This window comes from Saccoglossus kowalevskii, unplaced genomic scaffold (assembly GCF_978046115.1).
Source record: "Saccoglossus kowalevskii unplaced genomic scaffold, keSacKowa6.1 SCAFFOLD_254, whole genome shotgun sequence".
Classification (NCBI taxonomy): domain Eukaryota; kingdom Metazoa; phylum Hemichordata; class Enteropneusta; family Harrimaniidae; genus Saccoglossus; species Saccoglossus kowalevskii.
The window spans coordinates 1-66,683 of NW_028188714.1; the positions used below are offsets into that span (position 1 = coordinate 1).

At 35.1% G+C, this 66,683-nt stretch overlaps 2 protein-coding genes and 1 long non-coding RNA gene across 3 annotated transcripts; 1 reads left to right on the top strand and 2 right to left on the bottom strand.

Moving 5' to 3' along the window:
• Positions 1 to 280: 280 nt before the first annotated feature.
• On the top strand, positions 281 to 1,161 carry LOC146725370 (uncharacterized). The gene is made up of 2 exons (XR_014928813.1): positions 281 to 391; positions 546 to 1,161. It is a non-coding gene; the product is annotated as an uncharacterized LOC146725370 (long non-coding RNA).
• Positions 1,162 to 7,337: 6,176 nt separating this feature from the next.
• Positions 7,338 to 21,715, bottom strand: LOC146725371 (uncharacterized). The gene is made up of 22 exons (XM_085496379.1): positions 21,207 to 21,715; positions 20,419 to 20,615; positions 20,026 to 20,167; positions 19,118 to 19,813; positions 18,638 to 18,696; positions 17,945 to 18,142; positions 16,705 to 16,749; positions 16,447 to 16,530; positions 15,754 to 15,819; positions 14,853 to 14,950; positions 14,520 to 14,643; positions 14,231 to 14,350; positions 13,896 to 13,963; positions 13,258 to 13,297; positions 12,611 to 12,701; positions 12,115 to 12,175; positions 11,766 to 11,817; positions 11,033 to 11,130; positions 9,319 to 9,454; positions 9,118 to 9,194; positions 8,213 to 8,269; positions 7,338 to 7,790 (listed from the first exon to the last, which is right to left on the bottom strand). Exons 4-22 carry the CDS (start codon positions 19,749 to 19,751, stop codon positions 7,646 to 7,648), a joined length of 2,253 nt encoding a protein of 750 aa, XP_085352505.1. The 5' UTR covers positions 19,752 to 19,813; positions 20,026 to 20,167; positions 20,419 to 20,615; positions 21,207 to 21,715; the 3' UTR covers positions 7,338 to 7,645.
• On the bottom strand, positions 19,778 to 31,445 carry LOC146725372 (uncharacterized). Its single transcript, XM_085496378.1, has 9 exons — positions 31,373 to 31,445; positions 25,959 to 26,132; positions 25,074 to 25,220; positions 23,477 to 24,859; positions 22,736 to 22,875; positions 21,832 to 22,033; positions 21,207 to 21,314; positions 20,419 to 20,615; positions 19,778 to 19,813 (listed from the first exon to the last, which is right to left on the bottom strand). The coding sequence occupies exons 1-9, from the start codon at positions 31,380 to 31,382 to the stop codon at positions 19,778 to 19,780; spliced, it is 2,397 nt and encodes a 798-aa protein (XP_085352504.1). The 5' UTR covers positions 31,383 to 31,445.
• Between the last annotated feature and the right edge of the window lie 35,238 nt (positions 31,446 to 66,683).

Sequence of the window (66,683 nt, forward strand, 5' to 3'; positions counted from 1 at the left end):
TATAGAAATAAACTCACACTCACACCTGTCAAAGTTGTGTTTCAGTCTTCCCCAAATCTCAGAGGAACAACATTTAATCAACAGACCGCTAACGGCAAACAGTACAACGCTACCCACAATGCACTATCACAATGGGTATTGGAAAAGCTCAACAACTGTAGGAAATACAAATGTATGACCTTGAAAAAGCACTTCCCTGTAATTATCAAAAAAACGAAAGACCAGTCAAATGAGAACTGACCAATGAGGGCGCTCTCCATCAATACCAAGAACTGGAGACGGGTTATGCGCACGCCACTTTGGGTCGTATCTGTGAGCTCTCAAATAGGACCTCACGAATACGACCTACTTTACATATTACCCATATTGCATTATACAACATGGCCGACAGGTTAGTTGTGCTTGTTATTTTCTTCCCGTTACATACACGATGTGTTGTTTACTAGTAATCGCACGTTTTCCTAAACAGTATGTGAACCTTTGTCGCGTCGTCAGACAGAAATTCACTTTTTAACACATGAATTTTGCGTTTTTTTTCAATTTAGCCGAGTCGATTTATCACGGTGGAGCAACAAATTGAGGCACAGATCTAGAAGCAGTACCTACACACGAATTGGTGACGTCATAAAATACATGACCTTCAATCGGGGTCGTTTCCTCGGTATATACGAATTGGTATATACAAATTACAATAAAGATACTTAAGACATTACACATAAGGTAAAACAAATCACGTGACAATATAATGATAATAACGGTAATAAATCCTAGCTTAACAGTTGAAGAGAACGCTCATATAGTCAGTCGGGTGACGCCGAGGGTCACGAACTGTGTTGCAAAATGGCCGTGTGGTTGAAACTGGGTCATGGCGTGACGGGTGAGGAAGACATCATTAAACACTCAAAATCACAATAAAACGGGGAAGTGGTTGCATATTACGGCGTAGCTACCATGGGAAATAAAAAAACGCCCAATACAAACGACATGGGTTCGAATCACACTAGATGCACACTCACCAGAACCGAAGCAATCAGAAACCAGCAATCGTTTTGGCTTTTCCGTTCAACTCATCGGAACACTAGAGTAGTTAGAAAAATGAACACCACTTAACGACCAACGTCGTGGCGTGGTACACAAGCGTGCCATCAAAATAAAACAAAATTAGCTTGAAAAGACAGTGGGTTCGAGTCCCGCTCAGAGCTACCGTAAAAACGTAAATCAAATAAACTGAAATCTCTCAAACCGTAAACAAGTAAACAAAGAACGTCGCAAAAAATAATAAACCTCACAAAACTGCACCATACAAAACTGAATGAATAAATAATAAAATAACTAACGTCTTAAACTGGACGACGCGCAATTTGTTCAACAGTTTCCAGATTGTGACAAGAGATAAACAAGACCCAAGTCAAGGTAAGTTTTGTTAAAGTGTCGATGGCGTTCCCTATATTACGAAAACAATTCAGGCAACAGACGAATATCTTCTGTGGTGTTGTTGAATTTATACCGTGTCTGCGGAATTGTTGATTGAGGGTTCGAAGCCAGCAGTTAACGTTTTGTTAGAAAGTTTCACAATTAAATCAAATATCCAATGATACCAGTATTATTTATTTTAACAACTTGCAATGGTGGAAGTTGGTCAAACACGAGTTCTTACACCTAAATAAGTATCAAATATTTGTCGACACATTTATTCTCTCAACCTTGTAGAGGTGGAAATTAATTAAACAACAGGTATTTACTCACAAATATAATGGTCAATATTTGTCCATACATTCATTCTGTCAATTTAAGAACTTGTAATTGTTGGAATTAATCAAATGAGAGTTGTCTACACCAAAATAAGTTTCAAATACTTGTCCATACATTTATTCTCTCAATTTAACAACTTGTAATGGTGTAAAATAATTAAACGAGAGTTGTCTACACCAAAATAAGTCTAAAATATTTGTCCGCACATTTATTCTCTCAATTTAACAACTTGTAATGGTGTAAAATAATTAAACGAAAGCTGTCTACACCAAAATAAGTCTAAAATATTTGTCCGCACATTTATTCTCTCAATTTAACAACTTGTAATTGTGGGAATTAATCAAACAAGAGCTGTCTACACCAAAATAAGTCTAAAATATTTGTCCGCACACTTATTCTCTCAACCTTGTAGAGGTGGAAATTAATTAAACAACAGGTATTTACTCACAAATATAATGGTCAATATTTGTCCATACATTCATTCTGTCAATTTAAGAACTTGTAATTGTTGGAATTAATCAAATGAGAGTTGTCTACACCAAAATAAGTTTCAAATACTTGTCCATACATTTATTCTCTCAATGTAACAACTTGTAATGGTGTAAAATTATTAAATGAGAGTTGTCTACACCAAAATCAGTCTAAAATATTTGTCCATACATTTATTCTCTCAATTTAACAACTTGTAATGGTGTAAAATAATTAAACGAGAGCTGTCTACACCAAAATAAGTCTAAAATATTTGTCCGCACATTTAGTCTCTCAATTTAACAACATGTAATTGTGGGAATTAATCAAACGAGAGATGTCTACACAAAAATAAGTCTAAAATATTTGTCCGCACATTTATTCTCTCAATTTAACAACTTTTAATTGTGGGAATTAATCAAACGAGAGCTGTCTACACCAAAATAAGTCTAAAATATTTGTCTGCACACTTATTCTCTCAATTTAACAACTTGTAATGGTGTAAAACAATTAAACGAGAGCTGTCTACACCAAAATAAGTCTAAAATATTTGTCCACACATTTATTCTCTCAATTTAACAACTTGTAATGGTGTAAAATAATTAAACGAGAGCTGTCTACACCAAAATAAGTCTAAAATATTTGTCCACACATTTATTCTTTCAATTTAACAACCTGTAATTGTGGGAATTAATCAAACGTGAGTTGTTTACATCAAACTAAGTATTAAATATTTGTTGAGACATTTATTCTCTCAATTTAACAACTTGTAATGGTGTAAAATAATTAAACGAGAGTTGTCTACACCAAAATTAATCTCAAATATTTGTCCACACATTTATTGTCACAATTTAACCACTTGTTAATAGTGGAAATTACTTAAACGCGACTTGTTTAATCAGTTGACATCAATGCAACTTACCCGCAGACAGTGCACAACAGAGTATCATTGTTGAGCAATTATAAACAGGAACGTGTCTTGGCATTAGGTTTAGGGTCGGGTCAGGTATGGGCAACGGAATTATTAACAGGAACGTGTCTTGGCATTAGGGTTAGGGTCGGGTCAGGTATGGGCAACGCAAATGGCAAACACCCAATTGGCAAGATGTACACTAACGGGTTATGGCATGCATATAGTTTACACAAGTAAAAACACAAAATTGGCAATTTTTTGGACAATTGTAACTCAATAATAGAAATATGTTGTATTTCTATATATATACACACTATATAGTCTTATCAAATGCAAATACATCCAGTCAATCCATTGTGGTCTTGTGGGTCAGTTCTCTACATAGTGACCAGGAGGACCTGGGTTCAATTCCCTTGCCTGCCCACCTTTTTTTCGCAAACACCATTTGGCAATAAAGCTAAATATGACAACAAATTATTTAATTTGCATGACTACCCACATAGTTCAGTTGATTTGTACTATGTCAGCAATGTGAGCGATCGCTGGTTCGAATCCAGTATGTTTAGTTAGATTTTTGAATGCTAGTGAAGACAGTGTCCTATGAATAGGACTTAAATCCTAACTCCTGTGTGAAGACACTCGTGGTACAGTGGACAAGACAGTGCGCTGGGAACTCAAAGATCGCAAGTTCGAATCACGGATTGGACACTCCTACAAAAGACATGAAAGACGTTAAAATCATAAACAGCGGATTCAAAAACTCAAGTCAGGAAAACAGAACACAAGAATACTACCCCACGTGGAAGCCAGCCGAAGCCAGCCGAAGTCGTCGAAGAACGAACACAGTCGAAGAACGAACACAGTTGACAGCTGTAGGTCACGTGTAACAACAGACACGAGGAGCATGGCTGCTCTCCAAATGGGTCCCTTCTTTTGTATTGACCCCCTAAGGATTGCTAATCCCCCTTTCTAACTCTTCCCCCAAAAATAATATATCGCCCCTTTTAAAATGTAATGACCCACAAATTAATGAATATTCATGAGCACAGAAACTGCTACGTCATGAATAAATTAGCATAATTTTAAAAAATTTGCATAAAGTGTAGGTACTCCTTCTGGAGCTCTGCCCAAATTGATTTCTGTCCCTTCCAGGGGTAAAACAAAGATGTAACCTAGGCCCAACATTTTTCAATTTTTTTTATTTTAAAATGATCCTTCAGACATTTCTTTCTAAACACTGATGTGACCCTCACTGGGGGCACACCAATTAAGAGTCCTCTGTAGATCTTTGGCGGTAATAATATTTATCGGTCAGGGATTGAAATGGAAATTTTCTCCTGCATGCATAGTGTGCATGTTGAATTTGAAATTTACCTGCACTAACTTGTTGTGAAATGCACCACTTTTAAATAAAATTGACGGGTTCTCGATTGATGCGATTGTGAAAGAATTTGATTTTTTCTAGTTGTCTCACAATCTTTGTTGAACTTAATTTAGACTTCGTGAATATAATGAGAAAATGTTGTGTTAATTTCTACATGCACAGCGTGCACATTATATTTTGAGTTTCCTTGCACTAGCTAATAATCGATGTGCACCAGGGTATTTCGATCCCTGTCGGTACCGGTCATTGCATTGATTGGTACCCTATTTGACCGCATTCAATCACAGAGCCTGGCGATTTTTTAGTGTCGATACGTGGGCAGTACTTACTGTAAAACATGTCTTTTTCGCTAGCATGTTATTTCAGCTAATTTTGCTAATCTGTAATTTCGCTAATTCAAGATGTCAAGAATTTAAAATAGAGTATATTCTCACAATGAAATTGTTTACACTTTAGCTAAATTAAGATTCAGTTAATTCATGCATTGAGTCAAAATCGCTAATATGATGTGCAGCTATTTAAACTTGTTTTACAATATTTACCGGGATTATAGTCGAACTCAGCCAACACATCTGCTTCACTGATATATTTTTGATTAACTCCCATGACTGTTTTGTTCTTGAATTCAGTAAAATAGTTTTGTACAGTAGTTTATTTCATCGTAATAAAACACTTAGTATAGATAAATTATTCGTTACCCTTGCCGCCATGTATCGTTCATTATTTAATTTTACCGTGATATAGGGCTGTCTGTACTATGAAATCAACAACTCTCCCAGACTATTAACTCCGAAGTTCTACTGCTGGCTGAATTCAAATCTGGCAGTTTGGCAGTCATCTGTCCCAGTATATATATAATGTAGGCTAATTGTCCAGAAATAAGACGGATTTTTGGGGTTTCAGACCGTGGATAATTGAATTTTATGACATATGCTTGCTTTACATTACCAAACTGTTTTAATTTTATAATTTTGATTATTTGAGCAAGGGTAAAATCCTATACCAGGACATAGTCGGTCTGTCCCATAGACGTCCATGTATTGAGACGAATAGATGGTCAAGCCCCTATACATTCAATTCAATGACCTGATACGTGAATATGTCATGTATTGCATATCATTGCAAGCCTCTTTTGTAAAATTAGATTTTTATTTTTATCCAACGAAACACAACTACCCTTTTGCTGAGGGCAAACCTTGTTCATAATTTGGATTTTCCTGCGACATTTGTTTGGGCAGCTTGATATTGTGTAATAATGAAAGACACATTCATGGTAGAAACATTCATTTGAGATGTTACTTGACTTTTTTTTACAATCAGTTTTCAACTTCACCTGCCAACAATTGTATGTTAGTGGTCACTCACTTTTTGGGATACTTATTGTGCACAGGTGTGCAGTATAATGTCGCCAGAAGACTTAGTTGTTCGGTAAAATTTTGCAACAGAAATGATGATACAGAAATGATATTGGATTGATCTTTAAATATTCTATGAATTCCTGGACAATAAAATCACGATTCCCATAATAATTTTACACACATGTATAACTATATGTTTTTATAGTATTCAGTGAATGGCACTTGCATGGCTTCCCCTTTTGTCTGATGTTTGGTAGTGCACTTTCACTTCAGCGAAAGACGAAAACAGTTGACTGCTACAACTCAGAAACTTTGTTCAAATTTACTTAAAGATGATTCTTTTTTTTTTTTAAATGTCTATTTTAGGGCAACCAAAACCAGAGAACATAATTGTGTCGGCATTTCACAGGCACTTTTAAAACAAAACTTCCTACTTCTATAATTTTTTTTAAACAGTATCATCTTGTTATAGAAGTGGCTCTTTGTATAAGGAGCTGCATACATTTAATATTTGTGAACTTAACATGTTCCTGTTTTTGCATGTATGCTTCTTATTGCCTCAATGATACTATAGCCAAAGTATCGGTCCTATTTGGCATATTTTACCACAGCTTGCTTTTGTTAACCCTCACGTTCCAAATGATGATCAATTTACAGTATTTGTAATGTGATAAATTATGTATGTAGGTGTTGTTTATTATAATAAATAAAATTGTGGCTAATATTCAACTTTCATCAAATGAACATGTACATGAATTGGATTTAATTTTTAGCTGTTTTGGGTGGCTTATAGACTGGATGAACTTTTATGAAGTCTATGATTCCCTTTCTCAAACCAGTGAATTTATAACCTGATGAAAATCTGCTGAAATTAGACCAAGTAAATATTCTACTTTTTTTTTTTAATTATAGAGCGCCCTCTGGCGGTTGCTCTGAGAAAGTAATAAAATAATTTGAACTGATTAAAGTTGAAGATTGTATAGCAATTGGTTATGTTTTCTAGAAGCTAAAGAAAGAATGATGCTAGATATTTTGACCTAACTTCACTACCTGCAAGTTAGGTACATGATTACAGTTGTGTGGATGGTACTGTTTTCAAAACTTAATGGTCAAGCACCACAATTCATAGCTGCAATGTTGCAGGCTCACATCAGATTCAAATTTTATTGTTTTTGGTCTTGTTAGATAATGTGTGGTGATAGGGTGTAAGAGTGGTTTCAATGGTGACGTGATATACATGTTGATCACTGCAGTTCAACACTATTATGTTGACTGGAAACAAATCCTTGTTAACACATGCAGAAGCCAACTTGTTTCTTTTGAACATAAAATAGGACTTTATACCCTGGTACTCTAAGTCGATAAAACTGTGTCTGTTTTTAACTAACAGTTGTTTCTTAAAAGTGAGGTATTAAATTAGAACATGACAACATTTGGTAAAAAACATTTAAAACAAAAGTCCTTTTTTTTTAAAAACAAAAGTCATGTTTATTAATCCTATAGAGTTATGTGTTAAGGATTTGCTATCAAAAGAGACAAACAAAAATCACATGTGCAATTCATAAAAATAGACTTAAAAAGGCAATCAAGTTGTGAATATGCATGTGAATCTGGGAAACTAAGTTTAATTGCACAGGATCTGAAATTGGAATAGTATCCTACTATTCTATCATCTTAGCCTGAATCATAAACGGAGAGAGCAGTTGTGACAATTCAGGTAATGAACAAATCTTGATGTTTATGTAGAATAGTAATTGAACAAATAAGGCATTAGTTTTCAACATCAATAAACTCTTCCTGTTCAGTACCATCCACTGTTGTCATCTTCATCTTGCTTCTCAATTTCATGCCCAATAATACAAAACAAGTTTTCTGAATAACTTGGAAATAATATTCTTTTCTAACATGTTGCTTCCTATGTGAAGAATTGTAAAATAAATGAATTACATTTAACGTAAATTTTACCGTAGTTTATAATAAAATGTTGAGATGGTGATGATCTAATTATTCACCATATTCCTCTATATTACTCACAGGATACACTGTGCAACTTTGTCTGCTATACAACTATTGTAATTTTGAGGTTATTAGTGGCAATAAATTTTCTTGGAAGTCACTGCAAATTTAAATGGCAAATGACAGTTTTTGGAAAATTATCATTACTTAAAATGCTCAATGAAATTAATGCTCACTGGCTCCGGAAATTTGGGAAATTTAATTGATCATAATGCATATAAGACCAAAGAAGGACTCCTGCAGGTTATGGATGTGTACTTTATTGTAGTTGTTTTATAATTCACATACCATGTCATATATATAAAATTTTTGCTTACTTACTCCATTAATGACTTGCTAATAATCTCAATTGTATTTGGTATCTGGTATTCAGTTTCCCTGAAGTCAAAGTAAGAGTAAATATCAACACTTAATTACTGATTGTTCTTGCTTACCACATGAGTTATTTTGAACACATGAATTGTTTATTAGTCCTCATTTGGGATTTATTGATTGACCTCTATGTGTACATGTGTACATATATCTGTCCATTTAACTGAAGCTGTATTTGGACATGTCTTGGCTGAACACACCTTCACATAAACATCATACACTTTGATTCTAGATGGCTGAATGAAAGTCATTTAAATGTTAACAATTCTTAAAAATCTTGCTGTTCTGCAATTTCAAAACTACTATAAAATTTGTATTTGTATTTCTATTAAAATGGTACAATGCAACAGAGGGGATGCGGTTTCTATTAGAACATCTACACAAATTAGAAATTGTGATTTTTTCGTTCTCAATTGTTCAAAAAAAATGCGGCTTCTAATACAGGGTAGATCTTCGTCGTACATGAATGGATTTTGAGTATACTTTTTACATACATTGGAAATTATAGAACTTTGTACATGGTTTTGTGTTTTTAGACCGGTTTTAAAATGGCTGACTGGTGACAATTTTGTTTTAATTTACTTCTGACATGCCTTGATCATTCATTTTTAAACTTTATAGATATCATACAACATGTCATACATATGCTGTTGTACAGCCATGTCTCAAAGCATCAAATCAAATACATTATACACCATGTCATTTGTTCAAAAGGACTGGCTCATTTCAAATTTATTCACTATTGAACCAACAGGGACTTTTTTATTCATTATTATTATACATCTACATGTAGCACCAGATCTTTACATATGAAAATTTACAGTGTGCATTTTTCATTTGCTGCTTAAACCTACCATGCTTGGCAAACTTGTTGTGGTTTTTTGCGTGATGTAAATGAATCCATGACCTTTTTCAGAACGAAGTTCTGTATCTGTAATTTAACAGAATCGTTAGTATATGCATGTAAATTGTAGTAGATAGTGATTGACAAACAATACACTACAGTGTGTGATAAAACATTAACTCACAAATTACAACTAGCTTTAACTACTTACCTCATCTGGTATTCTTCGAAGTACAGTTTCATACTGGCTCTCTACATTCTTGTCCTTTTTGCAATCTTTTATGTTTGGTTGAGTAAAATATTTACATGGGAATTGGTGGTGCCATAGAGCCTGGAGTGGTGTAGTCCTGTAAGTGTAATTGTTATTTTAATTAATGCAATGATCTGCATCTCTTTGAATGATGTTTATCCATGATGAGGCTCATACTGTGTCAAATTAAGGTCACATTGTCAGTGCATGACAGGTGTTTTTACATGAGAATCAGCAGAAATACTAATACTAGTATTTGTAGCAATATATTTTTGAGTTTTTATAGTCAATGCTCAAGGTGATTAATTGTTATCTAGTCTTAAATTCTCATATCTTCATATCTATCAACCTTTTTTAGCTCCGCTGTTGACTTTGTCGAGCAGAGTTTATCATATAAGTGATTGTCCGTCGTCGTCTGGCGTCCGTCGTCCATGTCAATGTTTTACTTTTTCAACTTCTTCTTGAAAAGCCTGAATGCTTTGATACTTTGTGTATATGTACTTTGGGTAGACCTCTCTCAGATTTGTTCATTTTGTAATGATATCATTAATTCTCTAATTTTGGTGAATATTTTTGTCATTTTTGGTAAAAAGTGTTATTTTCAACTTCTTGTTAAAAACCGCAAGTCCAATTGCTTTGATATTACATATATAGATACTACATGTGGACCACTCTCAGATTTGTTCATTTTGTAATGATATCTTTAATTCTCTAATTTTGGTGATTATTTTTGTCATTTTTGGTAAAAAGTGATATTTTCTACTCCTTGTTAAAAACGACAAGTTCAATTTCTTTGATATTACATATATAGATACTACACGTGGACCACTCTCAAATTTGTTCATTTCATGATGATATCTTTAATTTTCTAATTTTGGTGAATATTTTTGTCATTTTTGGTAAAAAGTGATATTTTCAACTTCTTGTTAAAAACCGCAAGTCCAATTGCTTTGATATTACATATATAGGTATACTACATGTGGACCTCTCTCAGATTTGTTCATTTTGTAATTATATCTTTAATTCTCTAATTTTGGTGAATATTTTTGTCATTTTTGGTAAAAAGTGATATTTTCTTCTTGTTAAAAACCACAATCATTTATGGTGAAAAATGATATTTTTGAATTCTTGTTGAAAACAGCAAGTCCCATTGCATTAATACTATGTACAATGTTCATTTTCTAATGATATCTACTGTTCTTTAATTGAAATGTGCATTGCTAACAGCGGAGCTATCTCGGCCGAAAGGCTACTTGTTTACATATACACTAGAATAGAAACTAGATTTTCCTGTCACAGATTACCTTTGTTGCAATTAGAATTTAAAAGCCTGGCGATCATCTTGTGATTCACATGACATAATAAATGAATGATATCTACATAAAAATATTGCATACCCTTCTCTCATAAATCCTTAGTATAATTTAATGATGCTTCTACTATCAAATTCTCTAACCAGATCCTTGCATTGTATTCAACATAGGGAAGGGCATCAATTATCCAATCCTTATACACAATGTTAGCTAATATCAAAGTCATGTACAAATTAATATGTTAATATGTCAAATTTTATTGAGTCCAAAAACATACTGAAGCGCCATCTGACCACTGAGTGTACATTGTAATGTATTCATATTAAATTGTTATGTGATATAACAACACAGAACATTCTTACCTTGATGATGGGTTATCATGTATATTTGGATTGTCTAGGACTACTTCCTTCATAACATTAATGCACTCATTGATTGTGTCAATCTTGTGAAATCCAATCTGGAAAAGAATGTGGTAAACATTAATTAGGGAGAAGGCAAAATTAATTAATTTCATGCCAACTTGTTAAACTGTACTATCTTTAGGGCTAGGATGTCTTAGACAAAATAAGAGTTACAAAAAGGAGGTTAATCAATGCACCAAAATGTTCACTACATTCACCTGGTTTGAATGAAATTTGACAATGCATTATGGAAATCCAGTTCTTCATTGGCAAAAACATTGAATTTTTTGCATTTTAACTTTAAAATAGCCATTATTTGGCCATTTTTTCTCAACTAGTTGATCTCTGTATGAGTTTGCAATCATTGATCACACAATTGGTATGCTGGAAGCAGGAAGGTCTCAGAATGTCATCACATAGTGTTTTGAAGCATGGTACAGTCTTTGTGAACTAGACTTTTTTGTCAAAGCAAGTAATCATTCTGGGACCAACCACAATATACGGTTGCATGTGACGTCAAGACAACATAATTAGTCTCTATGAACCCTATGACTTGAGCCGGCTCGAGCCAGCAAAAATAAACCCTTGCGGTTGAACCCCGATTCTTCAGATGTGTTCTACATAATACTAGTATAATATAATTCTAATGGTGCAAACACAGTTGTATGTTATGATGGATTTGTGTACTTACCTGATTCATGTCCCATTCTTCAATCAGATTTTCTTTTAAGCACATTGGGTAACTAAAAACAGAAGTGTATTTTATATATCATTATAAGAAAAATAAAAATTTTGACTTCGTCTCCCTTATGTAGAGTAAATAATGGTACAATGCAACTTAATACATAAATGCTCTGGTACAATTCACAGATCTGATTAGTTGTTGGTTAAAATCCATGCATATTAATTGCATAATTTATGTGCTTACAAATTTCATACTGTACTAATAATAATAAGCATACTAATTAACTGTCTTTTATACTGTTCATATTGATTTGTACAACTTGTTGTATATTTCATTGAGTTTACATAAAATTTACCTTTCTTCTGTTTCTTCCATTTTCACATTCAATGTCTTGTTCACCTTTTCATAGTGTTTTTCTATATTACAATGGGTAGAAAATATGATTAGTTATACAAAACAGATTCTGTTGAACAAATGTACCAACAGGTACATGTAAATTGTTAAACGTTGTTAAATCTGCAGACACTGGCAATTATACCTGAACCATATCTTTAAAGTCATGTTGTCTGCAACATTTTTGAAAGCCTTTCAAATTTCTAGTATTGGAACACCAAAAACAAAAATAAAAAAGCATGGTTTTAATCCTTGCCAATGTTATTTTGAAGCCATGTAAAAATACAAAATTAGTTGATCTCTGTAGTGATACTAAGTGAATTTTGTTTTATGCTGAAACCACTGAATAGACATAATGTGGTGTGGGGCAAAATACTTTGCTTGAGTGAGTACACCTTGTAATCTGCAAACATTTTGCCATGTTTGTGCAATCTGTATTTGTATTGTTTTTAACTTACCAGTGGTTTCCTTTTTCTTCCTACAATGTGTGATACATTTTGTAGTTGACGCAGACCTCTTACACATTCGGTGTTCTTCAAGTATTGAGTCCTGTAATTTAAAATAAAATAAATATGTTAGTTTCAAAACTATGTGATACCGGTATACTATTTTGAACATGAAAGGGTGCAGCCTCCTTTCAAAATGCTGGATTCAGGGCTACTTGAACATTTGACTTGTAAAATAGTCTTCCTGCAATCCCTCTCCTTTGGAAAACTTGAGAACAAAATAGATGCAGCCCTCTTATTTTCTGGTTGCTGGGGGAAGTCTATCACTTTAGTGATTGTGATAAATTTTTGACCATATTCTAGCTAATACTAGTAGTGACTATTGACATAAAATAAACAAATCTCATAGCAGTCCACCCAAATATCAAAGCAATCAGTGGTTTCCAAAAACTTTAAAATAATATTTGTGACCAAAAATTACAAAATTATTTAAGATATCATCAACAAATACAGTCTCAAGAATTTATACACGTATACTTTCAAGGATTATAGTATTCTGACCGAACTTGTACTGGTTATCAGGCAGATATTTTGTTATCCCTGTTTAGTAAGAATTAGTAATAACAGCACAATGATCCACAAATGTTAACTCCACTTACCAATGTGTGATTTATTTTTCTTTTCTTTGTAACTTCTTGTCTACGTAAAATTAAAGATACACTGTAAAACCATGCTCTCATCCCAAATTGTGTTGGCAAATGCATAACAACAAATGAATTTTTTTTAAAACATCATTAAAGTTAGTTTTTTTCGAAAGGAAAATATGCTGCTGACAATATTACATTATTTTAAGCAGTCATTGGAAGTCTTTGCAGTCAGTGTATTTGTGTACTAATGTAAATATGTATGTGCGCCTTTTGCATGAATATCTGAAGAACCATGCCACATTTCAGTGAAATTTGGCATACAGTCGCTCTGTGATAATGCACAGACCTATTTAGTTTTAGGTTTAATTCAATGCAAATTCTCTAATTTCAATAGAACAATGTACTGTTACTTGGAAGCCCTGGGATAATGCACAGACCTATTTAGTTTTAGGTTTAATTCAATGCAAATTCTCTAATTTCAATGGAACAATGTACTGTTACTTGGAAGCCCTGGAATAATGCACAGTTTTTCGTTAAAATCTGTGCGTATTTCATAAAATTTGCCAATTTTCAGCTGGTTCCACAAAAATCCCTCAATAACAAAACTTGATATTTAAATAGCATGTTTTTAATATGTATAAAATTTATACCTGTTTGATTCTGGAAATACTTGTGGAAGATCCTCATCACTGCTTGTATCATTGTCAATCAGTATCTCCTGAAAAAAAGTTCAATCAATATGTATTTCAGATTATATTTTGTTTAGTAGATCTCTCTGTCGTTAGTTATTACCGAATTGCATACGTTTACGAACAATGTTTATAATAACAATTTTGAAAAATTAAAATAATTCCAATTTAGTTACACTGTGTATTTGATAAACAACTTATAGCGAAAATATACCTGCCACATTATTTCACAAACTTGTGACAATATTCAACAGTGTTCAGTAAATGGGCAACTACTTTTGTGTCTGTCTACTAACCTTTTGTTTCATATTTTCATAAAACTCTAAAAGTTGAAGTGCAATCTTCATTCTCATGATGTTGCTGCTGTCAAATGTCATTGAATCCATGGCTTGTCCAGTAGTAATACACTTTGCAAACTGAAAATTAGAATTGCATGCACAATTTTGAGTACAAGGCTAAAGTAATATATATGGTCAAGGAATTGTGAAACACTTTCAAAAATGAAATCAGACATCATGTCCAATATATTGTTATTAATATTTTTTCTCTGTAGTATATATAAATGTATTGATGTCTGTTACTTACCAAACAAATGTATGCACCACAGCTGGATCCATCATTTTGTACTGGATGCCATTCTTCATAGGCATTCCAATTAAAATCAGGTACAGCTTCATTCAGCTTCTTTGAACGAATCTCAAAATATTTACTAAAGCGACACAATAAAATCACATGAAAGTTATTAATATATATTAACATTATGCAGGGTTTCAGTTGTCTCAAAATCAGTTTAGGACATTTTGTCAGACTTGAAAATGAGTGTCTTGATTATTTGGCATGTTTTGAGTTTAAAAACAGTAAATAATTAAATAAAATTAAGGACATTTTGAAAAACTGAACACCATATAAATTACTTACTGCATTAATTTTCCATGTTCTACTTGTTGTTTATTCCCTTTATCTACATGGTGTAATGGATCAAAGTATTTGATTTCTCGTGTTATGAAGTCCATAATCTGTAAATTCAAACGTGTTAAATTACTCATTCAAGCGAAATTCATGTTATATAAAATGTTATTCTAGATATTAATATGTAATAGTATGTGAATGATTTTGTTTCGAACCAAGGAGCTGGATCCAAAATCAGCATTCCATTAAAAATAACTAGTATCAATTCCAAATTTAAATCAATAGATATCTTAAATCACATCATAGTTTAACTGATAACTTCACGTATGATTTCCTTCTTCAATTCACCGTGGAGACACATCAGTATATGGCACCTCTGTGTTTGATTTTGTCAACCTAAATACATGTTTATAGTGAGAGTTCTGCCAATTTATAATGACGACGTGACACCCTAAAAAATTAACCTTAGCTGGCCAAGATTTGATGTACATAATTTAATTTTTCTGATCTTGTTCGTGTTTTTCAGATGGACTTTTTTGATTTTATGAATGTTGTGCCATTGCTGATCGCAATCAAACTTTATAAGCAGGTTATATAACATTAATGTCATTTGTTTAATGGTCTGATTCAATATGGGTGACTCAATTTAGATTTGTTTGCTATTTTACAACAGCTGTGTCATGTCAATTTTGGGCATTGTTAATACATGTGCTTCATCAAGTTTGTTTCCTTGTGAAAGCATGCAATAGAGGCCTTCAAGTGGCGTTATACAACCATTCCACATTTACCTTGATAACCATCACGATTTTAATGTAACCATTAGGGTTTGTATACTGAGTATTGCTGAAATTTAGAAGTGAGAACACTTGCTATTTAAACATTTCAATTTTTACAGTGTTTATTTACTTACAAGTAGAGTCCAGTGATTGTTGTCATTAATAGGTAGAAAAAGAAATTTCACCTTATTGAAATCAACCTGCCAAGAAAAAGTTTAAACACTTGTATTAGTATTCTCAGAACAGTGCTCACAGAGAGGAAATTAAAATTGTAATTATCACATTTATGCACTCACATGAAAATAAATAACAAGCATGTACAAAATATTAATACAACTGAATAAATAAATTTAAAACTGCCGATGCCAGTTTACTGTAAATCACCTCTCAACACTTCTCAACTTGTCATTCTTCAAACTTTCCCATACATCAGCCAATGTTTTGATTCAAAATGCAAAATGTTAAAATTCGGTTGTTTAACTTGTGATACAGGTACTGTTGTACTGGTATACATTGTGTTAGTAAAATTTGATTTATTTCATTTTACTAAATAGTTTTCTGTATGATGTCTGAAGTGCTCAAAATAAAATGAAAGACTTTTCATGTATGTACACATACCTTTGGCAACATTAAATACATGCTATCAATTGCTAGGTTATAAGTGGGTTGCTTAATACCGATGACAAATTACAGTTGCCTTAATTCAGAAATTACCCTTTGTCATGGTTACTTGTTATATAGGTCAATTACATGACCTATATAATCCTACTTAATCATGTGTAATTTTCTACATTAAATGCTTTTTTGTATAAACTAAATTAACAAACCTTTTTATTCAGGTTTCGTTCTATACAACCTATGTCATCATTTGATAACAGTTGATACAATGATGGATCAAAACATACCATGTGCTGAAAATATGAATAAGTGGGAATCATTATTTCTACAATAGGTTATATTTACAATAGTATGCCAGTGACAACATGTTAAATATGTGAGAAAAGGAATTATTTAATGTTGTCCTTTTTAGATTCAAAACAGGTGCATGTATATCAATATCACATGTGTAAATTATCATGACTTGCCTGATGTGCTTCTGTTATCAAAATGTCTATATAAGCCATTATTATCTATTATAAAAAGAAATATATCAAGTTCAACATATCTTAAACCACAATTATGACATCATAGTATTTTATTGAGCAGTGTTTATTTCCCAGAATAGATGAAACTCTTGATTATCTAATAATCTTCTCAAAATCCCGAGTTCGGGGATTCAGACAATATGCTTTACCTTGTTGAAAAGTTGTTGAGGCAGACCAGGATTATTTTACCATGATCAAAGTGAAGAAGTGAATCTTCCTGTTCTCTTTTAAGTTTACTCATGGCCTGACTGGTTTTCAAACCTTGTGACTTCATTCATATCAATCCAATTGTCAAGTGGTCACTCTGCTCACTAAGCTATGCAGTAGTTTGTTGACAGTTCCTTTATCCTAATGGTTTTTGCTCAACTAAAATGATTTTAATCACATAGTGCCATGCGTTTGTGCAATGCTGAATGCATTTTCAAACGATGGCCTGAGGGACTGTTATAGACCTCTACACAGTCATTCAACACTGTAGGGAAGTTCTCCTGTAGTACATTGAGGTGATTGACAGATAGAATATAATCATTAAATTACTAACTAAATCGCAAGTTACAGAAGAAAACGCAGTATTTTATCACAACTTTCTTTTGACCACATCTTTGTTGTACATCCCAACTGGAATGACTTGGACTGCCCCTTGAAGTAAAAAAATGGAACCTGACCAATTTCTGGAGATGGATTGTCAGACAGTGAACACATGCATGACAATTCAAATCCCATAAATTCACCTTTCCATGCAGATGAGCTCTGCCCATATGCAAATATTACTATGTCATCCAGATGCATGCATAATAAATAGAATTTTGCAAACACTTTACTTGAAATCATTTTAGTTGACACAAATTTAGGCCTGACAGACTGTCAACAGTCTGGCAACTCATGATGATATATGTTCATACAAGTCTATTTGTCGTTTATGATTATTATTGTTCATCTACACTAAAATAGTTTCAATACAAACGCATGCAGCAACCACCTGGACACAAACTTTGCTGTAATAATCATTATCTGTTTGATTTAGCATTGATTGGATTGTGGTCAAGATGCTCAAGTCAGATAACCACTGCCCTGGTGTTTCTGGCTTGATATTTGTAGTTTGTGTTTATCCATTATATATTTACATATTATCAGAAACAGGCAAGGAATTTGAATACATGTACTCCCCATTTGTACTTACCTGTGTGCAAAAATGACCTGTTGCCCACTGATCCTCTTTGAGTACATCTTTAGCAGTTATATCAGCAAGTTTCTTCTCTTCTGATGAAAATGGCCCACCATCAATAGTTTTAAACATCCATCGACTTATTTTATATGTTTGTGTCCCAGCCACTATATCATTGTTTAGCCATAACTCAATTTCCCACAGTTTGTGTACCTGCAATTTAAAATTTATTCTTGAATGATTGTAACTATTTTGCTCAATTGCTAAGCAAGAAATTACCCGTTTGATTAACTATTAGGTGGTTGTAACTCATAATTGTTGAGAGAATAATATTATATAAGCTTGGTTTGTTAAACTACTAAGAAAGTTGTACCACTTTTGGTCTTGTGAATCATTATTGCGCCATTCCTATATTTCAGTAGACCCAATTTTGTCTTCATGTAGATTGTATACCATCACATTCTATTCATATGCAGAGCATAAATAGTTTTTGTATATGTATAACTATAAACCATCATTGTATGTACACAACCATGTCATTCCTTTAACAGTAAATGACAAAGTGTAAATAATAAACCTACCTACTGTTTTTTCTTCTGTGTGGTTTTTTTAATACAAACAAGACGTTTCTGAATCGTCCAATGTTTCTTGGTATAATTTTAACACTTTAACTAAATTTTTAATTAAATCATCAAAAATTCTACATACCTGATCTTCACGGGCATCTGTTCTACATGTTTGTTCATTTTGAGAGTTACCTGAAAACGCTGTTAGTCATAAAAAAAATTGGTAAATAGTTTGATCAACTCTGAATTCAAAATTGTATGTATAGTTGCTCAATTTTGTGACTAAGAATCAACCCATTTAGTTTGGATTGGATTGGCAGATGAATTTAATATTGTATCTTTCTGTGATGGTGGATGGGATAAATTATTTTATTATTTATGGCATGCTTTAACCAATTTCATTCACATCCATATGATTTGCTACTGAATTAATTTATTTTGCAATTTGTAGACTCTTGCTGGTTTTAATTTCATGTGTCATTTATAAACAATTATGGTACACTTCCTTGTACACTATTTGAGTGCAAATAATGACTGTTATTGATAATGATAGTTGATACATTCCCACTGTGCAACAGTTAAGTGGTTCTAGCTGGCACTCGTGACATTGATGTTCACTTACCACTGAACTCTGATTGAGATTGTGTAAAAGGTAATCCCAACTTGACCCTTCCAAGATCGTCTGTGGTGATCTCTGTCTCTCTGCATTGTTTTTTCATGCCCGCTATCACTGATGAATTCCTTGTTGAATTCCTAATTTCATTAATTAGGCGCTGTAAAAATACATGAGTGGTACTGCTCATGCTGTTCATAAAGTAGCTATTGCGACCAATGTCTCTGAAAAGTTGTTCAGCAGTCTGCGAATTAACTACCCCCTTCAATTCAGGCACATTACCAATTCTTCGCAGCACTTCTTTTTCATTTTTTGTATTGGCCTCGTGGAATCTGTCAAACATTGCATACCGTGTACCTACTCCAGTTATTGGATGAAGTGTATTATCCATCAATGTTTGACAGTCAAAACCACTACAAAAAACATCCTTCACCCATGGAAAATGAACTACCATTTTTTTATCGAGTCCCAATTTAATGTTTTCCTCTGTTGCTTCAGCGACTCTACCTTGATGTGGATGAAACATCTGTGGTTCCCGGTTATTGCCATGTGCAGCAATGAGATGAGCCATATCAACAATGCAAACAGTTGGCTGATGCTTGAAAGACAGTAGAATGTCCACATAGTCTCTTGGGCCTTCCATTCTTAGTGGGCATTTTATTGCATATACTATCCCGTGTGGACAGGTTGCTGCAAGAACACCTCCTAAGCAAGGAGAAAAACAAATTCTTGATTGTTTGTGTACAGATGAGTTCAGTATTCAACTTAAGCAAGTTTATAGGTCAAGAAATACATTTACATTGGAGCATATTCTGAGGTGAAGAATACCTGGGTTACCAAACACCACATTATTTGTATGTTATTGGTTACATATTATTCTTAGGTAATTCTGTTAAGTAGTGTTTTGTTTTGCTTACCTGATGCACCCCATATTTGAGCGAAGATCTTGTCATATTTGTGTCGTGTTTTTAATAAATGCTGTATTCTGAGAACACAGTCAGATTTACTGCCTTTGTCTGACACCTTGAGTGTTTTGCAGAGTGAACGAAGAGTTTCTTTCTTTAATGAAGCAGATAATGGCACTGATTTATTGAAGACAACAAATACATGCATAATTTCTCAAATAATGTGAATGCAAGTTATGGGGTACTACACGAAATTAATATTATTTGCATATTATGATTTCTTAAATTGCTAATGTTCTTCATTGTGTGGCCAAATAAATGGGTTTACCGAATAATATAACAAAATTGTCTGGGCTTGACTAAGTTGTTTAATTGGTTTTTAATACTTTGATTTGTTTTCTCTACCTCAGAATGGTGTAATAGTTCAGTTAATCTCTCTTCCTCAATTACTTCACCGTCTAGTACTTCTTGCCCATTATCTGTTTCACGGTGACACTTTCTGTGTTCTGTGTTAAAAACTATGTTGTTTTTTCTTGTATTCTTACCAATCCATGGTGCCCAGTAAGTATACGATGGTTTAACACTGTACTGGTTCTGCCTGCCTGTTGTAAAATGAAATAATTAAGATATTTAATTATACCTGATGTGTGGTCAAGTTAGGAATGAATACATCTATGCCAAACTGTGTTAGTGATCAGGAGGACATAACACACATATCATCGACCTAACTGACAGATTGAAGATTGAGGGCAAAATACTGTAAACCATTAAAACTGTCTATTAGAATTGTTAACATTTTCAGATTTTGTGAATCTCAACTGACAAATATTTTCAATTCTCTATTTTTGGCGAATATATTTGTCATTTTTGTTATTTCCAACAAGTTCTTGAAAACTACCAGCTTAATTGCTTTGATACTTGGTTATCAAATTGAGCTGGTAGTGTTGAAGAAAAAGTCTTATGGATGTGCGTTGTTCGACTTGACTACCACAATGTTCTTTTAGGACAGCAGAGCTATTTCACTGCCAGGTTGCTTGTCTACAGCAGAGTGTTAAAAGGGTTGATGAAGTGGACAGCATGAAACATTGTGATGTGAATGAGATGAATCAAGGTTTGATTATATAATAATTGGTTGCAAAATCTTTAGTATTATATTGATTAGAAACTTGTCTTGTAGTTTATTCTTTACACACCTGTGCTGTATGCTCTTGCAATTATCTCTTTTGTCACTTGCTTCCAGAATTCTTCTGCATCTACAGTATCATGCTGATCAGAATTAGCTGGAACCTCTAGTTCACTTACTAATAAGTATTAAAAAAATTTCAATAAATTTGGCATAATGTTGACACTGATTTATATTGGCCCACTGGATTATCATATTCTCTTGTTAACTCGGTTGTAGACAAAAATGACAGAGAAGAGCTGTTCATATGGGTTTTGATTGTCTGTCGTTCGTCAACAGTTGCATTTTCAACTTGAAAACTACTAGCGTGGATACTTGGTACGTAGGTGGACCTTTGTCAGATCTGTTTTAGTGAATATTTTTGTCATTGTTGGTTCAACTTCCAGGCCCATTATATTTGTAACAAGATGATAACAATTGTTATTGCCATAGCAACAACCAAATAAACTGCCATGGTCGTGATATGGCAAGAACACTAACAACTATAGTCATAGTCATACAGAACATTATCCCCTTTGTTTTGAGGAAGACACTTAGCAGAGTTAGCTGAGCTAACCTCAAACATTAGGTCACTTGTTCCTGTAAAGCACCATCTCTCCATGTGACAAGACATGAATAGTCAATTATAAACTTGCCATTCAATTGGAAAGCCACTTTTCTATTTAAATCCAGTGTCAGGATTGGTGGATGATATCCACATTGAACGCAGTTGTAGTTATAGGAGTGGTCATTCAGTGCCTCAAAATGACAATATCCATTTAATATATCACTTTCTGGTAACTTCTCCTTCCAAGTGCCTTCAAATGCTTTTGTTACACGACCAATAGCTGAGTGAGACTGAAAGATGCATTGAAACAATATTCTGTGAAAAATTAGCAACTTTGTTTAGTGTTGGATAATGCAACTACAGATGATATATGTAGCACAACTGCCCTCTTGGTGGTATAAAAACACATTTTTTTATATTGTATGGTATATATAATACGGTATATAATATACAGCTACAATGTTTTAATAAATTGTGATGCAAATTGTAATAATTTGTTGAACATAATTTTTAATTGAAATACTGATCTCAGTAATTTGCTTAAAATAATTTGACTAATTTATTACAAATTGATCAGGTCTATTTTTCTGAAAATCTTGTAATACAATTTGTGTCGTTATTACAAAATGCTCCTTTACAAATGGGACTGTCCTTTATTATATCAATACTTTGACAGTGTTGTTTTATTGCTATTCCTAAATATTATATATTGTAAGTCAAACTTGTTCACTTTCCAACAGTTTCATGCATTCTTTTTGAACTATACATTAATTCCAAACTCAGACAAGCAACATCTTATAATTTTATTGTGCAAATGTGAATTACATGAGCTTGTGCAGTGATAATGGATTTGACTAATATTTTTGTTTAGAATGAGACTAATATCAAATGTACCGGTAGTATATACATAGTACAAACATGCCTTTTGTTTTAATTGTGTAACATGCATAATATCTCATTATGCTTCCATAGTGAGCAATTTTTGTACTTACCATTAAATTGTTTCTTAGAAAAATACACATTTGCAGTGATAATAGTATATTATCATTAAAGTTGTGGATTCCATCTGCATATTCTTGATATCTATAAAACACACCACATTTTGGGCACTTCTTACAACATGTTTGGACACCTACATGTGATATGGTAAAAGTAAAGCCAACATTCTTAAAATTTCGTGTGAAATACTTGATCATCTGAATATTCACATAGTTAAATATTTTACATACTGTTAAATCTGCATTAGAAGCTGCATCCCTAATAAAAGTCACATCCATTCTTGAGAACCCAAAATTCCCCAATTATCATATGTGCAGATGCTTTAATAATAGAAGCTATTCTGTTGTATTGTACCATTTTAATAGAAGCACTGCTTCTAATACAGATTTTACAGGCCTTATGAATCTCAATCTCAAATTGAAACTTTGATATTCCTCTTTCAGATGACATGATATCTGGACATAACTTTTTTCTGCAATCAGATCTCCAGCTGCAATTAATTTTTAAACAGGTAAAATTACGTGTTGACTATATTTACAACAAGTGTGGTTTCTGAACAAGACATAAGAGACTTGTGCAACAAAAGATTTTATCATTTGTTCATCTGACTGAATGAATATTCCACAGCCAAGTGATGAAAGGCAAGTTGGTTCACACCAATTAGACATCTGTATGAATATTGTGGTGAATCAAATTCATCAAATTCTGTCCTTTTTGGATAACTCTATACATACCTGAAACTATACCATTCATTGTTATAATCTTGGCTTTGTTGGATATAACCATAGGTGATGTAAGTGGTTCATCACATATGTGGCACATGGTTTCAGTTGGAATTAAACATTTCTTTTGTGAAACATCTTGATTTATCATATCTTGTGGTAATTGTGCAGGTATCAGTTTGGCTGTTAGTTGATAATCAATCATAATATCCAACAGTTCATCTGATGGTGGATACATGCATCTATTTTCTGCTTGTTCATTGTTTTGTGTTGTTGTGACATGCATGTCATCATCTGATTCTGTCATAGTTTGCAGTCTATTTGGGTATTCTTGAAACACAAACAGTCTTGCAAGCATTTTATGACAGCATCCTTTCCCAGCTGAACAAGGGCATCGAAACTTGTTGGCCATCTGGTCAAAGGTTACAACTACCCTTTGAAAATAGCTGTACCAATTTTTTTCTCCAGTAAACACGGAGAAATACAAATTTCTCTTCTTCACATCACAATCTGAAAACATTGGGTGAACTAGGTCAACTTCTTGTTCAGTAGCAAGTTGTTGCATTTTTTGACATGCTTCTTTTCTTTCTGTGGATATAATTTTTACATTTGTTGCCTCATTATATGTAGTTTCCTGTATCTGTGGTGGGGCCTGATATGAGGCTGAATACAGGACACTTTGGACATGAACACATTCATATGAGGGAAAATCACCACGTGAGGCTGCCTGCAATGTCGCTCTGCAGGATGGATTTTCACATTCAACATTTTGTGGAAATCCAGCAACTTTCTTCTGAATGTGAAGTGGATAGCCAGTTCCTTGCATTACCTTTGATACCATGTAAATACCATTTTTTTTATCAACACAAACTGATTTGTGATGTCTCTCTTGACGCACAGTTAGTCTCTTGCTATGCATCTCCCTTGAATGCCGAGAAAGGTGTTTTTTCTGCATTATGCGAGAACACACTTTACATTTGACAGTCTGTTGGAATTTTGTTTTGTTTTTCTTGACTCTAATTCTCTGGTTATCATGACCATCATCCTCTTTTCCTGTGTCCTGGTCACTTCCATTTTTTATTCTTGGACCAGTGAACTCTGCCTTGGCACTTGGACCAGAGGGCTCTGCTTTGGCACTTGGACCAGTGGACTCTGCTTTGGCACTTGTTCCAGTGGACTCTGCTTTGGCACTTGGACCAGTGGACTCTGCCTTGGCACTTGGACCAGTGGACTCTGCCTTGGCACTTGGACCAGTGGACTCTGCTTTGGCACTTGTTCCAGAGGGCTCTGCTTTGGCACTTGGACCAGTGGACTCTGCCTTGGCACTTGGACCAGTGGACTCTGCCTTGGCACTTGGACCAGTGGACTCTGCCTTGGCACTTGGACCAGTGGACTCTGCCTTGGCACTTGGACCAGTGTACTCTGTTATGACAAGATGAAATTCAGTTTAGCGGTATCTGTCAATTGTTGCTATGTATTTTTTGTCAGGTAATTAGTAACAGTCACTGGAATCTAAAATTATGGTCAAATTCATGAAAATACTGTCTTAAAACATTTATTGGTACATCATATATAAATAGGGAATACTGCAGAATATCATGCTTCTTACCATCCCCAACATTTCTTGCATGTTTTTTCTTCAGGTGGTTAATTAAATCATCTCGCCTTCTGATTGATTTTTTGCAGAAGGCACAATGAAAATGAACTTTGCAAATTCCATTATGACAGTTTTTGTTGCACTTCAACATATGAAACCCTGTGGGAAAAAAATACGTGTCATCTGTATTTGCTTTCAAGATTGCATTGAAACATTCGAGTAATAGGTGGTTAACACTTATGACTTGTGAAGATTGATATGTATTACAATACAAGACCAATCATGATGTGTATGACTAGTCACCAAGATGTGCTTACTCATTCCAGACACCTGGTACCATTGCTGAGATGTTAGTGGTTCATGGTGGTCAGTTCTCTATTTTGTTAACAGTGATCTATGTATCATGGACCTAGTAACATTTTGTGACACTATTTATTCTTTTATATTTTTTAGAACAAGCTGTATGGAAACCAACATATCTGCATTGTATACTGGATATAATGGAAATTAATGAAGGCTAAACTAGAATGATCAACATTGAATTGATAGAATATTTTAATTTATAATGAATGTATTCCTTTGATAATCATATTCAGATGTGTTCATTTGTTACCAATTTTTTAATTGTTTCTTTATACAATTCTTTATTCTCCTTAGTGTTTAATTTTGCTTGTTTTTCACTGTAATTTATTAGAAATCCTAAAATTATATTTGCTCATTCAATAATACTTTATTTTAATAACAAAGACCAATCAATATATCAAGTCAAAGGCTTATCCTGCACTTGCCTAGAATAAACAAGTTTAAACTTCACATGTACTTCATGTTCCAACTCTTCTGGGAGATTATAAATGCTCGTTTGAGTAAAATTTGTTTGAATAAAGAAAAAGAAAATACCTTTGAATTCTATATGATGTTTCCAGTGTCTCGTCTTCATGTGAGTGATAAACTTCGTCTTATATTTAGGCTCAAATTCAAGGCATAGTTGACAGTCCACTTTACCATTTATATTCAGTGATTGGAATCTTGAATTCCATGTATTTTCATCACAATCAAATATACCAATACTCTCTGAGATTAAAACAATAAGTGACAGTTACCATTATGACAAACTCAAATTACACGAGATAAGACAGTGGACTTTTGAAAAGATAAGGTTCAAAATTGTTTTTAATAAACATAAAAATATTTGTATTCCATTTTTCTAACAAATTTAACATATTGCCCACTGAAAGCATTCTTAAATATACTGAATGAATGAAGGAAAACTGCATCAGATAATGTGTTAAACTTCCAAGAGCATTCTCTAAATTTATAATGTGTAACAATACCAAGATCTGTTTGATTGTAAAGTATGACTCGCTGTCAGTAAGTTGGAAGATGCTGCCCTAATCCCTGTTTGAATTCACTAATTTTCAGATTATATATGACATGAAACATTATAAGTCTATTAGAAGTCGTATTTTTATATGATGGGCAGATGAATAATTATTAGACCATAGATACTGAAATGACGGAATAAAAACATGTTTTGGCACATTTTTTACCAAATAATACTGTAGAATACTTTATTTTCACTTGGAATTTATTTTCGCTGAAGGGCTGCTTCAGTGAAAATAAAATCCAGCGAATATACATTTTTTTCTGTGTCTCACATTCAACTCATCAAAAATCAGTGAAAATAAATTCCATGCAAAAATGCTTTTTCAGCGAAAATTAATTCCAACTAAAATAAAGTATTTCACAGTAATATATGCAATGTATGAATGAAACCAGGTAAAGGCAGGACTCTGAGAGAACATAATTGTTTTACTCTTCTGTGCAAAGTGTCAAAACTATGACAGTACTACACTCTCAAAGATATGTAATGGTACTTAGATAGCATATTAGCATTGTTTTCTTTATGGGGTTGTCAATCATTTTTGGCATCAGAATTAGACAATTATATTTTCCCAACCAAAATCATGGCATGTATATTTTTCTTGCTTAATTTTTGCTTTCTATTGCTACACTATTTCGAAACTTTTATGCATGTAGTTCATGTCATATTCTATAAGGGACCATGAGATTAATGCTATTATTCTAAAAGGGACCTTGGAGTTAATATAGAACATGTACTACCAGGGGGGGGGGGGGGTACTCAAGATATAAAAGGTTTTTAGCTCCACTGTCGACTTTGTCGAGCGGAGCTTATCATATGAGTGATTGTCTGTCGTCTTCCATCGTTGGCTATGTCAATTTTTTACTTTTTAGACTTCTTGAAAACTACAAGCCTGAATGCTTTGATACATGGTGTATATGTACTTTGGGTGGACCTCTTTTAGATTTGTTCATTTCAATTCTCTAATTTTGATGAATATTTTTTGCTTTGATATTACATATATAGGTACTACATGTGGACCTCTTTTAGATTTGTTCATTTCATGATGATATCTTCAATTCTCTAATTTTGGTGAATATTTTTGTAATTTTGGTAAAAAGTGATATTTTCGACTTCTTGTTGAAAAGTCTGATTGATTACTATACATATTGTTCATTTTCTAATGATATTTTCATTTCTTTAATTGAAATGTGCATTGCTAACAGCGGGGCTATCTCAGCCGACAGGCTGCTTGTTATACAGGTACGGTATACATTTCCCAGCATTTATTCAATTGATATCCTGATTCTGAGAGTCTGATATTCACCAGTGTGATAAACACATAACAATCGAGTCTAGTTTTCATTATGTAGTATAAATGTATTTTTTCCAGCAAACTTTGACAAATAGTTTTTACCAAAACTGAGTATTATTAATATAATTTCCCTCTATGATTGAGGGACTGTGGTCGAATGTTAGATTTTGTGCATGTCTCTCTCAAACGGAAGGTCAAGTGTATTCCCCACAAACACTGCTATGTCCGTTCTAGAGAATTAAACCAAATGTTTTTGAAAAATCAATGTAAATGCATTAATTATTCACTGGGTTTTAATTTATCTATTTTTGCTGATAAGTAAAATCCACTAAATTAAATCTACATAAACATGTAATATAAAACTTATTGTTTCCTTGACAAATTCGTGAAATTAAAACACAGTGAATACAGTAACAGTTATTACTTTGTAGCCATTATGACATTAATTCCACCCCACAGTATAGTTCACAAATCATGGGAACCACAGTTTCACTATGCTTTGTCTTTTTTTAACTTCCTTTGTAGATTGTACAGACACTAACATCTTCATTATTTAGTTTTGTTTTATATTGCCTTTGATATATGGCCTAATAAAGTTTGCAACTTGGGGTTTATTTTCATAATGTCAGCTGTGACTAGTCATTAATGTTGTAAAACAGCTGGCCTGAGTCATATGTTGGTTCATACATGATAAGTGTAGGTTATAAAGTAGTTACGCAATAGCCGTGTTCATGTTTATACCGGGGGGGGGGGGTAGCAGTAGCTTTGACTAAAGAACGCCCATCTTGTTAAGAATATGCAAATCAATATAAATAAATAGAAATGGTAAATCCGTAGACATGGGCAAGGTGTAAAATGTAATAGATAGATAGATAGATAGATAGATATTTTATTTGTCACAAAATTTAGCATGAATGAAAAAAAAACATACAATAAATCAATGGTCAAGCAATAGGCTATTTTATTCGCCCGTAATTTGTACAAAGATGTTATTTTTTGGAAGCGTATAAAGCACTATTCAAATTAAATGTCCCATGCAATTTCCAATTTTGATTCTTAAACTCAAATTATCAAAAATATTATGAGTATGTAAAACGTAACTAGGAATTTGTTTTATCTGTAAAGTGTAAAAGCCTATTTTTTACTGTAAACTTAAAATGCCATCTTTATTTCCTGTAACCTGTACGAGCTGTCCCCCTTGCTCTCCCTCTTTTAACGACAGGGGTAATATTTTTTACCTCCATGTTCTACGGTTATAAAACCATACCAAGGCAAACGATAACGATGTTCCTAGATGTTCTTGCGTTGTTTGCCATTTTAAAAATTGCATATCGAAATAAATTGTTATTATAGTAAATCTTGCAAATGGACGTTCAATACAATGGTCATTCGGATGCTTAGGGACTGTGGCTAGTGCTAAGCATTCGCGCTCCATTTGTTAGCCCGTGCTCAAGATCTGGACTGGGTCTTAAAAAACGATCAGATTTAACCCGTATTTAGCGTTTATAACCCCATGCTATAAGCGTTCACGCTTTCTCTTCGTTTTATTTTACTTCTACAGTTTATATGCATGTGCTTGAATAATTGTACACAAATGTCGTCTTGACTTCATTCTCATGTCATGGAGCGCATGCTCATGCCAAGTGAAGTGATAATGTAACCTTCAAAATTTACAACTGTTTGCCAAATCATTGTCCTCAAAGTTAATTCAAATTGGCTTTACAATTATAACAGATCGTTTCAGTACTAGTATTCGACTCTATCTTGACTATCTTGACACAGCATGGATGTATTTACCTCCATTCTACAGTCTCTTGTTTGTTTGTTTTTTACTAAAAAAACAACAACTATTTCATGAGTGTACAAATACCATGGTAACCTGGCTTTCACAATTTATACTCTGGCATTATATTTAATTTTATTCAACAACAAAAATCACCGACAAACAAGAGATTGTATGTCCAGGCTCTACTTGGAAAGTATGGGCTGGAAGTGCAAAGTTTGGATTATGGTAATCCACTTTTAGTGTGTAACTGTTAACGTTAATGCTCATTATTTAATTTGTTGAAGCAGTCTTGATACGCGCCTTTAATATTTATATTGTCAGTGTGAATGAAATATGTTAGTAATGTGTAGGCGTTCGTATAAAAATTGGAGTGTCGCCCACCATTATTGTTTCCATGGAATATCCAATTTATTTAGCTTATATTTACTTGTTCGATAGTCGCATTCAATTTTACCTACTGTAAAAGAAATAACCGTTGTACAAAAGCACTGCATGTTGTGTTTTATTATGTTTTTCATCGTTTCTATTTGGACTTCAATTCTAGTATCCATCTTTCGTGTATTTGTTTGCTTGTTATTATTGCGGATAACTTAACTACTCTTAGTACTGCTGCGCTTACGAACGACACTGTCACATGAAGGGAAAATCCGCAAATCGATTAATTTATATTCGGCATTTGACATCAAAATAACTGGCCATTATAACATAGAGGGTAATGGCCATGGCCACTTAATCTTATATTGAATTAGAAGACACGGTAAAAAACGCATGATATTACTACATATAAAAGAAGCTTTTCAAAATATAATTGAGTTTCATCCCCAAATGTATTGATGGCGAGTGTCTTCAAAATCGTGGTTCATCGTGCAAAATAGATTGTTGAAGTGATTATTTTTTTTTTATGAAATATATGTATATTTTAGGCAATTCCATGACAGGTTCGTGGATTTAACTAAAAACGACAATCCTGGAATAATGCGACACCAATGTTAACTCTACATGGACGATCAGAGTTTTACAACACTTAATAACAATACGAACAAATGCATGTATATCATAGAACATGGTAAAACTCTTGCACATAATAAACATTGGGAGGTCACCAACTTTCTGTTGTTACTACGTTATACTAAAATATGTTTGAATATTTAGAGTAGTAACCAAAATACATCATGAATATTAACTTTTGAAATATAATTGTTGGTATGTATTGGTTCTTAGACATTTCAGCTTTGTCGTCCTATACTTTGTTTAGTAATTCGAACTTCCCAGATTGCGTAAAAACGGATAGTTTCGCTATTTGCTTATTGTGACACCCCCAAATCGAGTCATTTACATTCTCAAAAGTCAACAATGGTTTAGTCCCCTATTTTACGCTACGACTCGAATTTTTTATGCTTCACATGTTATTTACCTTCAATTATGTTTTGGTGGTTATCACTCTCGTTCCTGGTTGTGTATAAGATTATATATATATATAATTTTAGATTGGACATGTATCCCGTTTGGGATACATCAATGACAGCTTTTAGGTTAAAGATATACAAGCTAAAAATTAAAGATTATAATACCAATTTATATTTGCGCAAGTAGCCCGAGCACTATACATTTCATCGACCCATCACGGTTTGTTCATCTGAATATTATTTATAATGCAGACCATATAAGACAATATAACTTCGATATATAACCCCCCCCCCCCAAAAAAAAAGCTTAAATAGGAGCATTAATATACCTGAGCCAAAGAGGGGCGATTTATAACTTGCATTTGCGATACATAATTAAACCATTACTCGTATTATATACTGAAAGTATACAGTAATTCGGCGTTCAATGCAAAATGGACTTACCGTTATTCATGGCGAGAACTGGAAAGCTTAACGTAGCTGAAGACGTGCGACCCAACGTAGGCACATCAGACCGACAGCTCTATGAACTGTTCTCTGACTAGAAATGGAGCATCAACTGATCAACTACCAAAACTTTATTGGACCTTTCATCCATGATGACATAATCCAATAAATCATGTTCGTGACATCTGGTCAGTTACGTGTAATGTGTCGGATGACTCATAGCAACACAAGTCAGGGTCGTATTGCAAAATTCGTAATTGAACAAATAATCGTGTGCATCTTGTATTCCACACTTTGTAAAAGTACTGGAAATATTTCCAACTCCATTGAATTTTACACATAAATACGAATATCGATGATTTTTTTGTCATAAATGTGCCATATATGTTGTATCGATTTCTTAGTTGTGATATGTGACTGTTTAATGCAAGCTCGATGAGAAACAGTGACGGCAGGGGTTTTAAGTTCAAATCGAAATTACTTGTCACACGACAAAAATACATTATTTCAGTTTATGTTAGGGGCTCTTAATTGTTATGACAACAGTAGACAAAACAGTAAATGTTAATATTACTTGTTCACGCAACTGAACATATGCGATTATGATTGTGTTTTTTTATGATTATGCCATGTTCAGGCTGCTTCGAAGACCATGTCTGGCAGAGAATCATACAATAGTGTATCACACAGCTGCAGCGTACAGTGATGAACAGGGTTCTCCCACAGCCTGGAATCCAGTCATTCAGAGCACACGTTCAACGACACTCTAGAATGGCCTAAATACGGAGACGTCGTAGAATTCTATTTCGCCACTTATTGGGTACCTCCTTGCAAATAAAAGAGACACCGTTCTGCTAAGAAGAGTTTTATCAGTGACAATGTCCGTCACCACACTGGGGCAATGTGCGCAGTGAACTAATACTAGCATTTTAAGAAATGGGTGTAGTCACGATAGAGCTTTCAAAAAAGATACTAGTAATCATAACCTCATTTTTCACGGCCGTCCGCGAGGTTTTAGGCTAATGCCTGTTTCAGCGATAACTATCCGAAATTGTGCGTTTATTTTCCAATGTATGTGGTTCTAGTAATAGCATGGAAAGAGCTGAACACGTTGAAGTTGAATATTGATGTATTTTTATAACAATTCTATAGAGCACAATGTTAAAAGGAAAAGTTCGGCAACCTACAATTTGAAACATGGCACAATATCTCCGCCACACGACTCATGATTTAAGTATTGTAAACTGACAAAATAGCAAATACCCACTAAAATACAAATATCATTTTCTCTAAATTAGGCTGGTGACCTAAACCTTTCAAAATCAATATAAATATATTGCCCGGGAGTCAAATTTATTGGAAAATGGATAAATTCATATAATATGAGTAGGCTTCTATCATAAAAGTGTTTTACGTCGCGTCTACGCATATACGGTGTAATAAGAGTAAGTATATTTTTTCCCAAAACGCTAAGATTAACGCAAAAATGGCTATAATTATAGAATTTCCAAGTCTTAATTTCTATTGTGTAAATTTCCGTGTGCAATATACATAATTTCCACTCTTACAATTATCTTGTAGGTGAAATGCACAATTAAATAGTTGTTGGTCAATTCAAAGCTAATCTACCTAAAGACAGACAAAAAAAGAATGAGATCATGAAACTGAATAAATATTGATGAAGAAATTGGCGATAGCAGTAAGACAGATACATGGATATGTGTAGTTGTAGTCGGATGGTTGAGATGATATACTAGTATCACATGGATATGTGTAGTTTTAGTCGGATGGTTGAGATGATATACTAGTATCACATGGATGTGTGTAGTTGTAGTCGGATTGTTGAGATGATATACTAGTATCACATGGATGTGTGTAGTTTTAGTCGGATAGTTGAGATGATATACTGGTATCACATGGATGTGTGTAGTTTTAGTCGGATGGTTGAGATGATATACTAGTATCACATGGATGTGTGTAGTTTTAGTCGGATGGTTGAGATGATATACTGGTATCACATGGATATGTGTAGTTTTAGTCGGATGGTTGAGATGATATACTAGTATCACATGGATGTGTGTAGTTTTAGTCGGATGGTTGAGATGATATACTAGTATCACATGGATGTGTGTAGTTTTAGTCGGATGGTTGAGATGATATACTGGTATCACATGTATATGTGTAGTTTTAGTCGGATGGTTGAGATGATATACTAGTATCACATGGATGTGTGTAGTTTTAGTCGGATGGTTGAGATGATATACTAGTATCACATGGATGTGTGTAGTTTTAGTCGGATGGTTGAGATGATATACTGGTATCACATGGATATGTGTAGTTTTAGTCGGATGGTTGAGATGATATACTGGTATCACATGGATATGTGTAGTTTTAGTCGGATGGTTGAGATGATATACTAGTATCACATGGATATGTGTAGTTTTAGTCGGATGGTTGAGATGATATACTAGTATCACATGGATATGTGTAGTTTTAGTCGGATGGTTGAGATGATATACTAGTATCACATGGATATGTGTAGTTTTAGTCGGATGGTTGAGATGATATACTAGTATCACATGGATATGTGTAGTTTTAGTCGGATGGTTGAGATGATATACTAGTATCACATGGATGTGTGTAGTTTTAGTCGGATGGTTGAGATGATATACTAGTATCACATGGATGTGTGTAGTTTTAGTCGGATGGTTGAGATGATATACTGGTATCACATGGATATGTGTAGTTTTAGTCGGATGGTTGAGATGATATACTAGTATCATATGGATATGTGTAGTTTTAGTCGGATGGTTGAGATGATATACTAGTATCACATGGATGTGTGTAGTTTTAGTCGGATGGTTGAGATGATATACTAGTATCACATGGATATGTGTAGTTGTAGTCGGATGGTTGAGATGATATACTAGTATCACATGGATATGTGTAGTTGTAGACTAATGGTTGAGATGATATACTAGTATCACATGGATGTGTGTAGTTTTAGTCGGATGGTTGAGATGATATACTAGTATCACATGGATGTGTGTAGTTTTAGTCGGATGGTTGAGATGATATACTGGTATCACATGGATGTGTGTAGTTTTAGTCGGATGATTGAGATGATATACTAGTATCACATGGATGTGTGTAGTTTTAGTCGGATGATTGAGGTGATATACTAGTATCACATGGATATGTGTAGTTGTAGACTAATGGTTGAGATGATATACTAGTATCACATGGATATGTATAGTTGTAGTCGGATGGTTGGGGTGATATACTAGTATCACATGGATATGTGTAGTTTTAGTCGGATGGTTGGGTGATATACTAGTATCACATGGATATGTGTAGTTTTAGTCGGATGGTTGAGATGATATACTAGTATCACATGGATGTGTGTAGTTTTAGTCGGATGGTTGGGTGATATACTAGTATCACATGGATATGTGTAGTTTTAGTCGGATGGTTGAGATGATATACTAGTATCACATGGATATGTGTAGTTGTAGTTGGATGGTTGAGATGATATACTAGTATCACATGGATATGTGTAGTGTAGTCGGATGGTTGAGATGATATACTGGTATCACATGGATATGTGTAGTTTTAGTCGGATGGTTGAGATGATATACTAGTATCACATGGATATGTGTAGTTTTAGTCGGATGGTTGGGTGATATACTAGTATCACATGGATATGTGTAGTTTTAGTCGGATGGTTGAGATGATATACTAGTATCACATGGATATGTGTAGTTGTAGTTGGATGGTTGAGATGATATACTAGTATCACATGGATATGTGTAGTGTAGTCGGATGGTTGAGATGATATACTGGTATCACATGGATATGTGTAGTTGTAGTCGGATGGTTGAGATGATATACTAGTATCACATGGATATGTGTAGTGTAGTCAGATGGTTGAGATGATATACTAGTATCACATGGATATGTGTAGTTTTAGTCGGATGGTTGAGGTGATATACTAGTATCACATGGATATGTGTAGTTTTAGTCGGATGGTTGGGATGATATACTAGTATCACATGGATATGTGTAGTTTTAGTCGGATGGTTGGGATGATATACTAGTATCACATGGATATGTGTAGTTGTAGTCGGATGGTTGAGATGATATACTAGTATCACATGGATGTGTGTAGTTTTAGTCGGATGGTTGGGATGATATACTAGTATCACATGGATATGTGTAGTTGTAGTCGGATGGTTGAGATGATATACTAGTATCACATGGATATGTGTCGTTGTAGTTGGATGGTTGAGATGATATACTAGTATCACATGGATTTGTGTCGTTGTAGACTAATGGTTGAGGTGATATACTAGTATCACATGGATATGTGTAGTTGTAGACTAATGTTTGAGATGATATACTAGTATCACATGGATATGTGTAGTTGTAGTCGAATGGCTGAGGTGATATACTAGTAAAACATGGATATATGTAGTTATAGTCGGATATTTTGGCTTTTACACCTTAGTGAGTCTGTCACAGTGTTCACAAAGGTGCACGAGCTACTGCCTCTTAAGAGAAAAATAACATTGTGAATGCGTACTCTGAGGTTAGTATTAAAGCCAATCCGCGTACTAGTATTTTGCAGGGGCTTCTTGTCCATATTCTCTAAACCGTTTACGCATCTTCTGAATGTGAACTCCAACACAGTTTTGGTTCACAGTCCATTCGGCAGTCAACTGCAAGTAAGTTATGTGACTATGAATTTCATTCAGCCGTAATGAACAAGCTAACTTCAAGTTGAAATCGCATTTAACGGTAGAAGTATGATAATTCTTAAAACATCTACATTTCTATGAAAGGCCTCAGTACTCTATATTGTTTTTTTATGTAATTGCTGTCTTTTCTGATATAGTAGTAAGTGCAATTTATATTTCATTAAATGAGTAAAACAAAGACGTGGAATTCATCATCTCAACTAAGTATAATAATTTGTCAAAATAGTAATAGAAAATAATATTTATTTGACATTTTCCAATTTCATTTAATATACTTATTAGGCAACAGAAAGACAGACAATATGCAGGGTTACATCCTTAAATAACGATTCACCGTGAATGAAAGGGGTTCACTGTCAAGTTGAAGCTACATGTATTGGAGAGGAATAGGTACATTCTGCGCTACGGAGTTCTTTTTTCGAATTATCTAAGCCCTCTTTTTAGTGACATGTAGAACTATGTATTCTTATGACAACACATTTCCATCAAAATTTTAATATCCATTAGTACAATGTACTCAAAATGGAGTTCTAATACCTTTCCTAATTTAAATAAGAAGTGGAGTTTAGAACACGTATTTAAACATGCCATCTTACATATTTCGACATAGATTTTGCAAATAAAACATTCGCTTGAATGGTATCATCACATTGGTGTCATTTGAAATAAAATTGCACTCGGAGAGCATTTATAAAGCGTTATTCGTGTACTGGAAAATGTCATTCTCTGTAATAGCACGGACTGTGACAAAACGTGAGACTGTGAGTTCTATATAAGTTTGTTGTTGCGTAAATAATTACATTTCAGCATTAAAACATGAAACTTACTGCTAATGTCCATTCAAATAATGGGTCAAGTAATTTTTTTAATCAATGAAGACGAATCATGTATATTTTATTTAATATATTGAGAGTATACTGTCACCCAGATTATTTGGAAATCTAAACACTGTTTTTCAAAGCTAAATTTAGGTAACACCGCAGTTCTCGTCAACCCACACATTTATAATTATAAGCGAACACTGTTTTATTTTAGAATTATTTTGCGAGCATCATTATTTATTGTCATCAGTACTCTGCCAGGACGTACATGACTCTATACGTATGTCCCTCTCCATGACCAACATCGACAAAGTATCGACAAATCTGATTGTTGAAAACATCACTACCGGTAAATTCAAGATTACCAACTGGAACTCGAAGGCCTCAAAACACATTCTGTACTCATGAATATAACGGCACACGGTGTTTTAATCAGTCGCATTATCGACTGTTACATCGCGAGTCATCGAATAGTAGCACCGCAAACCACGGCTTATTAAATAACCAAACACTCCCTTGCTCCCGGCCCTTGCTGCTTCGGCCCACAGTCCCTCTATCTGACTGTGTACGACCCGAGTCCACGTCGCGAGCTCAGTTTTTATTTACGAAATACGAAATATATTTATACTAATGGCCCCGGCATCGTTTACTTATAATGTACCACCATTGAACAATCAATACGTCACTTCCTGAGTCCTATTCGTGAGGTCGTATCTGTGAGGTCCTATTCGTGAGGTATATAGCGTGCGCATACATCAATTGGTTAATTACGGCAACAAGAGCAAATAACGTTAGGCGTCTCGTCCTCTGTAATTACCAAAAGAGGATTGTGCCTATTGTAAAAGACAGTTCAGGTGACATTTCCTCAAAAGATAATTATAGGCCGATAGCTATTGCCACTACTTTGTCAAAGTTATTTGAATTGATTTGTTTGAAAAGATTTAAAGGTCTATATTACCGCAACTGACTTTCAGTTTGACTAACATGTCACTGACATGTACTAGTATTTAATTATATTATAAACCACATGAAACTCCCGTATATACGCGTATCGTGAGCATCTGAGGCATTTGTCCGCGTAAATGTTGGTCCTTTATTAAAAAGTTAACTGATCGTCGTGTTTCTTTGTACATGGCTAGACTCTTAATGTATCCTAGGGGGCGGACATCCGGGCATTTTCACCGCCTGGCAACCTGCGGTGGTTAAAACAAAGGCCCAAAACTCGCATAAAACGGTACTTTGGGATGATTGTTGAGACTCCTCTGAACAGTGTAACAAGATTAGCCCTACGTGTGTAACATATATAAATTTGGCTGTTCGGGATTACTTCAAAGTTGAGTTTGTGTTGTTTTCTCGAATTTTCACCAGCTCGACCGGCGTCCCGCAGCAGCGCGCACAGAGCCCATAGAAATGCATGGTACAGTGGTGCGCGTCTTAGCAACGTAGAACGTCTGTGACGTAGTTCCGCCCCCGAGGATTGGTGCAAAAACAGTTACCAGCAGTCGGATGATAGTTCTTTCAGGATTCTTAAGTAAATTAGTCTACAGTTTCTTCTTAAATACAGGTAACAATTCACACTTATTCTCAGTATTAATCACAAGGAGCCCAGGAACTATGATCAACTGTACGCAGTTCCACAGTGGCAGTTCCTATGAGCGGGGGGGGGGGGGGGGGGGTATCGGCTGGTATCTAGTGTAAGAAATAGACAAGGGATGAAGGCTCCAGCCAGCTCACATTTTTTAAACCCGAAAAAACAGTCAAAAAGAATGAAAAATAAAATCTAAAAAAATACCAGGTTGAAGAAGATTAGTTGCTCTTTCAAATTTAGCCAAAGCCTTACCTATATTTTACCGATATCTGCAGAATAAATCAAGAAATCTACACAAATTGGCTTCATTTATGAATCATTGACGGTTGGCCCGAACGCACGGCACAGTTGGGGGCGTGGCCTGTTCAGAAGTACATTTGAGTAATTTCACACCCCATTTTGTGGAGGCGTTAGTATTCACTTCATTTTTCTTTGCTGCCAAGTTGTCGACCATTTCTTCAGAAAGTTCTGGGAATCTTTGCCCTTCGGCAGACACCGGCATCTGTTGATCTGGCTCTTTATTACCGCCGGTGTTCTGTTGCTCCCATTTAATTGTAGCTTGAAGAAGTTCTTCATCAGTAGCGTCAATTTGATCCAGCTGGTTCCATTTGAAATTCAGATCAAAATTGATCTGAGGCTCGTCGTCTGACGTAATTACTATGTTCTGAAAATGCCGCTAGTGACTTGCAGACAACAATATTTATCATATTTCAATCCAGTTTATTCCAGTTTTTGTTTTATTAATTATTCATCAAACAGGGCCCGAGTCATAAATTGCCAGATATAAACCCTGGCATCAGCCAATCAGATGGCTAGATTCACACTGGTCATATTATAATTCACACTAAGATTGGTTTCATAAAGAACGGCAACCCCACCCTCTTTACGTTTTAGACAGGGTGTATGGAATAACTTGTAACCATCAGACGTTAGTCAAGTTTCCATAAGCAAAACTAAGTCAAAGAGGTTTTAGTTAACAAAATCGGTAATCTGTAGTGTTTTGTTTATCATTTAGAAGGCAACAGCAAATGGTGATATCTTTATGTATTGTTTACTTGATCATAGTCAAGCTAGCACACTTGACCAACCAAATATTCATAACAAACTATGTGCGAAGTCGCACTTCCAAACAATCTGACCAATAGCTTCTTTCGTTGGCCTCGTTTTTCATGTACACATCCCCATAATAAACAAGTTAAATTACAATATTTCAAATCAATATTGAATACATTACATTACACAAGATTTCAACAGTAAAAATTCAATTAAATTATTGTAAATGCTAGTTACTAAATTTGCGAAAGTGGACATGCTTAGAACTCTCCCTAAAAACACAAACGTACCAGCGACCCAGCTTGTCATCTATATACAATATATAATTGTAATATTCAAAATATATTCTGACGCCGTAAAATAACATACCCGGTAATGGATTATACAAGATTAAGACTGAATGGCATGGTTTTGGCACTCAAACCAAGAAGAAACAAATATTACCAAAGTCACATACATACAGCGTTCTACCAAGGTTCAGACTGGTGGCCAAGGCAACCCTTGCTCATGAGCCCAAACAACGGCATACCCTACAAGAAATAGAAAACTTGGCAATGTCAGATACTTAGTTCATATAATAATGTCCATTAAACGCTCATACTTTATTTACAATTTCATTAACTACAAAGAGTGAATATTTTCACATTTACATATGTATCAATATGCTCACGCAATGCACATTTCAGCTTTGCGGCCCTGTCGGCGAATACACAATACAGAGCTTTCTGCATTTACAGTTGACGGCCCAACCAAGCTACTGTTACGCCTGGCGACTGAAAGGCCACCCGAGTGCGTCTTACTGCTCAAGTACCGTCACAATGTTACGCAAGGCTATGAAAGAAACCACAGCCCGTCTGTTTCGGTGAAAATCCTAATTCTGAACATAACAAATTTAGTAACAGCAAATATAAGAGAAATTATTAAAATACCATTACAAAGAATAAAGACCGACTCGAGAAAAGCTATGGATACACAGTGACAAACCTGCTGTCCTGGGAGCGCCCCCACACTAATCGAACCTTACTAATTTTACTGAAGAAACTGATACGGCACTATAAATTGCTACCATAGAAAACTCATTTGCACGACTTCCAAAACTGGCATGACAAATATCAATAGATAGTACACTGAATTCAAATCAAATGTAATTATAATAGATCTATTAGAAAAATTAAAATAGTTATTATAATAGATCTATTAGAAAAATTAAAATAGTAATTATAATAGATCTATTAGAAAAATTAAAATAGTAATTATATTATATAATTATAAAATCATCAAAACAATGTATAACAATTACAAATTTAATTGCATACATTCCAGTACCAACCTGCGCTTGCATACAGCTGTTGAATGGGTTAGATAACAACAAACAAAGATCTGGAACTTTTTTAATACAATCATAACTAAGCAACTTGGTAATCTCGCACACTATGAACTTGTTAATATCCATTGCTGAATTATTATTAGACTAAATCGCTGTAGGCGGAGCCCCAATAACATAGGAGTTATCACCAGTTTGGCTCCAAAAATAACCTGCTAAATATCACGGCCTTGTGAGTAAATAACACAAATTTAACAAAAAACATCAAATAAGCTCGCCCGGCTACTAAAACACCATCAATTTTCTGCATGCAAAAACGATCTCCAATTGTCATCTGTGTAGTTATGCAGAATTGAATACGGCAAAAGACTGCTGTAATATTTGTAAACAAGTCATCCAATACGGTTAGCTTCATCACGGTTCTTTTTTAGTAACCGTGGCTTCATGTACTTCAAATCTTTAGCACTGCTTTCTCAGGCTGATTTTATAACTTCGTCTGTAATCAGCGGGGCAATATTCACTGTCTGTTGGGCAGTCACAGTGTGAATAATGCAACATAGTGCTCAAGGGCAACTAGTCCAGTACAGATTATTTGATCATTGCAGATTTCTGAATTATATATCTACAAATCACGTGCCTGGCACAAAGCATACGATTAGATGTGAATATCATTACATTGTATGTATGTACGGTTATTCTGGTAAAGGAGCTTCTGTCTTAATTACCTACTTGCTGGATATTCTCTGCAAAACTGTACTAGCGGACCTAATTTCGCTTGATTAAGAATTTGTCATTTAGGTAGTCCAGCTATTTAATGACGATCGGCAGTTGGCAACGAACTACGCAATTATTCCCATCAATAAATTAGTCACCTCAGGATAGGCCAACCAAACCTATTAAGAGACTGGCAATTCAGTAACAGCAATCTATCAGCCATTTGAATCAGTTTTGAAAGTATATACTGCACCGGAAAGACAGATGTCAGAGGAAGACATGCGTAATCAATATCAATCTATGTAGACGACTGAACACAGAAAATTTTATTGGTAAATCAAAATTAGTTTCAGATCAATTACTGACTGATCAACATAGGAATACAGCTACGATGTTTAGCAGGTACAACGAACTACACAGTATTTCATGATGATATTAAAACGACAATTATAATTGGTACAAAAAAATGTAATTGAATGCAACGTACTGATTCGGGAATACGCTAAGGAATCTGCCGAGCTCGTGACGGCCATGATGAAAGTTCTCAAATTTCCAACATGTGTACGTAGATGCTATTATCAGGGGGAAAATCTTCTTCCCGGGGTTCTCCACACTTGTCAGGGGGGAACTCGTCTCGTCTCTATATCTCGTCCCCTTGAGGTACGGGATCGGGAAAGTCACTTTAACTTTACAGTCAAATAAGGCACACACAACGAAATACGTTTCAGCTCTCGTCTTAGTCGATCTTTTGGAGCACTCTATAAGACACAGCGCCCTGGGGAAAAGTCCCCAAGACTATCCAAGGCTGACCCAAGACTCGCCCAAGACTGGGCTGCCTCAAGGCTCGCCCCTGGACTCTCTCGGACCCAGACTCGACTGCCCAAGGCTGCGTCTGTCGTGGAGTATTCGCCAAGACCAACTCAAACTCTCTTTATTCATTTTCAAAACTCTAACCAATTACAAAGCAGTAAAAAGACTCTAAGGCGTAAACTTCAATCATAAAGCCAATCAAACTAAGTACTGAATACGTCATATCTTTTGATTAATCGTTCACTACATTAATAACTACGGATGTCAGAATAGCGACGGTATCTTGTAATTAGTTCCAAATCACTGCGCCAAGTTCCGTCCAAAACTTCAAATAGACCTAAACGATGACAGACATAACACAGCAATTCGCTAATAATCAGTTAATTAAGTCGGTTAACAGATACGCAAAAACAAATTCATGACACTATGATATCATTGTTAGTAGAGATATTGGACAAAATATTTCAGCAATCGCCATCGCTCACTGTCCAAACAGAGTAGTTGCCGTTCTTTTGTGTTTCAATCTCACTGATGGCAGTGATGTAATTGATAACGTTGACGATTGTCTGGGATTACAAGTATTGCAGCCAAACGTTGTTATTCTCGGAGAAGTCCGCAATCGAATGTTTCAGTACAAGTATTGGTAGAATATACTGTACAGTTTACAGTATAGTTTTCAACAGAATAGTAATTATAGAGTTAAGGTAAATGTATTTGTATATTTCCATAAAAAATTGAAATAAATGTGAGAGATGTTAATACAAGAATTTTTTTCTGTCAGCTAAAATACAAACGGTAAATTTGCATTCTGCGAATCTATGATTAAACAAAATTTTAGTATTGGATGAATGGCAAAACTGTACGACTTGAGTTATTTCTGAATATAAAATATAACATTGTTATTTAAACTTTAAATGCTCTTAATCAGGAGGTTTTAGTTATCTTTCTGCTAGGAGCGAATCAAGTGTATCTGTTATAGTGTGATGTCACTTCCTGGATACAATGCCTATAATGGCAGACAGAGAGTGAATCTCATTGGCCTAATAGCATACGATGTCACTTCCTGGATACAATGCCCGATAAATGTCAGATAAATCATTGAATGACAGATCACTGCTACTTGATGTATGTCTAAAGAGTGGTCTGGTAAAAGCCCATTTCAATGTGTACATGTGTCCGTCTGTTCCAGTAACATCCCCAGAACTACTCATTGGATTTTGATAAAACTTGATACATAGATGCCCTGGAACACCGCGCAGACCTGATTAGATTTCAATACCTCAAATATACATCATTCCATTTCAATGAATCTTATAACATAAATATTGGTAAATAGATGCTTTAAGACATTGCAATTGCATAATAATTATCCAAATTTAAGCATTTTCACTTGTTTCTCGTGTACTATTCAACACATTTAAAATGCATTTTCACCAATAGAATATTTTTTTTACCTTTTTTGTTGAAGAAATAAATCAAATAAAAAAAACATCTTCAAACATCTATTCATTATAGAAACATATAATGAGTATTTGTAATATTTTTTACCATGTCTCAATAGTTGGAAATGTCATTTCATGAAAACTATTGTTAAATAATTTTAAATGTTATAAAAATAAAATTGTAGGTCATCGTGACGTCTCTTTATCTCGAGTTTCTAGTCGACTTTTCAGAAAACCTGGTTGAGTTGCGTTTCCCAGCATTTTTTTGCTGAAGATTTTATGTTAACGCAGTGTTTAAAAAGGTGTCCTCAATGACGCCTCAATTAAAATAATTTGGTTTCTGGTCATCGCACCGCACACATCGCTTGAATAAAAACTTTAGAAAATATAATTAGCATGTAAAATAAAAAAAAATGTTACGGCCGAGTTTGAATTGGGGTCGGATGACGGACAGACGTGAATCTTTTCGTTACCCCCAACTCAAAAAAGGGAATCGTAACAAGAAACGACACAAAGACAGGCTGTTACCAAAATTAAATATTGTACTCGTGCCCTCACGAGGTATCAACTGACATGAACTTGAATGAGCAATAAATTCAGCATAATACATTTACAACGTGTCAAGGCGCATGAAATTATGATACGCAAAAAATACATTTACCGTCGCATAGAATAAAAAAACGAAGTGTACACTAAAATTACATAGTTTCAAAAGTCAACCGTTTCGACGCACACAACATGTGGCTTAATTTTCGGCTCGTCGGCTGATGACAACACAGGCTTGAACAAACGCGATGTAATCGCTGAACGCCGAGTTCTTGTAAATATTGTGTAGAAAGATAACACGGTTCATGCAAACGTCCGTAGAACAATACAATATCTTCAATTTGGCTTGACGTGAAACAATCTCATTCATCTCTGCCTTGGAGAACTCATAACGAAGCAACCGCATATGACATGCAACCACGTAGCAAAGTGTTGGTGACTAGGAATGTGTTCGTAACGACTCGACGAAAATTACCGACTAATTGAATTCGACCTGTGACCCACATTTATAGTGGACAAAGACTCCTTAAGTTTTAGTTAAGTACATCATTAATTAACGCCCTCGTGTGAGCATATATTGGCATACAAAAATACATATTTATAAATACGAAATTACACAAGTTGAATGTAAAATACTTAATAAAAGGTATATTTGCTGGATTGATTCTCGCCTAATCATTCTTTCAGCGACAATAGTGCAAATAAATTCCAAGCGAAAATAAAATATTGTACAGTACATACTCCTATGACCAGGAGGTTAATATGAGGATACCGCAAAGTATGCACCAACACAGTATAGTGGAAGTATCGACCAGCGCGCATCTTTTCCTCTCAAGGATGTATCATGGAATGCCGAAATCTAAAAAGTTTAAACACAAATTTAGCGAACTTCTTTGTGTGGGTCCAGTCAAACCCTGAGGGCTCCCATGTTTTTATTATTGTGACAACGTACAAGGAACATACACTCTATTTTAATACTGCCATGTAGAAAGTGAATCAGGGTAACATTTGTCTAAAGTGAAGTGAAATGAATAAACAATGAGTATTTATAAAGATGTATACAGCTGTCTTACTTTTATTAGTCTATTAAGTTGTTCTTAAAATGTTACTTGTAAAATATATTATGTCAACTAAACAAACATGCATATATTTGTACACAAATTGATTGAGTGATTGAGGATGAACTACTGCCCACAATACAATAACTGGATACTGAGATGCAAAACACAACATTCTCAAATCAATATCTAACTTTCTCTTGTAAGATTGTCATCAATGATCACATGTGTATATGTTTACCAATCAAATCAACTGAAAATTTCAAAAGGATCGTTATATCAATTCCAACATAATTGTACATCTCCCGCGCGACAAACGTGGACAATCTACCGTATTTCTTTTTATAGTTTCACTTGGTGGCGCCATTCAGAAAAACTCCATTCTGTTATTTACGACTAGAAGAGCAATTAACTCCCCGTCCTCTGTAATTATAATAACTTGTGAGATACGATGGTACAAATTATTGTGATTCACACTAATATTCATAGAAATGTATTACTCGATTTTGTTCTAATCTCACCATCGTCAGTTTCTTCGCAGGTGTTTTTTTTTTCATATTTGTCTGGCAATTATACTTGATATTGCAAAGTAGGTTTTTATCAAAGAGCGTCACCAAAGTATACTACCGGTACATTCTGAGTGGAGCGAAACTACAACTCAGCGTTACAATGAGTGTAAAGTAATAATATTATGATTGTTTCCCAGATAAACAATGCGTATATCTACTATACAACAATGGCATTTACTGCCACAATACATCTTCCAGGTACGGTTTGTAAGAAAAAAAAACCCAGTAACTTGAGTAAGAGTTTACACAAATATACCAATTTCTCGGAAGTAGCGAGACTGGTGTACAAAAATACTCCGGCTTTGTCATAGCAGAAAATACTAAGTCGATAAAAAGAAATTTCAGTTTTGTGGCGACGACGTTACGTTACGTCGTATCTTCGACATCCGGGAAAGTACTTAATAATATAATCGGCTACAGAGGGCGTTGTTGTTGAAGCTTCCATTTTGTTCTTCGTCATGTGACTGTGAGGCTTGCTCACTGAACCGTGGCGTGTTTCTCTGTGCATTGGTGGGTATAATTGCTTAATCTCATTCACATTTTCAGTCGTAACTATGCTGTCCGCATTTCTAAGTTGTATAGTCGTCATATTATATCTTAATATTTGAAACTTGAAGCATGGTTGATCTCGTATGAACACAGTCCCTCAACACGCGGTTGGGAAGGAAACGCCATTGTTCTAATCACAGGGAGCCCAGGAACTATAATCTACTGTAATACGGAGTCTCTATGAGCGGGGGGGGGGGGGGGGGGGTATCGGCTGGTATCTAGTGTAAGAAATAGACAAGGGATGAAGGCTCCAGCCAGCTCACATTTTTTAAACTCGAAAAAACAGACGAAAAAAATAAAAAATAAAATCTAAAAAAATACCAGGTTGAAGAATATTAGTTGCTCCTTCGAATTTCGCCAAAGCCTTACCTACATTTTACCGATATCTGCAGAATAAATCAAGAAAACTACACAAATTTACTCCATTTAGGAATTCCTAACGGTTAGTCCGAACGCACAACACCGTTGGAGGCGTGGCCTGTTCAGCATTTGTCAACAACCAATCACAAGACTTAACCAGTTGAGCAAGGCTAACCGAGTTGTGACCTCGATGTGGTTCGTAACCAGTCTTGTGATTGGTTGTTGACAAATGCTGAACAGGCCACGCCTCCAACTATGCCGTGCGTTCGGGCAAACCGTTAGGAATTCCTAAATGGAGTAAATTTGTGTAGTTTTCTTGATTTATTCTGCAGATATCGGTAAAATGTAGGTAGGGCTTTGGCGAAATTTGAAGAAGCAACTAATATTCTTTAACCTGGTATTTTTTTTTATATTTTACTTTTCATTCTTTTCGTCTGTTTTTTCGAGTTTAAAAAATGTGAGCTGGCTGGAGCCTTCATCCCTTGTCTATTTCTTACACGAGATACCAGCCGATACCCCCCCCCCCCCCCCCCCCCCGCCCCCGCTCATAGAGACTCCGTATTACAGTTGATTATAGTTCCTGGGCTCCCTGTGTTCTAATGTGTAAATCACCCCCGGGGCATTGACGCTGCAGTTCGGCGTCTTCTACACCGATCTGACGCATATCGCGCTAGGTGCGCCGGGAGTTTGTTCGAAATTTCGAACGTTTCGAAGTCAATCGTCCATTGCCACGTATTTTACAGATATATTAAATCGTTTCAGGGACCTGTTTACTAAATAATGATAAATGAAACTTGAAAAACTTGTAAGAACAAACTGGGCCCAAATTGCGCAAATTTGCAATAAGTTTACGCTGCTAATGTCTGGTTCGGAAGGAGTTCTACGCGTGATTTTATCGCGTTAAAGGATGTTCTATTTTCGAACTAGTTGAAACCGGAAATAACGCAACTACTTTCGAACTTCAAACACAGATTTGATTATCGTTATTATGTGTTAGTTTCTGTTGTTTCAAAGATTGAATTATGTATGACAATAATATTTCACTCTATAAACAATGTTTCACTAAAATATGTGATTCAAAGACAACCCAAATTGTAAAAAGCAATATCAAGTTCCGCGTTAACAAAGTTATGCGTAAGTTATTTGGTTACTTTAATCACTTTAATAAGACGTTTAACGCCCCGACTCCGAATAAAATGTTCAGTTAATTAGATTAAAATATACATGACTTGCGTTAGAAAAGTACAATCCTTTCCTACATGCCAAATCATTAGTTTCTATTATAAATGACTAACTTTATAAACTTACTAGAACCTGTGTGTTCTATGGCTGTTAGACGCGCAAAATCGAACCCGTTCAAGCCAGAAATAGTATTGAAATATTCACCAGAATACAAGATGAACGGAAATGTTTGGAAACCCCTTTCAGTGAAATTAGTCTTTAATGTTTCTTTCCCAACTATATACGTTAACAGAACGTTTTTTCCTCCAAGTTTTAGTGTATCACGTGCGCCGTTTCACTACTATAACATTACCTTGCAAAATATAGTTCGCGATAAAATGGTTCGTATTTACGTTTTTACTGAAGTGTGACATTAATGAATAGTTCGGATGTCACATACGTTTTTTTCCCACTTTTTGTAGTTCGGTTTAAAATGAAACCACCGCGGAAAAATGGCTGTGCGTAGTGAGGTGATTGACCACAAAATTGAAGGCTGCCTGTGGCAGAGGCACTATTGCGTAAAGCGCAAAGGCCTCTGGGAAGGAGATTGCCCCGGGGGGTCACTCTATATGCTGTTACTACCCCATGTGCGTTCCAAATTTAGCGGGAAAGCGGGGTGTTTTTCACCTTCTAAAGCGGGCCCGCGCGGGAAGCAAATAGGTCCCCTTTCAATTTGCTAATGTCTGCAATAGGCCCCCAGAAATAAACTCACAGGGTGGCTGCGCCCGCTGTAGGCCCCATCTTGCAACAACCACTCCTACACACCGCCCTAGGCCCCGAATTGGCGGACCCATAGCCCCGACCAGGCCACAAACGCCCGCCTGAACGTTCCCACCGAGACTTTCCTGCCACTTCCAATACGAGCATACGGAGTAGGCTTATTGTAATCGAAGAAACGGAACGAAACGAAACTGGATAACACACATAATAAAAATTAAACTGTATTCAGTGAAAATGGGTTTTATACGCACAATATTTACAAAATATTTGCTGAAAATAATATTTAAGCAATAAACCACCGCCAAAGACGAAACTTGACCAGTACTTTTATTTATTTATTTGTTGCTACCCTTTTACATCAGGGGCTCACTAATTAGTAATTAGGAGCTGCAATAAAATTATTGGAAAATGCACATACTATATAAATGAAAAAAGAAGCAGACAATTTAAAACTTAAAGGAAGTACAAAAAATGAAACTTTTGAACTTAAAGTAAATACAGGAAATAAATCTAATCTACATAATCTCTTCTATAATCCATGGCATCAATAGTTGTGTTCACGTTACACGAAGTACGGGCTAAGATTTAAGCTGATTTAGGCTTATCTAGCATATTTGCATTTCGGCTAGACCCAATTGCGTCCACGCACAGGGAGGGCCAGTCGTTAGCACGGGCTAAGGGGTGCCATTAGTCGGTGACCTTTGGTAAGCCGCTATTTACGAACGAAAAATGGATGACACGCGCGAGGTTCTATTTCTGCTGCTGGCATGTTTCATTCTAATTTTGAAGCGACGTGCACAGGAACGCGAGAGAAGACGGACCACTTATTTGGATGCACATAAACAGTATACAACGGGCGTAACAGAATACAGCATTTTATTAATGCATGTCGTAGACAGCGAACCAAATTTATTTTGTCTACGATTGGAGCTGCTGTACGCTCTACTACAGTGACCCGATTAGTGTGGAAGTGAGCGCGGAGTAATGACTGGTGGAATAGTGTCGTTATACGAACATGGGACAATTTTCACACCCAAAGGTCGCCGCAGAGGGCGCTTAGCCCTGGGCTAAGCATTCGCGCATACTTCGTTAGCCCGTGCTAAGGTCTAGACCGCGTCTTAAATTCGGATCAGATTTAACCCGTACTTAGCATTCCTTAGCCCGTGCTAAGCGTTCACGCACGTTTTCTTAGCACGGGCTAAGGAATTTGACCTCTTAGCCCGTGCTAAGGAGCTATGCGTGAACGCAACTAATAAGAAACCTTTTCACAATTCTATCAATATATTTACCTTTCAGTTGTGTATATAACACCATAAAACATTTGCCCAAAACAACAGGATTTTAATTAGTAAACGGTTAGTTTCGCTAATTAAAGATAATCGGAAATCTGCAATCACGCGGCGAAACAAGGGTCCTACCGATGATTACAGATTTTCGATTATCTGTAATTTGCGAAACTAGCCATATGCGTATTAAATGTTATTTTCGGAAAATATTTTGTAAATATTGTGCGTATAAAAACCTATTTTCACTGATTACTGTTTAATTTTCATTATGTGTGTTATCCCGTTTCGTTTTGTTTCGTCGATTACAATAAACCGCATACAGAAAGTCATCCCCTGGAGTAATCCACACTTCTTTCACGCCTCGTCCTCATTCGCATTCAGATCATGCTTTTTTCTGGGTTTTCTGCCCTGTATTCATGCCAAAGTCACTCGGATCTGAACATAAAATTGCATAATGGTATCTGATGGAATAAGAATCCTGGCAAAGTTGTGTGCACTGTGTATTAAACTATCAAATAAATGATCATATTCACAATCATGTCAATAGTTCTCACCTTTCTTCATCAAACAACGAATGACACCCACAGGAGTTGCATACACAGTAACTTGTTTATGTTGCTCACACTCCACCTGAGTGCAAACACGGCAGAGAATCCTCGCAGGAGGTAGGATGTTCTCAATAAATGTCTGAAATAGGGGTGTTTTTTCTTCAATATGTCTGCTCTAGGGGGTACTAAATTTACATTGCCTCCGCAATAGGGGGTATGGTTTGCCAATGTGCTGCCAGCCCTAGGGGCCTATTATTTTTTAGCAAGAACGCACATGGTGTAAGGTTTTTATATTGAATGGACCCCCACCCCCCCCCCCACCCCGGGAAATCACTCGACGTCATAGCATTTCCTTTGAGCTCGTATGAAGCACTTCTGTTCTGTGTTGTGTCTACAAATATTGCGTGTTTTTAAGAATGTCGGGTTATTTTAGTTAAACTTCCATCCCATCGGTTTCGTGAAAAGGTTTGTGTAGTTTGAAATCTATATTCATTATAAATAACAAACAAAAAGAAATTTCAAAATGTAGCTTACACAATACACAAATAGTTATAGCAATATAATGAAACGTAATAGCAATAATACCTCGAAAGTTTCAACTCTGGTAAATCGCATTACAACCCTCAAAACGATCACAGTCGTTATTAGTCCCCGTTCGGACGAAGTCCGAAAACAGGGACTTATAATTCGGTGTCCGTGCGTCCGTCCGGAGTCATATCTCAGAATCCCTTGGACCGATTCCGTTCATTCTTTGCATGTGCCTAGTACTTTATGTGGGACATATGCACATGCAGTGGTTTAGCGATTCGATTCAAAATGGCCAACTGGCAGCCATCTTGTTTTTTGAAAATGTTGTATTTTGGACATGCTTTGTCAGTTTTCATTCAAACTTGGTACATAGATTATACATGTTAGGATACATGTCCATGATGATTTATTTCACAATTGGATCAAAGATGGCCGACTGGCAGCCATCTTGTTTTTTGAAAATGTCGTATTTTGGACATGCTTTGTCAGTTTTCATTCAAATTTAGTACATAGATCATACATGTTAGGATACATGTCCCCGACCGTCCGTGAGTTCCTGAGTCTGTCCGTCCGACCGTCCGTGTGTCCGTCTGTCCGTGCGTCAGTCTATCCAACGTCATATTTCAGAATCCTGTGGACCGATTCCGTTCATTCTTTGCATGTGCCTAGTACCGGTACCTTATGTGGGACATATGCACATGCAGTGGTTTAGCGATTCGATTCAAAATGGCCGACTGGCAGCCATCTTGTTTTTTGAAAATGTTGTATTTTGGACATGCTTTGTCAGTTTTCATTCAAACTTGGTACATAGATTATACATGTTAGGATACATGTCCATGATGGATCAAAGATGGTCGACTGGCAGGCATCTTGTTTTTGTTTTTTTATGCGGTATCTTGGACGTGCTCTGTCAGTTTTCTACGGTGGCCCATATATACAATTAGTCCGCTACATGAAAATCCGTCAGCTATTTGAAAATCGTTCTGCTACTTGAAAAAAGTCGGTCAGCTACTTGAAAATTGCTCCGTTACATGAAAATCGGTCGGCTACATGAAAATCGGTCGGCTACATAAAAATCGGTCGGCTACATGAAAATCGGTCGGCTACATGAAAATCGGTCGGCTACATGAAAATCGGTCGGCTACATAAAAATCGGTCGGCTACATGAAAATCGGTCGGCTACATGAAAATCTGCCGACTATATGAAAATCGGTCGGCTACATGAAAATCGGTCGGCTACATGAAAATCGGTCGGCTACATGAAAATCGGCCGGCTATATGAAAATCGGTCGGTTACATGAAAATCGGTCGGTTACGTGAAAATCGGTCGGCTACATGAAAATCAGTCGGCTATATGAAAATCGGTCGGCTACATGAAAATCGGTCGGCTATATGAAAATCGGTCGGCTATATGAAAATCGGTCGGTTACATGAAAATCGGTCGGTTACGTGAAAATCGGTCGGTTACATGAAAATCGGTCGGTTACGTGAAAATCGGTCGGCTACATGAAAATCGGTCGGCTACATGAAAATCGGTCGGCTACATGAAAATCGGTCGACTACATGAAAATCGATCGGTTACTTGAAAATCACGGTAACACAAATTATTAATTTTTTAAAGAAAACAAGCAGGAAACTATATGCACCCCAATGAGCTAAAGATGATGCATTTGTGTCTCGTATTGTTTAATTATTTTTAAATCTATATAACGGCATAGTGTAAAACTCGTATGTATATTTACTAAAATCTTGCTACACGTGACGTGCAATGAAGAGTTTAAATTTAAATCGAAAGCAATGAATTGACATAAACACGTCGCTCTTTAAACGAACTTTGCGAAGAAATACGCGTGATAATTTACGCATGTTTTGCAATAAATTGCATACTAGTATATATTGTTCGCTGTTATTGTAATTAACATTATTGTTGTTTAGGAGTTAAAATGGTATAGAAATCCATTTATGTATTATTATCACCACTGGAGGAGGGATACACGTGTTCACGTGGTTTTGAATCGTCACCTGGTTTGTTTCTACTATTATAATACTACGTCGTACAACTTCATCTATCTAGTACTCAAATACCAATTTGATCTACGCATATATCCGTTTTGGCAATTGAGATTCTGTCATCGTTTTTAATATCCAAAGTACATGATTAGTTTTCGTCCGTTCTTGAGTATTACAAATCATTATTATAGTTCATATAGAAATATTTTGTTTATACCACATAGTGTTTATTGGAAAATATTGCGTCATGTAACTACGACTCGTCTCAATTGGGCATGTTGTACCGGAGCACCGAGTTACTGACGTTATAGGACATATTTTTATAGCTCCATTGGTAAGGCTGTTTTAAACAAATCTATACCTCGTCATAGATCATTTGAAGGTGATCAAATTATGATTGAGTGTACCTCATTATAGACCAAACATCAGCCATGATATGTGCAATGGGCTTTATGAGCGAGATTTTTTCTTGTCGTTTTTCGCTTTCTTTTAAATTTTAGAGATCATGTGTGTACGATATATTCACAACATGATGGTAGACCAAATTGTTGAAAATGTCCTCATAGCGTGTAGTTAAGCTTTGTGTGTCGCGCCAAAATTGCACACATTTCAATTATTACAGATAACATAATGTTTGTTTGTGCAATTAGTTTGGTTGACCGTTCTATCACCTCAGCTTTGACAATCACACCGATTTTTTTAAATAAGTCATAAACATTAGTGTGCCCGATTTACAACCCGTAGTTGCGAGTCATGTGATATGACGGTCAGCAAGGGGTATTTTCGTAAGCTGTAATCAATTGTTGACTCCCGTGTGCGAAGCACAAAAAGGGAGTCTTTGCAGTTAGTGTGTCTGTATGTGTGTATGTCTGTGTGTGTGTATGTGTGTGTGTATGTGTGTCCGTCTGTTCCACTGATATCTCAAGAACCATACATCAGTTTTTGATGAAACTTGGTGCATAGATGCTCTGGACCAATGCGCAGATTTGATTAGGTTTTGGTAAAATTCCATGCTCGTTAATTACCTAATTTGCATGATAATTAGCTAATTTTTAGCTGTTCTATGACTGTTCCACTGATATCTAAAGAATCACTCATTGGATTTTGATGGAACTTGGTACATAGATGCTCTGAACATATGCACAGATTTGATTAGGTTTTGGTAAAAATCCATGCTCGTTAATTACCTAATTTGCATAATGATTAATCAATTTTCAGCTTTTCCACTGATATCTCAAGTACTAATCATCACATTTCAATAAAACTTGGTACATAGATGTCATAGGACACTGCACAAACCTGAAAGTTTTTAGGGTAATATCAGTAGATATTAATTACCTAATTAGCATAATTAATTAATTTTCAGCTTTTGATATTTCAAGTAGTGATTGTCACATTTCAATGAAACTTGGTACATAGATGTCATAGGACACTGCACAGACCTGATAGTTTTTAGGGTAATATGAGTACATATTAATTACCTAATTAGCATAATTAATTATATTTCAGCTTTTGATATTTCAAGTAGTAATCATCACATTTCAATGAAATTTGGTACATAGATGTCATAGGACACTGCACAGACCTGATAGTTTTTTGGGTAATATCAGTAGATATTAATTACCTAATTAGCATAATTAATTAATTTTCAGCTTTTGATATTTCAAGTAGTAATCATCACATTTCAATGACACTTGGTACATAGATGTCATAGGACACTGCACAGACCTGATAGTTTTTAAGGTAATATGAGTACATATTAATTACCTAATTTGCATAATTAATTAATTTTCAGCTTTTGATATTTCAAGTAGTAATCATCACATTTCAATGACACTTGGTACATAGATGTCATAGGACACTGCACAGACCTGATAGTTTTTAAGGTAATACGAGTACATATTAATTACCTAATTTGCATAATTAATTAATTTTCAGCTTCTATTTCAAGTAGTAATCATCACATTTCAATGAAATTTGGTACATAGACATCATAGGACACTGCACAGACCTGATAGTTTTAGGCTAATATCAGTATATATTAATTAGCTAATTTGCATAATTAATTAATTTTCTGCTTTTGATATTTCAAGTAGTAATCATCACATTTCAATGACACTTGGTACATAGATGTCATAGGACACTGCACAAACCTGATAGTTTTTAGGGTAATATGAGTACATATTAATTATCTAATTTGCATAATTAATTAATTTTCAGCTTTTGATATATCAAGTAGTAATCATCATATTTCAATGAGACTTGCTACATAGATCTTCTAGGATTATGCAGAGACCTAATTAGTTTTAATTGGATATTAATTACCTAATTTGCATAATGTTCCACTGATATATAAAGAACCACAAATTGGATTTTAATGAAACTTTTAAAGAGAACTATGCAGAAACCCAATTAGTTTTTGGTAAATATTTATGCTTATTAATCTCCTAATTAACATAACTAATTAACACTGATATCTCAATTACTGAATTTGAATAAAATTTGGTACATAAATGCTCTAGGACAATAGACAGGCCTGATTAATTTTGGGTTAAAATTTGTTCATATTAATTCTCTAATTAGCATAATAATTCATAATTTTTTTGTTCTGTTCTGTTCATATTAGTTACCTGATGTACATAATTAGTTTTCAGCTCTTCTATCAATATCTCATGTACAAGTAATTTTGAATTAATTTTTAATGTGTCTTCAATACTCTCAGCACACGGGAGTAGACATGAGCAACGTGTAAAACGTAATCAGCTATCCTATTCTTCCGTAATTCGTACACAAATCTTATTTTTTGTAAGTGTATAAACCATTTTCCACATCAAATGTTGTAATTCGTACGAAATTACAAATTTGTAATTCCTCATTTGAAGCCTGGTGTCATGCGAAGAATTTTCCGTGCGCTAAAACATCCGGGTGAGGTCGTCGCACAAGCGCAATGCAGTTCTTGAATTTTCTTCGCGGTGTAGTGGATTCTCGTAAATAATGTGCATTGTTCAATGAAAATAAACGTTCTGCTGTTGATGCATCGACGGCAGATGGCTAAGTTGTAACGTATATCTCGAATGTAGGTAGTTTCGGCCACACACACGTGTTTTATATCTTGTTGATTGAATCTATGCAGTTTTATATATTTAGTAATCCAAAATCTAAATAAATGCATATAACAGCAAAGACTGTGTTTGAAACTATTTCCGTAAAACTATCAGTAAATACAAATAGTACATTTATAAACAAAATACAACAACCTATCGAGCACCTCTGCTTGTGTAAACACCAGATGTGTTATTTACTTAAAGATTATAAATGATTAATATTATTTTGCCTGGCATTGTACATAATACGTGTCGCATTGTTTTTGTAATTCAACTATTCTATTGTTTTACTAAAATAAAATGTGAAAAAGTTTTCTCTTCTAGTTTCCTCTTATTGATGATTCCACATACATGTCAAGCATGCTCACGTATAATTTCATTTTTCAAAACATGGAAAAATAATTGCTAAGAATTGAGAATAGTTGATATCGTCACAAAAAGAACTTATCTAATAGAGATTAACACAAGATACCTACATAACATGTATCAAATGAATTGAGCTGGTAGTTTTCAAGAAGTCGTCGGAAATAGCAGTTTTGACATAAATGACCCAAAATATTAAAAAAAAGTACAATATTGACACAAAATCTGAGAGAGACCCATTCAAGGTAGTAGTATATTATTATTAGTATTCAGTAAAAATTATTAGTATTCAAGTCGCAAATACAAAACTTGTTATAATTTATAGTTATTTCGTCAATAACATAATGAAATTAAACAATTGTTAAGTTTAAAAGCTAATCCTTACAACAGACAATGATGATTATTGTTTCGCCTCGTATATTATATTTCTGATATTTTGTCTGGCATCAGATTTTTATTTGTCACTATAATATTATTTTAATAACTTGTCAAAAGATCCATTTCTTACCTCTATATCTGAACAGATTATATCATGATTATTATTTTATACGACTATAGAATTTGAACAACTCACTGTAGTTTGTTTAGTGAATTATTATTACTATTATTATTATTATTATTATTATTATTATATGCATATTTAATTTGTATGCTCATTTGCTAAAACAATGAGCGAGTTAGCGTGACGTTCGAAGTTAACACGATGTTCTAAATATTCTGACTTTTACAATGACATGTACGCAATGTTATCTACACTTTATTTAATGCGGTGTGCAAGTGTCCTCGTCAAGCATTGTTCTTAGTAGAACACCGGAAAATATATCAAACCGGAACTAATATCGCACGTTAACGTTCGACATTAATTCCTGGCCTGATTCGCGCATATGCGTCACACAAACCCATGAGATTTGTCACAGCAGAACGCATTCACCGGAGGTTATTCTATGTGTGATATTCTTTGGCTCTTAAATCAAATTTATGAAAATAACTGTAAAATGTAATTATGAATTTGTTTTATCTTCGTAAAGTGTAAAAACCAATTTTCACTATACATGAAATTTTCATTTTATTTTTTGTAAAAACGTAAAATGCCTTTTTAATTTTCTGTAACCTGTATCAGCTACCCCCCTCGCCCACCCTCTGATATATGTTGACAGCAAGACGCTCGTTTTATAGGTGAATAAAAGCTAAACTTAGTAGTGGTAAAGCCACGAAACTGATTTGTAGTGGTGTAAACGTGATACACGGTACAGTAGATTTTGGTAACGAGTCGTAACAATTTATGGTTGTATAGGGTTAGAATGGCGCACTGACTTGTAACCTGTTTACATTCAAAGCCTAGAGTCAGCATGCCAATACAATCAACACATGCAAATATGATGTTTCAAGTATACAGGTTGGTTGACTTCATTTTATTTAACAGATGAATACGTTGTTTACCAGACTTCGTAAGCATACACAAGCAATGGTATACATTGCATGTTGTACTTCCGGGTCATATCTGCAGGTCGAAGGTTATCTCGCAACATACACGCGATTTTCTAAATAGAGGAGCAATTTTCATATAGCGGCGCGATTTTCAAGTAGCCGACCGAATTTTTCATGTAGCGGAGCGATTTTCATGTAGCGGAGCAGTTTTCAAGTAGCCGAGCAATTTTCAAGTACTAGTAGCCGACCGATTTTTTTCAAGTAGCGGAGCGATTTTTATGTAAGGGTGCGATTTTCATGTAGCGGAGCAGTTTTCAAATAGCCGACTGACTTTCATGTAGCGGACCAATTGTATATATGGGCCACCGTAGTTTTCATTCAAATTTGGCACATACATGTACTTTATACATGTTAGGATGCATATCCATGACAATTTGTTTCAAAATCTGGTCAAGGATGGCCGATTGACAGCCATCTGACTTTTTGGCCTTACTACTATATTTCCACAATTTATGTACCATTTTCATTCGTATTTGGCACATACATACATATCATACATATCAGTGTGTTTCATAATCAGATCAAAGATGGCTGAATAACGGCTGTTTTTATTTTGGCCATATTACTATGACACGAAACACGTGTTTTGATGTAAATAAACAATCTGTTGTATACGCCATTTGGAACTCAAGTTTCAAGGACAACCCCTCCGCTTTAATATGACGAGCACAAAGAGAACTTAACGGGGACTGTGTCATTTTCAATGACTTGTTAATTTGTGATTTGACAAGTGTGGGCAATATTTATTACTTTGTGCATAAGTGCTGGAAGGTGTTCATTTCAGTCGTTCATTTCAGTCGTTCATTTTTCATTTGATATTGCCATAGGTGTTGTGTATGAAACAAAATAGTTGTTTTGTGTTGCTAACAAAATATGATGTTGTTTGCGTGAAAAAATAGGGACAACTAAAATTTGAAAGGGGGAATTTGTTGTAGTTTTTAGATAACCAAACCGATTTTATGTTGTCAGATAACCCATTATAATAATATTAAATAACAGTGTTCAGTACAGGTGCTCGGCAGAATTTTTGTTTTCAAGATGGCGACTCCCACTATTATCGCCGATATGCTGAGAGTATCAGATTGTATCGACCCTCGTATATGCACATTTTGGCTTAAACTGTCACTTAGTTAGTACTATTGCGGGGTTAGATCTAAAAAAAATTACAAATATTATTTCCATTGCTATTCTCTTATTTTTTTCATTCCTTTTTTCTAGTTAAAAATTCAGTCTCGTTTTTGGCCAGGTGTGAACTTGAAGCCAAACAATGGAGACAATGTAAGTCTGTGTTTTGTTCACATCCTCTTTGTACTGAGGTCCTCCTTCCATTATGTTATTCCAATCAATATGACTGTCGCAGGATTCGGCGGAAACTTCATGCCCCCCCCCCCCCATTTCGTTAAAATAAAATTCCTGCCTGCGCAGAAATGAATCGCGAGGTAATCTGGCTGAAAATGATGTCATACTTTATGCTAATTAGTTCGTTCTGTCCGTCCATCCGTACGTACGTCCGGAAGTGTATCTCGGTCACCCATTGACGGATTTCATTCAAAATTTACATGAAGACAATACATAATGTCTCACATATGCACGTCAAGTTACTTTATGATCGGAGAAAAAAGGCCGACTGGTGGCCATTTTGGATGTAAAATTTGCTATTTCTGATACCTAAACGTGGCCGCAGCAGTTTCTCGGAGATGACGGGGCCGATTTGGATCAAAGTTGGTATGATAATCAAACATTTTGGTTATAGGTGCACGTCATACTTTTTCCGTGATTCACACAAATATGGTCGACTGGCGGCCATTTTGTTTTTCATGGTACTCATGCTACTTTCTTTTAAATGCAATGAACGTTTCTCTTTACATTTTGTACCAAGGGATACATGCGCACCAACATTATTTTTGTGATTCGATTCAATATGGCCTACCAATGCCCAATTGTCATGTAAAGTGCTAAATCGTAATTTTTACTTGTCCGGAGCTGTTTCTCAGAGATGACTAGGCCGATTTGGATCAAAGTTGGTATGGTGCTCATACATATTGGGTTATGGTTGCATGTCATATTTTTTCTGTGATTCAAACAATATTGCTGACTGGTGGCCATTTTGTTTTTCATGATACCCATGCCTACTTTTCCATGAATGCAATCAACATTTCTGTTTAAATTTTTTACAAAGACAGTCTACTAATAGATACATCAATCCATCTCCTATTAATGGTTTCATCTAATCTCAATGACTTCATCAGCATCAAATTGATATGTCAGATCACAAAATGTTGGACGGGGACTGTCATTAACAATGACTTGTCTTATGTTAATGTAGACAGTGTGGGGATTACCGGTAAGCTAATTTTACGAACGCGAAACAAACGTTGTGACATTAGAACTTGGAGTGTTTTTGACTCCCGTGTGCGAAGCACAAAAAGGGAGTCTTTGCAGTTAGTGTGTGTGTGTGTGTGTGTCCGTCTGTTCCACTGATATCTCGAGAACCATACATCAGTTTTTGATGAAACTTGGTGCATAGATGCTCTGGGCCAATGCGCAGATTTGATTAGGTTTTGGTAAAAATCCATGCATATTAATTACCTAATTTGCATGATAATTAGCTGATTTTTAGCTGTTCCATGACCACTCATTGGATTTTGATGAAACTTGGCACACAGATGCTCCAAACTAATGCGCAGATTTGATTAGTTTTGGGTAAATATCTGTGCAATATTAATGACCTAATTTGCATAATTAATCATTAATCAATTTTTGGCTTTTCACTGATATCTCAAGTACTAATCATCTCACATTTCAATAAAACTTGGTACATAGATGTCATAGGACACTGCACAAACCTGATAGTTTTTAGGGTAATATCAGTATATATTAATTAGCTAATTTGCATAATTAATTTTCAGCTTTTGATATTTCAAGTAGTAATCATCACATTTCATTGACACTTGGTACATAGATGTCATAGGACACTGCACAGACCTGATAGTTTTTAGGGTAATATGAGTACACATATTAATTACCTAATTAGCATAATAATTAATTTTCAGCTCTTGATATTTCAAGTAGTAATCATCATATTTCAATGAGACTTGCTACATAGATTTTCTAGGATTATGCAGACACCTGATTAGTTTTAATTGGATATTAATTACCTAATTTGCATAATGTTCCACTGATATATAAAGAACCACGAATTGGATTTTAATGAAACTTTTAAAGAGAACTATGCAGAAACCAAATATGTTTTTGGTAAATAATTATGCTTATTAATCACCTAATTAACATAATTAATTTACACTGATATCTCAATTACTGATCATCACATTTGAATAAAATTTGGTACATAAATGCTCTAGGACAATAGACAGGCCTGATTAATTTTGATTAATATTAATTCTCTAATTAACATAATAATTCATAATTTTTAGTCCTTTGGACCAACGGTCCAACGGACTAATGCTATCACAATCTGTAAGCCGTAGGCCGTAGTCCGTAGTCCGTGTGCTGTAGACAAAGATATCTCAAAAACCCTTCAGTCTATTTTTCTGAAACTTGGCATCATGATGGCTTGTGTGAATATCTCCAGGGCATTTTTTTTGATTTGGCTTGAATCATTTTAAAATTACTTTTTGGCCCAAAAAACCCCCAAAATCAGGCTTTTCTAGTGTAGGTAATCTCTGTCCAATTACCATACATGGTGAGTGGCACAATTTGCATACTAAACATTTTGTGTTATTTTTCCTGATACACACTTCTCTTATCAAATTGTAGTTTCATAATAAAGAATGTATATTATTTGATGTGTTCATGTATGTTGTGATAGTTTATCGCATAAATTATTCGTTTAATGATAGATTAAATAGTACTAATTTGAATTTATCACGCATGCGCAGTTACGCATAAAACGACCATCCGACGATATGGCAGTGTGATTCGATGTTTCAAATTTCGCACTGAAAATTACAGTATAACAATTGTTTTGATAGAATACAATGCCTGATGTGTATTTGTGATTACATGGGCGCTGTCTTAATAAAGTAGTGTGTGTTATTGGACGAATTGAACACTTGCTGCGCTGTTTTATTGCACGAACTAGGCACTGACAGGCAACAACCAGTGGCTATATTCATAGCTGCGGTTCCATAGCTCTTTTGTACGACTGACAACTGATTTTTACATTTTTATTTATATTCGTAGTATGGTTTTGTATCTTGTCAGTCGCCTCTGGGGCCGACTAATACCGTCGGGCAATAAAAAAGTCGGGCGGCGACAAGAGAGCTATAAATCACATACGGCTATTCATCGAATCATGATGGAATAAATACACGAGGTACAGGAACGTGTGTTCAAGGTTAACCTCGATACAATGATAGTAATAACTCCCAGCGTATCCCGGGTGTCTTGCATCATGGAGTGCATTTAGAAGATAAGTATGTTTTACGGCGTGTCACTGAGAAAATATTAAACCGGTGCTGATAGTGCGACATTGCACTGATTACCGTCGCATCGCTTGAGCGTGGATGGTCTGTGCGAATGCACATGAAATCGTGTGAAATCGCGGTCAATCATGTTAGTCGTGTCTGAGCGCAAACCTTATTCAACATCATCGGAAGGTACTGACATGTTTTACGGAGTTTCACTGAGACAATATTAAACCGGTACTAACAGTATGACATTTCACAGCCCTGTGTAAATGTTCCGGCCGCTAAAAACTGTAGGGTAGCGTACACATGGCTAGGCCACAGTCCCTCAACACCAACGAAAGAACAAAATAAACGCAATCAAAGGCGCCGACCACGCGCGTTGGAAATAAATAGTACGCGTTGCGACGAGAAATCTCACCTGCATCTTTCACTCACGCAAACGCACACACATGCTATTTCCGTATATTGAATACGTTGACAACGGAAAGGACAAGTTTAAATCATCTTTGCATTAACACAACTTGAAAACAACAGTCTCACACTGAATATATGTTTATCAATTATCAAACTAAACATTCAATGAAGCGGACTACGACGTTTAAGAGGAAAAGACAAGGCTAAGACGAAAAATGAATTGAATATCCATCTTTTGAAAAATCAGCTAAACAGTTTACCACCACGATTATGGTGAATTGGCGAATTATCAACGAAGACGACCGGACGTCTCTGGTCATGAGCTGTCTGGTTTGAATTTATCCACTTTTACAGTGATGACTATTGCGTTCGAGTTGAGTTACTAGTAATTACAAGCCTGATTTACATTTTTTTGGTGGTGTTTTTCGTCAATATAAATGCGTTGGGAAATAGCATAAGTATATTGCGTGAGTGAAAGAGGCTGGGGAGACTTTGTCACAACGCGTTCTATTTATTTGCAACGCGCGTGGTCGGCGCCTCTGATTGCGTTTATTTTGTATTTTTATTTTCGAAATGTATCACTGGCTGCGTTTTTTTATACGTCTCGCAACTGAACGTCCAAGCTGACCTTGTTTTGGCTGTAATGCCAGGGAGGGGGAAATTTCATTTCTTTTCGGAAAACAGCTCCATCCAGCCACCTTTCATCGCATGTGATGTCATGACAGACTACTCACTGAACTCTTGAAGTACACGAAACGTGATTGTCGACAAGTTAAAATAGTCTATTTTGTGTGTAGCCGTCTTACCACCTACTTTATCAAAAAAAAGTTAGTTGAATAAATGTTAGCTGCATTGCCTTCTACTTTGTTAAAAAAGTTTAGTTGAATAAATGTTTTAAGAGAAAAATAAAGCATTGCTATAAAAAGGTTAAGTCAACTGTTATTTAAAAAAAAAAACAGACTTTTGTTAAAATACCTGTAGCCAATCCTGCCTTCTACTTTGTTAAAAAAGTTTAGTTGAATAAATGTTTTAAGAGAAAAATAAAGCATTGCTATAAAAAGGTTAAGTCAACTGTTATTTAAAAAAAAAAACAGACTTTTGTTAAAATACCTGTAGCCAATCCTGCCTTGTACTTTGTTAAAAAAGTTGAGTTGAATAAATGTATTGTAATTTGGACAAAAGAAAGGTTAATAAATATTTTAATGTTTAAATCAGTTGTCATTTTTCGCTCCAGTTGTGCTCTGCACAAAGGGGAGCTTATGTCAGCAATGTGCACAAAATGAGCGCTCGGTCTGTCTGTGTGGGAAACTTGTTCAAATGATATCTCAAGAAGCGATCATCATATTCAGATGAAACAAATCTGATAATATGTAACATTCAAATTCTGATAAGATTTTGGTCAAACCATGCATAACTAATTTGTATCAATTACCAGACCAAAGTTCTGCTTAATTCCAAAGGACTCCGGTGCCCCTGGGCCCCATGTTTTGTTCTGTTCTGTTCTGTTCTGTTCATATTAGTTACCTGATTTACATAATTAGTTTTCAGCTTTTCCATCAATATCTCATGTACAAGTACTCTCAGCACACGGGAGTTCTTTCTAAGCTTTCTTTGATCTAACTGGGTGTGGAGGGACTGTGGTTTTAAATCTCGATCTTTGATCGTGCTGACGAAATGTTAGTCTCTAGACGAATTGCAGATTGTTACAATGCAAGTCTTTCCGTTGTCAGATTGTCAACATTTTCAAATACAGGTTGTCTGGTTTTGGAACAGTGATTTGCATATTTTAGAGCAGACTGGTAGCCTGAGTCCCGAGCGACGATAACAACACGCTAAAACGGAAAGGCTCATGGGTGGACACATGTTTGTAAAAAAAATGACACGCCTGTGGCTGTTTGCTATCGACTCTCTCATTTTATGTTGACAACCTCGCTTTCACATGTTGAGTTTGTAAGGTTAAATGTTAGGTTAGTATGCATATTTGAAATATATCATGCGCAGCCATTATAAATGTGTATATATATTAAATTTCTATTTCTGTCTATGCAAGTGAGTGGTTTCGGGAATGCAGCTTTATACATGTTGTTTCTTTCTAAACGAAAATCACGAATTGTTCGACTTACGAACATCGATTTAGGAAAACATAGTTACAAAAATGACGTATGACGCCCGTATTTTAGAAACCATTCACACTTTTGCGCAACCAGGCCCTAATTGTAACTCCATGTTAAGTTAACAGTTAACAGTCTTCTTGAAAATTATCTGTTCAATTGCTTTCATACTCAGTATGCAGCTAACTTAGGCAGACTTCTGATAGATTTGTTCATTTCATGACGATGACTTCAATACTTATTGCGAATACTTGTGTCATTTTGGGTAAAAAATTCCATTTTCATCTTTTTCTTAAAAACTACCAGCTCAATTGCTTTGATACTTTGAATGTAGGTACCTTTGGTTGAGATTTATTCATTTTCTGATTATATGTTCAATTCTTTTATTATTTTAGCGAATATGTTTTTAATTATTGTTGAAAACTACTAGCTCAATTGCTTTGATAATTGGTAAGAATTGCAATTATTATGGCAACAGCCATGGTTGTCGAAACTTAAGTAACCATGACAAATAGTTGTCATCTCATCGTACCAAACATTATCAACTTGAGGAAGACACTCTCAAAGACTTGCAGTAATAACAGAACTATTTTGACTGTTTGTATAAGTAAGATGCGACATATTGATTAATTGATATATATGGGCAGGATATTTTACAGAATAGCCTGAAGTATAAACTCCTTAGACAGTATTGTGATATATTATTATTCTCCGTTTGAACGCAGTCCGAAAACGTGGATGTATGAATTGGAGTTTGTGTGTGCGTGCCTGGACCGATTACATTCACACATACGTAACATTATAAATATTCACATCAATTCACGGTTGTTTACAGATTGATTTTGTTCAAATTTGGTACATTCATTAGACATTATGCACGTAATTTTGTTTTTTTTCAGATTGGAATTCAAAATGGCCTATTTGTGGCTATTTTGTTTTAATGAATGTGGTTCAAGTGCCATATCTCTGACACGTTTTGACTGATTATGTTCAAATTTTAAATATTCATTATACATCATCTCATAGATATACAGATATACCGGGGTATTTGTTTGACGATCATCCAACATTCATAATAAATGCTTTCTATTAATAATTACACTTTAAATTATTATGAGATTTTCGTTTTCCTCACAACCCTGTTAAAGTTACTAGCATATTGTATACGCAATACGCATGTTTTTTGGACCCGTTTCCGCATTCCACAATGCATGCATCATCACAGTGAGGTCAATTGCAATTTACGTTTTATGCAGGCAACGTTCAGTTCCATAAATGAGGTATGTCAATCATTGCTGGTGCTGAATGTTGGGTTCGTATTGGAAGCCCACACATATGCGACGCTACCAGATATATATGTAAAAATGCAAGCTAACAACCCCCAACATCCTAGCGACTGCTGTGAATTGTACTGTAAATTGATGCACATCACTATGATTTGTAAAGTCTACGCAAGATGTCTGACTCACTCCATCTATCAGTTCACTCAAGTAC

Excerpts from the sequence above, each read along its gene's own strand:
- LOC146725372 (XM_085496378.1), bottom strand. Across the intron at positions 21,315-21,831 it reads AGTGGCTTTCCAATTGAATG|TAAGTGAACTAGAGGTTCCA; the intron begins GCAAGTTTATAA and ends AATACTTATTAG. Across the intron at positions 20,616-21,206 it reads TGCAAGAGCATACAGCACAG|GCAGGCAGAACCAGTACAGT; the intron begins GTGTGTAAAGAA and ends ATTTTACAACAG.
- LOC146725371 (XM_085496379.1), bottom strand. The coding sequence starts at position 19,751 with ATGGAAGGCCCAAGAGACTATGTGGACATTCTACTGTCTTTCAAGCAT. Across the intron at positions 11,818-12,114 it reads ATGGAAGAAACAGAAGAAAG|TTACCCAATGTGCTTAAAAG; the intron begins GTAAATTTTATG and ends TTCTGTTTTTAG. Across the intron at positions 11,131-11,765 it reads AAGAATGGGACATGAATCAG|ATTGGATTTCACAAGATTGA; the intron begins GTAAGTACACAA and ends ATTCTTTTCCAG.